Below are 63,974 nucleotides of genomic sequence, written 5' to 3' on the forward strand. Positions count from 1 at the left end.
ATTTCTAAATAAATCCTCCAAACTGATTTGGGCCTGACACATCGAAGCTGCTGTTATTTCTGAACACGAACATATGGAAAGGACAAGTCAAGACAGAATGATGAAATTCTTAAATGCTTTTGCTTAAAATTCTTTTTGTCTTGAATGTGTATATGGACACACACACACCCCACATCTGCATCCACTTGCATACATAAACTGTTCCCTAGGTGCACTTTTACCATTTTATCCAATCTAACTTTGGTAGTTCCTACTGTGGTCCTTCTCTAGACCAATTCTGTAAATATTTAGAGAAATAAGAGGGTCTTTTATGTGATGTAGTAGTGGCTTTTGCTGGCTTTTAAAGCATTATCTTTTATAATTCCCTAAGTGTTAGAAGTAGGAAAACCATCTTTCTTTTAAATTTAGCAAATAGCATTTATGTGCATATGTGCTTATGCCATCTACACACTTACACTATAATAGAAATACAGTGGAAAAGCAAACTCTAAGCTTTTAACACTGTCAGGCATGAGTTTTTTCCCTCTCATCTTCTGCTAAAGAGACAGTTAGAAGAATGAGAGGCTTCTCTGGCTCTGCATTTATAAGCCTCACTGGAAAAAAATGTCAATTCTTTTTTAGACTCACAATCACATGATAATAAATGTGACTCTAAGCAATCACTCAAGTGCTTTCTAAGCAATGGTTTCATCTATAGTCACATACATATCCTTCTTTTATTTAGTAAATGCCAATAAAAACTAATAAGAAAGCAGTTCCATTTGCATGTTTCACATTTTTACTCAATATGGAGTCCAGTGGTTCAATGGTCTCATCTGGGAGCCAAGAGAGGCAAACAACATTGATTTCTTGTGTTCCACAGTGAATGTTTGTAGATTTAGAGAGCAGATGTTTCTGAATGTGGGATAAAACTGGAAAGGCTTTGCTAGTACAGTGATGTGGGCATGCTGGTGGAGGAACCGAATGCAGCCTTTGGGAAGTTGAGGCCTCTCCCCTCCTTGAATGGTGCTGTTCTAAGATGTTCTTCATGTGTAGGTGTTATACTTACCATGGAACAAAATGTCAAACCATCACATTCTTAGGACATAAGCAATTAGGACAGGTTCTATGTTTGTAAAAAGATTTGATCATCAAGGTAAGTAATCAGGGCACATAGGAGAAAGATAATGCAGATATATGGGTTCTGGAGTCAGACAACCTGGTTTCAAATCCAAGCTGCACTTGCTGAGTGATTTTAGGCCAGTAACTTAACCTCTCTGAGCCTCAGATTCTTCATGGATTAAACATGGAAAATAGTATCTAACTATAGTTTTTTTGTGACTATTAAGTGAATGAATGCAAAATAATTCAGAAATAATAAGCATTAAATAAATGCTATTTTTTATTAGTATGTATGAATAAAGGATTTTCACCACTAAGATATCAAAAGAAGTGGACATACTGTGGAATTCTTTCACTTTAAAAGATGAATTCCAGTAGGAAATGAGGCCATATCTGACAACCAGATCCCATAGGACAATCAATGATCCAGCCGAAGACATGTGGACCTCAGGCTTCATCTGGGGAAAACGTTCCAAGGTGCCAAAAATTATTTTGTGTTTTTCTTCAAATCATTATAATCCCCTCCACCCTTCCCTCCCTTAGCACTCTCTCTTACTCTATGGTCTGTGAATGTATTTCTTTTCTGAGTTTGGCTCTTATTTTAGAACTAGTTGTGAATTCTTCATTCTCTCACATAGACATATGACAGTGGGGGAGGAGGGCATGTGCATTTCCTAAATTTTAGCAAGAAATCTGTCCTGCCATCTCTGTAGAGTGGAAAATTCAGCAAGGAAATCTGGTAGTTTCATTCCCCTTTCAAATCCCATTCAACAGCTAACGTGAGGCACAGTGTACGTTCATCAAATGTTTTGATCCTAAGTAACGATGAAGCCTGAAGAAGTCTGGGCTGGGGGTGTAGGTTTTGTATATACTAGAGGGTGTCACTGGGGTGACTTTTGAAGTGATCTCTGTCGGGGCCCTACCCATATCTACTGCATCTTTTTCAGACAGACTGCCTTGGGCTGTTGGAACCCACTTTGCCCGTAAGCAGGGAGGCTGAAAATAACTGGGAATTCACATCTTTCTGGAGGCATCCTTAACCAATGACTGCTGGGTAAATGGGTAGAAATACCCAGCTCCCTTGCCCCTTGGCTGAGGTGATTCCAAGGCATGTATTTTGCAGTTTCCAGAGTTTCTCTCTGAGGTTCTACCTCAGTCACCCCCCTCGGGAGCTGACTTAATAACACCCTTTCTCGGGCCACCCTCCCTTCCCTGCCTCACTTCTTCCCTCCCTCCCTGGCTCCATCTGCCTCCTGATAAGCCACTTGGTTCTTAGATCCTGGCTCTTGGTCTCTTAGGGATTTCTAACCTAAAATGCACACTATAAAAGCAGAAGGGAATCTGCTAAGCCTAGATTAGGTTTTGCCAAAACCACTCTGGGCCCAAATTGGCAGGGACACTTTTGAAGACCACTCTTCCCCATGGGTTTAGAATTCTACACTCAGAGTCCACCTCATCATGGCCACAGACCTGTCAAGGTTTACACTGTTGGGAAAGTAGGCAAGGACCACAGCCACCATCTACCCATTCAGCCTTTCTTCTGCAGGACAACCAATTTATGTTGGAGGAGGAAGATTTTAGTATCAGTGACCAGGCTTCTAGCACCCAGCATGCTGGGACAATGCTGGTTTCTAAGCATGAGTAGGCCTCAATAAATGATCCTATCCACTTCATCCACTCTCCTTATAGACCTTATAGACAAATGCTTTACTGTTTATCCAGTACCAACCTAGCTAAGCCAGTCACCATACCCACCAGCATGTCAAAGAAAATACCTATTTCCTGTAAGGTTTTCTAGCTAGTGGGGAAAAAAGATTGGTTCACATGGCCTCTTATTGCAAACCTGCTCATCCTTTTGCAGTCTGAGACCAAGACTGTATATTTATCCAGGTGGATCTCTCAAAAGCATCTCCTTTACCATATTCTCCATTTCAGACTCTTATCCCTATCTTCTTTCTTGTTTTTCTTTATTACCTCTGTGATGCCTTAATACTCCGCACACCAGCTGAAGCCATGTGGAATCTGTATCACAGGATATTAACATTCCAAAATACATGCAATCCCTGAGCAGACAATAAATTTGATTTTGCACAAGTGGTGTCCTTTATTCTTCGCTCATAAGGCAATCTCTCAAGTGTATCTTTTTTTTTTTTGAAACACAACACAAATAGTCTGGTGAAGTAAAAATGGGTTGTGTGATAGGTTTTATGCTCAGCAAAAAGATCTTGGACAAAGCAGCCATGCTGATGTTCTTATTTACAAAGGTTGCCATCTGGGAAATTAGTGTCTGCTGTTGCTCAGTAATTAGGAAAATTTAGGACCCCTAGCGCTCCAACATCCTGCATTAAAGGTTGTATGTCATCAGTGTTTTCATGAGAATTTGCTGGATTTCTGTCATTAATAACAGGCATAAACTCAGCAAGCAGTAGAATATGCATTACATTTAATCAATTTGCTATTTGTATTCATTATGTATGTCCTCCATTTTGAGTCATGAAAAATTGAAAGGCCGTTACAATAGAAAGAGCATCGTGGATTACAAATGATGTAGCAAGAGCATAAGCGCTATTAATTGGTCAGTTGTGCTTGTCAGTACATTTAAAGTGATTAAGGCAGAAAGATTAGAAGGAACAGGAATGTGATAGAGAAATAGAAGCCCAGGAACACTAGGGTTCTCCCAAGGCCCTCACACACAGATAAATTCAGCAAACTCCAGTGGCATTTACCTCAACAAATTTATTCAACAAGTGCTCTTTGAACACATGCTGTGTGCCAGGGATTGTGCTGTATGGTGGGAATACAGCAGAAAGCAAAATAAATGATGACTTTGACCTTGGCGGCTTACATTCTACAGAGAAGGGGGAAGTATGAAATGGAATACATGATATAACAGATATAGATATAAGTTAACATCTGGTAGTGGGAAGATCCACAGAGACCACAAGAACAAGAGGAGGCTTACAGAGAGTGATGTGTGGTGGAAGGAAGGCCTCTTTGGGAAGAGACATTTGCAGAGGTTGAAATGCAAGGAGAAGACAAGCCATGTGGTATCTGGAGAAGAGTGTTTCATTCATATGAATTGACCCAACACTCCAACTCCTATTCTAACACTCAAGAAGGAAAAAAAGTTCTTGTAGTTATTTCTTTTGGCTTGACCCAATGGAACCACTTCCCCAGAGCCAGAAAATTCACTCACCAATCTCCCCACTTCAGCCATTTCTGCTAAAGTGAACACTGATGGTACCATTTGCTTTGTGAATGGCATGCAACCAGACTCATCATGGCAAGCACATGAGGCCCCACGTGATCAGGACCCTGCCTCGCTGTCATACCACTCTTCCCGAGCTCTGTAAGTTCTAGTCTTGGTGTTTCTATTGCTCAGACTGCCAGCGCCTTCCTGCCTCTGGACCTAGGCATTTGCTCTCTTTCTGCCTACTACAGTCAGCCCTCAGAAACTCACACTTCAGTTCCCAAGTCACCTCCTCAGAGAAGCTCTCCCTGGCCACCAGGCCAAAGTCACCCTGGTCCTTGGCTATTAGGTCCTCCTGCTTTTTAATTACAGCGCTTGCTGTTACTTGAATTGCATGCAAGTAATTGCTTGTTTGTTTCTTGTCTAGCTCCCACATCTGAGTGACATGAGGTCAGACAAGTCACCTGCATTCACTGCTGTACCCCAGTGCCTAGAACTGTGCCTAACATAAAGAAAGGTTTCAAAGACCCAAGGCCAATGAAGAAATGAGTGACTCAGGCTGTCAGCCAATCAGCTAACCAACCAAAATACAGCAAAATTGACAGTTTAGTTTCTGCTTTTGTATGTAGGTAGCTCTTTTAAAATTTTGCCTGAAAACCACATGGCAGATATGAGTGGGTATTTTGAGCAGTGTTCAGTACAGTTTGGGGCAAATTAAAGTAATTAGGTAACATTGATATTTGTGCTATTTTGCTTCATGTGTCTAGGATCTATTGCTATGCATTTTTAAATAACTTAATATTTATTTTCAGTGTATTGACTCTTTTTTATGGGCTACATGCTATGTTATTGTCTTTGAGCATTTGCAAGTAATGGAATATGGATGATGGACCATGACAAATTAGAATTATAGTAATCCTGCTTGTTTAGAATTGATGATCTAAGACTCCTTGCTTAATAGATAGCATCTGGGAAATATATCAGAAGAGAAATACACATTGTGGTGTGATGGTACAAGGATTCCAAGTTCATTCCAAGAAATGATTCATAGCAGACTTGTGAGTATCTACCGTGGACCAGACTCCATGGCAGGTGCTGGAGTTCCAGGTGAAGGAGGCAGTGCTGCTCCCAGGTTCCAGGAAGACCTGACAGTCAACGACAGTAGTTCTGAAACCCATCTGCACACTGCAATCACCTAGGGGCCCACTGTATATATCTAAACCTGGGCCTCCTCCCACGCCAACCGAATCAAAATCTCTGGGCCAGGGGCTTACACATCCATATTTTTAAAGCTCCAAGTGCTGTTCATGAGCAACCAGAGCTGAAACCCACTGGTCTAGTAGAAGGAGGGATGTATAAAGAGCAAACCACAAGCAATGGAACAGGGCTATGATAACGGCCGGTGGGTGTGCATGAGAAATGGTAGTATTTCTCTCCAGTGTGTTAACTACAGCTCAGAAAAAAAATGTTTTTTAGAATCAGAAGGCTAGATGACCTGGTGTTCTGCAGGAGATAAATGTTGCATCTATTTATCACCCCCCTACCTCTTAAAAGAAAAACTGATAAGAAGTGCCAAATGCCATTCATTAAATGATTATTTTTCCTACATGGGACCAAACACATGACTTTATTTTTCCATATAAGTTAGGCATTGGATACTTAGTCAAAGAATTTTAATTAAAACATAGTGTCTGTCCTAACTGGCAGACATGAGAGAAAGGGAAACAGGAGAATCCACAGGGTAACCATCAAAGGGAAGGAATTACCATGTCCTCTAGTTATTTAAAGGGTCAGAATTTCTTTGGTGTGATGGTGAAGATGATCTGAAACTCTCTCCTTCAGGCTCTCTGTGCCTTTGATAGTGGGCGTTGAGGTGTTTAGACTGAAAAAAAGCAAATCATTCTGGGTAATTAATTGAGGTTTATGTTATTCAATTGAAGATCAAAGTTTGCTTTTTTTCCCCTTGAATCAGGTGAAAAGAACAGGAAAGTGAGAATGCTTTTATAAAAGGGCTAAATTGTTCAGAGTGGCACTTCTGAGTGCCTTGGTAAAATATTCCTGTCTCTTGTCTAGTGATAAACAGAGAAACCAATTACTCGAATATTTAAAGAAAGTAATATTTTACAAAATAAAGGGGTGACCCGAGAAAATAAGAGGAAAGGTATGAGGATCCAGCAGCCTCTCATCAGGAAACAAAGGTGACCAGCAAAACCAGGCCTCAAGAAGGCCAGCACCACACAGGTGGCTCCCGAAAGACACTCCTTCCTGGGAAGCAGCAGTTCTCAGCCCCGGCTGCACACTGGGGTCACCTGGGATGTTTGGAAAATACTGACGTCTGAGCCGCTTGTCCAGGTTCCTGGGGGGTGGGGAGGGCTGGGCATAGCTGCATTTTATAGGAGTTCCCAGGGGAGTCTAATGTTCAGCCAGGATTAGGAACCACGGATGTAGTCCCACATTAGTGACCGAAATGGGTAATCAAGGGAGTAACACTGGTGGCACACTTCACCAAACTTGAGGTCTTGGCATGTCGGGGGGTCAGCAAAGGGCAAGGATTCACTGTGAAGGGAAAAGCTTTAGTGGGAAAATAAGTCTGTACTGGGGCAAAGGTCCCTCTCCTCTGGTTTTCTAGCTGCTTCTTGCCTTGAAGAAACCACACTGAACAGAACAGACATCCATTTTATATCAACGCCTGGCATTCATGTCCTTCGTCAAGTTAATAAGATTATGGTGAAAAAAGTCCCTTGCCGATGAAGTAAACACTTGAGAAAGAAGCAGAGGACCGGCGGTAGTGGCGCTGGTGAGCTCTGCTTTAAAGGAGGGCAGGCGGGAGGTTTATGCGGGGCCCACAGGCAGCTGGCCAGCGTGCTGCTCCCAGGACAGATGAGAGGTGGGGGGTGCAGGGCAGGGAAGACGAGGAAGCCAAACGGGTGCAGCTGAGGTGAAATCCCTGACGCAGCCTGGTCCCACGGGGGTTTGGGCATAAATCACAGCCCGGAGTTTGTCCAGACTTTCGACGGAGGAGGGCAAGGGGTGTGTACTCCCACTTGGGTTAGGCACTGCCTATAGGTCGCTCAAGGCACTTCGGGCTCCCTAGTTGGGCTTGACTCCAGGTCCTCTGCAAGGAGCGCCCCCTGAAGGTCACAGGTGGAAGCTGGTAGCAGCGTAGCATACAGAAGCTGGGAGGTGGGTGCTCAAGCTGATAGGGGGACCCAGCGTGTCTGGGCGGGACACTGACAGTATTTCCTACCCAGGCCAAGGCATTTCTGCTCATTCTGTTAGCTTAACATACTGCATTTCTATTGACAAGTCGTACAGCCTATTTCAACATTTCCTCTTCTGATTCAATAGATTCCCTCTCAAAACCTTTCTCTTCCTTACTGCCCATTTCTTGTGTTCATTGTTTTTTGTTTCTTGTGACCATCAGGAAGTCTGGAGGAGGGTGTGATGAAGGGAAAAGAGACAAGGAGGCCACTTTCATCTGTGTGCCAGTTAGATGCTGGTGACAGCATGAGACAAGATCCCCAACTGAGGGGCCCTCGTAATGGGAGACTTGTCCTCAGAAGAAGTCTGGCAGCAGGTGGTCCAGGTTGGACTCAGTTGCTCACCAATGTCAGGACTCTTAGTAAGGGTGTGGTAATGTGATTTATAATAAGAAATACACAGTGGGTCTTTGTCCCCTGTCCTGGCGCAGAGCTCCCAACACCCTTGGAATCTCCTAAGTGTAGGTGACTTTTGGATCCCACCTAAGGATGAGGACTTGTTTCCAGGAGAACCAGCCATGTGATTAGAGACTAAAGTCCCAGCCCCTGGCCCCCAGAGAGAGGACAAGGGCGAGGGGTTGAGTTCAACTGCCAATAGCCAATAACTTGATCAGTGATGTCTGTATAATGAAGACTCCATAAAACCCCAAGAGGATGGGGTTCAGAGAGCTTCTAGGATGGTGAGCACGTGGAGATTGAGGAGCTTGGCTCACTAGGAGAGAGCATGGAAGCGCCTTGCCCTTTGTTCATACCTTGCCCTTTGCGGCTCTTCAGCTGGCTGTTCCTTTTATGATAAACCAGTAATCTGATAAGTAAGTTCTGTGAGCCACTCTAATAAAGTAATGTCTAGTAAATTGATAGAACCCAAGTAGGGAGTCACTGGAACCTCCAGTCTCTGGCGGTTGCTCAGAAGCACAGGTGACAACCTGGACTTCCGGTGGGTGTGGGGGAGGGCAGTGCGTAGGACCGAGCCTTACCCCGTGGGACCTGCTGCCATCTCCAGGGACGTACTGTGAGAATTGAGAATGGCAGGACACCCAGCTGGTGAACAGAATTACGTGTTAATGTGAGAAACCCAACCCTGGAATTGGGTGCAGAATTACAAAAGGCTTCTCTGCTGTCCTCTTGGTGTTCCCTCCACAGCAGCATGGCCGCACCAGTCCCTTTCTCATGTCTTCAGACAATAATTTCCAAATCAGGGAGGGAGGGACTGCTTTCCCCTCATGCACTGTTCTCCAGCCAAAAAGGAAAGTATTTTCCAGATCCAGGCACAGACTCCACTTTACAGGTGAAGGGTGGGCCAGGATGGCATCGCTTTCCTACTGCTTAGCTTTAAGGAAGATGGGAAAATTAATATCTCGCTCTTGAGCTTCTTTCTGCTGGTTATTCTTGGCCACCCCTTCAGGCCTAACCTCTGCCCTTCTCTGCCCTGCTTCTGCTCTTACTCCTGCAGGCTGACTTCTGTGGGTTTCATCACTGCGCTTTGACTTTTGGCTTCTGATTGGGTTCAGCCCATTGGAGGCGCAGGAGGAGATGGGAGGGAGCCGGAGAGAAGTCGGGCCATTTCTTCCTCTGCTTCATTCCTGCCAGGCCACAGTTTATCAGTGACTGCAGCGCCCCTCTGAAGGCCAAGGTCAGGAAGATATTGCTTTTTGTTACCTCTGAAGTGTTTTACCTTCCCTACTTAGGTCTACAGTACACCTGTAATTTTTTCTCCCTGCTGCTTTTTATTTTGAAAGTTTCAAACCACTGAAAAGTTTAAAACAACATAATAAATATATATATCCTTCAGCTAGAATCCCAAGTGGTTAATATTTTGTTGCATTTGCTTTATGTTTCTCAATATATAAATATATATATCTATAGATAGATGATAGATAGATAGATATAGATAGATAGATAGATAGATAGGTAGATAGATAGATAGATAGATAGATAGATAGAGACAGACAGGGAGATAAATAGACATATAATTCATGGAGCTGTACAATTTTCACCTTGCTGAGCCATTTGAATATTTCAGTTGTCTTGACATTTCAATCATAAACACTTCAGTATTATCTTAAGTATAAAGGAATTCTCCTACATAAAGCCTCAAAATTAACACCAGTTCAGTAACATCAACAATTTTATTTTATTTTTTGGCTTAAACTAATTAGTGCTTTGTAGCTGATAAAGCATTTTCACCAACATTATTTCGTATCATACACACAGTCCCCTTCTGAAGCCATTGTTATCATTCCCACCTTATAGATAAGTAAGAATAAGAGGCTAAGTGACCCACCCAAGGTCACACAGCTAATCGGTAGCATGACTGGAATCTGAAGGCATACCTCCCAACTCCAAATTTCACACACTTTCTGTGACATTACATCCCATTTGGGCCAGCATATTAGTTTTTCTAGAATTATACACCTAAATATTTGCCTTATTTTTCCTTTCCAACCTTCCTATCCACCAAAAATAATGAGGATTCTTTTCTCCAGCTTCAAAAAGTGATGCTATGGATATGCTGGTTATCCATCTCAGTCTCTGTTTGGTGTGGGAAAATGCTAGGCAACAGGTTTGGAGATTGCATTTAATTTACACTAGCGTGATTGATTGCATAGTGTTTCTTAACTGCATTATGCTTGATTCTTCCCTTCATTCCCCAGGAACAGAGTGAAAGAAGGCTTCCCTCTGCATACACTTGGATTTCTTCCTCCTTGAGGGGAGAACCTGGTTTGCAGTGTTCCAAAGGCAGGTGAGAACAAATGCCCTTGAAGCCGAGCCAGGGCAGAATCTCAGACTCTCAGCTGCCAGATCTGCCTCTCAAGGACCTTTCTCTCCTTTGCCACTGTCACTGCACCAGTCCAAGCCACCTTGGCTCTTGCTGGGAAACTGCAGCAGGCCCTCACCTCGTCCCAGAAGGTCACCTGCCCTCTGTTCTCTCTGCACTCAATAGTCAAAACCCATCAGTGATGCCTGCTGCCTTGAATTAAGTATGCAGAACTGTGCCACCCCCTCATGCTGGCCCCCTCTGACCTCGCTGCCTCGTTTCATGCCATGCTCCCCTCCCCATCCCAAGTTCAGGCTATACCAGCTTTGTCTTCCTCAAACAAGCCTGAGCCCCACCTCAGGGCCTCTCACCCTGCTTTGTTCTTTGCAATGCTTCAGCCCCCATTTCCACTCCCAGTTACCTGTTTACACCACCTCATTCACACCTCAGCTTGAGGACCCAGCCTTGAACCCCAAAACTGGGTCCCCATAAATGCTTGCCTTGCACCCTATACATTTCCTGAGTGCATGCTCAGCATCTTCACTAATAGATGCTCAACAAATTTTTCAGTGACTGAACCTTTAGTGTGTAACTGGAGAAAGTAATAAGACTCAGAGGAGGACAACACTGAAGTCACACAGCTGGTCAGTATCAGGGCCTACGTCTTTTATCCTTGGGCTCCTTCATGCAGGAGAGGTCCCCTTGTGCCTGCCATTGCCACAGGACACTACCTACAGGAGAGGAGTGGGACACTCCATCCTAACCTTCTCTTCGTGTCTGCTCAAACTGCACATGCCATCCATCCACCTGTTCATTTCTTTCGCTATGGCCATTCACCTATTCGTCAGATACTGATTGAGCATAAATGTATGTGTGTCATTGTGCTATCCATAGGCATACAGCAGTGAGCCCAGCAGACAGGCTGCTGCCATCCATGTGGTGAGGAGACTGACCAAATCACATAAATAGATCAGATCAAAGCATGCTGGACAGTAACCAGAGGGAAGGGCTGTGAGGAAACCAAGAGGCTGAGTGATGGAGGAAGCAGTGGAGTGGCCCGTTCAGCACCAGGCCCCCCCGTTCCTTCCTGATAGAACCTGAATTGCATTCAGTTGTCCACTGTCTCAAACATCCCCTGGGCCTCAGGAGAGACTGCCTCAACCCCCAGCCCCTGGGGTGACCTGAGTGTCCCAAGGGTAACCCCACACCCTTGCCAGTGATGAGCTCAGAAAGGAGCATGGGGCCATTTCATACTAATGAGTCAAAGGCAGTTCTGCTGGGGAGGTAGGGGCCTCTAGGGAAAGTGTCCTTGTTTTAAAGAGGAAACCACAGGTGGAGATGGTCTCTCTTCTTCCTCTGGATGTTGTCATGTCACGAGGGGATGGCTGGAACTGCTGCAGCCACTTGCTCCCAGCCTGAGGGTGGAGCGAACCCCATGCCCGGCTGAGCAGAGCGATGGAAGAACCAGGGTGCTGATGACCCCTGTGAGCTGCTGTACCAGCCAGCCCTGGAGCCCTCTGCCTTCCCATCCATGTGAGATCATGAGTCATTGTTTAATTTCCCTTGTTTTATAGCTCACCCAAAGCACCAAAACTGATACAGGGACATGGGCCATATCTCTCACTGCTCTACCCCTGACTCCTACCAGTGTCTGGCACGTAGTAGCTACTCAATAAATATTTGTGGAATGAATGGTATGTCTTAAGTCAGATTTCCCAGAAGCAGACCTGAGATAAGGCTCCATGTGCCAGTGTTGTGTTATGGAAATGCTCCCAGGGGGTCTCATAAGGGGGAAATGGAAGTAGGCAAGGGAGTTGGGGGTTGGGGAGCCAAGCACAGGAGCAAGGTTAAACAAAGCCTCCCCCCACACACACCAGGGACAGCTTTCACCTGATCCCCTAGAGGGAGCTGCTGCTCCTGAGTTGGCCCATCTCAGATGGGCCTTCAAAACCCACTCCTCAGCTCTTGCAGTCACAGTGGTTCGAGGAGCCCAAGAGAGGCACCTCCTGACCACTGGGGGCAAAGTGGAATGAAGCTAGCAGCAGGGTACACACAAGCAATAGAAGGGATCAAAAAAGGGCAGGGTGTGGGCCAGCAGTGTGGGCCATCGAGTAGATGAATGAACAGCCCTGCATGTGCCCACAATTAGCTCTCAAACAAACAGCAAAGCCAAGACAGCCTTCTGGTCTGCAAGGGCTTCCACCATATCTCTCCTATTGCCAAAGGAGTCTTTTCCTACTGCCCACACAGCGTGGCCAACAGGAGCCCCGCAACTCTTATTAAAATGTAAATAAATATTTGCATTTCAAAATTAATATTGCACTTCAATATTCACCTTGAGGTTCTTTTTGCAAAACATTGAAAATCAGATCATAATTTGATGATGAAATATTGATTGCACATCTATATTTCTATGCAGAAGTCTATACTATGTAGACAGAACAACCACCCTATAATATCTTCTATTTCAAGTCAATATGAAGATGGATGGTCCCCCCAGGCAAGTGTTGATAAAATACTTACATCAATACAAAAAGACATTAATGCCAATGCAAGTCAAAGCCTGTTTATTGGTTTGGGTCAAGCTGGCTCCAAGACGGGCTTCCAAACATCAGCAGCTCCAGCCAGTTTGCATATTTCTTCATTTACATCATGTGAGTGGGGAATGACAGGGGAACGTGGACTGGCAGATGGCTGCCCACGTCCGCTCCTGAATCAAGAAGGGGATGAAAATAAAGTAAACCCAACCTATAAAGAAATTCTGGGAGAAACTTTACTACTGTCATAGCAGTGTGCTTGTCCTCTCTCGATTTCAAAAAGAGTAAAATTAAAAGAGCAGAAGTAAGAATCACCTCCATTCTTGTTAGGTGCTTAGCATAACAGGAACTAGATCTCATCTTGACTGGGGGCATCTGCTGTGTTTGCCTGCCCAGCCCTTACTACCACCTGAAAATCCATATATTTAATACTTCTTTAAATACTCATTGATTGGCTGCCTTCCTCACCAGAAAGTAAGATCCAAAGGGGCAGAGGTTTTTTCTTTGTTTTCTTGACTGCTATTTTTCCAATGTTGAATTAATTTCTTTCCACTTCATTCATTCATCTGACAAATCGAGCACCTACTATGTGACAGCACTCTATTGGGTTCCTGGGATACACCAGTGAACAAAACAGACATTCTAGTGGGCTACATGGCAATACAGGTAATAAGTACCAAGCAGAATAAATTTGAAGGTAATAATTGTTCTGGAGGTGAAGTCAGCAAAGTAAGAAGGCCGGGATGCTGGGAAGATGGATTCCTATTTTAAATCAGGTGGGCAGATTCAGCCTCACTGAGAAGGTGAATTTGAACAAAGCTTTTGTAGGTTGGGGAGTGAGATTGCAGCTATAGACAGGAGAAGGTAGGGTTTTCCTGGCACTTGGAAGAGTGCAATATCCTATGACAGGAGTATGCCTCATTTATTTAGGAAACAGAAAAAAAAATGAGTGGCTGGAATGCAGTGAGTGGAATGTTTGGACGATTAAATGAATGATTCTGAGGCATCCAGGGGCCATCTTGCCCCCAACAACCACCCCCTTGGGAAAGCCTATATGAAAAATAAACTAAGCAGGGAAAAACAGAGCCCCCTGGATCTAGCCATGCCTGAAGCAACATCTGCCCCACATCTTTTCAGTTCTTGAGCCAAAATATTCCCTTTTTTAAACCACTTGTAACTGAAAGATTCCTGATGAAACACTCTGAAACTCCAGTGCTTAAGACACTTGTGTTGCTGTACCCGTGATGAATCTCTAAGACAGGGGCTGCCTGGCTCTGGAACAGTGGGAAATCTATCCGGGGAGGGCAAAGCCCAGAATCCATCTGTGCAAGGTAGTCCTGGAAAGCTGACAGGTGAGAAAGAAACTTTCAAATTTGCAATTTTCAAGTGTCAGAAGGATATTGTGCCACTCCTCTGACATTAAGCATCTTAGGCAGTCTCCCCATTTTCTATCAACACATCTACTGTGTGAGGTGTGGCCTTTGCACTTGCATGATCCGGAACCCACGACTGAGAGAGAGTACTCCAGGTGTTAGCTTTCCCAACAAGTCACATTCGAAAGACTAGACAGATCCTTCTTCAATTACCAAAGTTGCCGACACAACACTTTCAAAGGATTCTATTCAATTCAGCAGGCACTCTGAGCAGCTGCTCTCCAAGGTGCTGAGAAGGAAAAGGAACACATGATTTGGTCTGTTCCCTTAAAAGGCAGATAGTTGAGTGGGTGAGGGGCCCTTATGCATTTTATTCACATGTATTCATGTTGAAGGCAAGATACTGGGGACTGGGGTGGAAACTCCCAGAACGGGGAAGACAGACATTCACATGTGAGTACTTTATGTGTGACCATTCACCATTATTCATTCAGCAAATGTGAAGTAAATGTTTCCTGTGCAGTCAGCACTCTTTCAGGCATTAAGGATACAGCAGCCAGCAAGATGGGCAAGATCCCAGTTCACGTGGAGCAAATATAATAAAGTGAAACTATAATAAAAATAAATAAATGTAAGTACAGATAAACATAAAAATGTAACAAAAATAAAAACTGTAATTTAAAAATGATTTCTGATATTGACAAGTACAACAAGGAAAATATATCCCAGTAGATAGGCACTGGGGAGCATCGAGCAGCGCAGAGAGGTCAGGGAAGGCTGACCTGAGACACAAATGATAGGAGAGGGCCAGCCTGCAGAGATGCAGGCACAGTATGCTCAAAGCAGAGGGGACGGTGTGTGCAAAGCCCTAAGCAGGAGTGGGCCGGGCACACCTGAAGATCAGAATCAAGGCTGTGTGGCCAGTGCTTAGTGAGTGTTGGGGAGAGATGGGAGGTGAGGTCAGGGTGAGTGGGGCCCACTCATGAGGAGTGTGGGTTTTATTCTAAGTGCCAGCACCTTTATTTCAGGGCGATGTTGACATACTCCCACTTGGATAAATTAACACTCTCACCTTAGCAGATCATTTGGGTAGAAACAAGAAATACACCCAGCAATGCAAAAACAGGGTTAAGAGATTTCTACAACTTCTTAAGATATGAACAATGGCACCTTTTATTTTTTAATGAAGAAAGCCTGCAAATAAACACAGATCCAGTCAAGGAACAGTTCATCCAGAGCAAAGGGACTTGAGGAGGTGGAGGCTGACCCACAAGGATGTGAGGACATTGACACCAGCCCAGAGCTGGGAGAGATGTGTCTGCTCTGGGGGGATGCAGCATAGGATGGGGTGCAGCTAGTTGGCCAGGAAGACCAGGGGTAGGGCTTGGAGTTGAGAGGGGAGAGGGGGTTGGGGGTTGGAGGAGATTTAAAGTTGAAGGGCTGTTGTGTACCTCCCATGGCCCCATCAGCTTCTACTCTCCTTAGGAGCCTCAGTCCTGGGCCCAGGGTGAGGTGGGGGAGGGTCTTACCAGGTCTCTGCTTAGCCTCTGGGCTGTGGCAGCCATCAGGAAGGGTGAGGTCCCGGCTTACAGCAGACCACACGTCTCGTTTTTAGCAGCAGCTGCTGTATATTTTGGCAGTTGGAAAAACATGAAAGAAATTCATTTCTCTGTAGCAGCTACAGGATGAACAGGGGAAAGTAACTGAAAAGGTCAAACATGCCTTTCACCTACTCAGCTCATAAACCAGGAGAGGCTGAGTACCGAAACTTCAGGAAGGGGGGAAATCCTCTGTGGTGCTGAGATCCTACAGAGCTGGATTCTGGGGGGATGGCTCCTCCTGCCCCAGCTCCTGGACCCTCTGTACCAGCTTTCTGAACAGAGTAGGGTAGGAGCAACTGTGCCTCTAGAGTTCTAGGGCAAGGCACTTTAGAAGGGCACTATAGGGCTGCGGTCAAGAGAATGGGCTCTGGACTAATAATGACATCAGTTCAAATTCACTCTGGCTGTCATCCTAACTTGGGGGTGGCACCATTGGGGCTGAAACCAATAAAGTATTACAAAAGGAAGCCAGAAGTCTGAGGAAGGGGCTGTTTTCCTGTGCCAGTGCTAGAGGGCTGACCCAAGTTTTCCACATACTGAGGAACAGACTCTCAGCTGTCTTTGAGCCCCAAAGAAAGCAGGTAAGAAGTGAAACAGCTTAGTATCTCAGGTTCATCCCCTGCTAACCAGCACAAGTCTGGGGCAGAGCCCAAAGGTAAAGCTTCCAGCTTTGTCTGAGACAGAATAGGGTCTTCATTCCGGAAAGAGCCTGAATAAAACCTTTAGGAAGTTATACCTCAACAGCCATCATAGTTGGAAGACAATGTCATTAAAACTATCCAAAGAACACCCTAATTTTATGTCCACCAAGCATTCTTCCAGTCTCAATTAACTCCCCATTGCATGTGCAACTGAAAGATTGTGTGTTGACAGAATGGGGGCCAACTGACTTTTTCCTTTAGCAGGCATGTTTTTTGTTTTTAAACCAACCTTCCAGTTACACACTCATACACACACACACTCAAAATGCCTCCTGCTACATTCACCATGAAGGGAATGGTGGAGATTAAGAATTCCATCCCACAGGGTGGATTGAACCAAACACCAGGGGATGCCTGTATGGTTCCAAACCCCAAGATAAATGTTGCTTCTTCACAATAACCCTGTTTTCTTTTCTCTTCTCCTGTGCCCACCCCACCCCTCTTGGGACATAAGAGCTCAACAGAATAAGGTCAGAGCTGGAAGGATCCTGAGAGCCCATTGAAAGCAATGACTCCTGCTCTGAGGTTCACAGAAGTAGCACTGTGTTCTGTGAATTCTTGGCAAAAATTCAGAAAACCTAAGGGAATCCACACATTAGTTGATAATGAGGCCACACAGACTAACTAACGCATCAGCCACCTCATTAAACTGATATGCTTAATACTGTTTTTATTGCACAATCACTTCTAAATGTCTTTTATTAATAAAATTGGGGAAATGAATTTGTTATTCCTTAATAAGTGCAGTGTGTTTAGTTGACAAAATCTTTACAAAGATAAGGATCAATGAGTGGTAAGAATTCTAAAAGGGTGTCCTTGTTCTGCTGCATTAGAAACCATGGGTCTGCCACCCCCCTACCCAAAGAAAGAAATGAGGGGAACAAAAACCCATAATTTCCTCAAGCTTCAAATTTCCCTTAAACTCCCTAACCCCCCTAGTTTATAGCAGCTAGAATCATGAGGGGTAATCTCTCTAGACAGTGTTTTCTTTTTTCTTTCAATTCACTCAAAGGTCAGTGAATGAAAGGTCTGGCCCTAAAAGTCACTATTACTCATAAGTATGAAATTATCAGTCCACCTGCTGCTCTTGATAGGGAGGGGACATAAAAGGGCCCTTCTACTACACCAGTAGTTTCTCCATGTAATCTCCACAACAATCTCATGAAGAAAGTATAACTTTTCCATTCTGCAGATAAGAAAGTTAACATCTGGTGAAGTTAAAAGACTTTCCAGGGGAACATACGTTTAGAACTAAAACCCATTTCTGTTTAATGTTTAAGTCCAGGTTCATGAATCACACTACACCACCCTGTAAACACCACTGGATTCAGAACCATGGACAGAGGTGGAGTCCCTAGAGTCTTCACTAGGAAAGGGTTGGAGGCAAAGAGGGTGTGAAGATAGGTGCTGAGTCCCAGGGAGAGCTCTCCTTACAGAAATGCCTGAACTAATAGGAAGGGGGCTAAGGCCAGTGAGGGGTACATCACCGTAATTGGTTCATATCACATTCAAACTGATCTTTTGAGATCATTTTCTATTCCCACCAACTACTTAAGCTAGGACAAGCATTGTCATCTGTTAAATGCCATTCCCAGACTGCCACCCAGAGTTTTTGTGAGGCAAAGATGAATTGGTACATAGAAAAGCTATTTGAAGTTCATGAAAATTCACTGCTAAGGAAAAACTGTAACAGACCAACCCCCAAATCCCAGTGGCTTAACATTTATTTCTCTCTTGTGTAAAGCCCCAAACAGGGATTCCTGATTGTCACAAAGCGTGCCTCTAAGAGTGATTCTGGTATCCACGATCCCTCGTCCTTGTGGCTCTGCCACCTTCCAACATGACTTCAAAGGTCCTTGTGTTTATCAGCTTCAAGCCGGAGGCGGAAAAATCTTTAAGAATACCCAAGGTGGTTTCTCTAAGCCAGGCCTGGAGGCGGCACAGCACCTCTCCTCACGTTCTACTGGCTAGAACCCAGCTCATGGCCACATGAGCTACAAGTAGGGCTGGGAAGTATAATCTAGGTGTGGGTACCAGAGATAAGGAAATGAGCTTTGATGAACACAGAGCAGTCTCTTGCTCCTGTACAAAGTTGAGAAGTTGTCATAATCACCTGATTCTTAGCTCCATTTGAGATCTTGAGAGTGGGAATAAACTAAGGATGAACCATGTTCCTGGACTTGCCCTGAATGCATTTCACATGTAGATAATCTTAGATTCACTATCTGGGCATCTTGCATACTCCATGGTACAAAATCAGGGGAAATTATCACAAAATAAATCTGTTAGGTCATTAGATTCTCCAGGAGAATATAGAAACACACATATATAATATATATATTTTTTTATATATGTCATATATATTTACATTATATGTAATATATAGAGGGATGTCCATATTATATATGATATATCTGTATCTATATAGCATGATGTCTCCACATACCTGGAGATTCTCACTCAGCTAACTGGGGAGGGCCAGGGAATGTGTTTTTAACACAGAGGAATTGGTCAGAACTCTTTGAGTTGCCAGTGAAAGAAATTCACTCACACAGTCTTCAGCAAGAAAATGTTTTGGGTCTTTGTGTGACAGTGCCAGGGGCTGAATGGCTTTGGGCCACAGGTGGATCCCGGCTCCAACAGCCCCCCCAGGCCACGCCGGCTCTCCACCTGTCACCTGATCTCCTCAGTGGGGGACCCATTTCTCAGGGCATCTCCCTTCAGGGGTTAGGTAGACACCGGCTGCTCCAGGCATCCTTTCTTATCAGCAACCTTAAGAGAGCTGCTCTCTCCGTAAAAATCACATGATGTGTCCCTTCGGCACTGATTTTCCTGTCTTGGGTCCCGTGCTGATCCCTGAACCAATCACTGTGACCAAAAAGATTGTATTTTCTGATCATCCACATCTGGGCCATGAGCCCCCCCTGAATCTGGGGGGTGAAGTGTGATCAGACACACATATAAGTGAGGTCTGATCCATACCACACAAATGTGTGGCTGGAGTGGCTCCCCCAGGACAACTAGGGTGCTAGTCCCAGAAGAAGTGACAGTCCCAGACAGGGAAGCGGCACTGAGCAAGCAGCAACAGAGTCCTCGTACACTAGGCCGTGGGGGGCCCCGGAGGTGTGGGAGCCCTGGGTCTGAGTCTGCCTGCAGGCTGTGGGAAGGAGCAATCCCTCAGAGCTGCAGAGGGGTCTCTGCTCACCAAGCTGCCTGGCATTCCTGCCCTGCCACGGGCCTCTGTGGAGGGCCCCAGCCCTGGAGCCCATGAAACTGGCACGACCCCCGGGCTCCTCCTGTCAGAAGTCCCAGAGTGTGCTCGGCTCCTTCACTCTTGCCCACCCAGTGTCCCTGCCCGCAGCAGCTTGGCCCCCTCTCCTGGGGCCTACTGCTTGGCTGCCAATAGCACCAAGGACTTTAGCTGATGGTTACTTAAGACAAACTCATGAATCGTGTCCTGAAGCCTATCACAAAGGGCTCTTACATCTGGATTCAACGTTCTGTGTGCACATACATCGCATGTGTGAGTGCTTCTCCTCTCTACCCAGGAAAAACACCCACAGCTTTCATCAGGTTACCAAGCGAACCTGTCCTAAAAAAGATGGAGAACAATTGTGCTTCTCTGGACATATGCTTCAAGTATTTAATGATGAAATTTCATGTACCATAATACACATTCTGGAGAAAGCTATATGGACCAATTTGGAATTACATTCTTAGATCAAAGTTTTCCAAAATGGATTCCTTGGAAGATGGATTGATATGATCTGATGTCCAAACCAAAATATTTTCATATTCAAAAAAGTTGGGGAAAAGCTGAGTTAAACAAGATTGAACAGGCTTCTTTTCTGCAGGACTTCTCAGAGCCTTTAGTACTCAAATGTGTTTCATGACTCCCCTGGAGAAGTGACTGGTAGGCAATGTTTCCCATGCTTACCTAACACAAGCAGTGTCTTATAGGGGGGTTTGCTTTGTTTGCAGCATCATATTAAACATTTCCTTGAAGGTGGACTCATGGGTTATCCATTTGGGAACTCCCTTGTCCTCAAGGGATGTACATTTGTGGTGGTGACTTTGTGCTACTGTGAAGAGGCAGCAAGCATCTAAAAGATTTTAAAAGGGAGTGACATTTAAGGAGAAACATTCTCTTTTAGGATTTTTTTTTTTAAACATTCTCTTTTTTTGCCTGAATTAGGACAAATGCGATGTCAGTATGTTTGCAAGGTCCCCCCGCATCTCTGTGAGCTGTGGAGTGTCCAGTGGAAAAAGCAAGGGGCTGGAGTCAGCACTCCTTGGGTGGACATGTGGCTCTGCCACTAACTGGCTGTGTAATTCGGGCAAGGACTTAACTCCTCTGAGCCTCAACCTGTTACATGGACAGGAGATTGATGTGAGGATCAAATGAGATCATGTAGGGAATGAGCAGTATATGGCATTCAGATCCCACCCTTCGCAGCCAAGGCAGTATTCTGTCTGGGTTTGGGGTCTGCAGAGCTTCACCCTTTGCTCTGGAAACTCCAGGAAATAATCCCACTGTTCTTACCAACCTTTACTTCTTGCCTCAACCATCTCCCACCTGCTCCTGACAGCTCCCCATTCTCTCCTCCTCCAGCTGCTCTGCTGATGCTCCAGATACCTCCAAACATCGCTGACCCCCTTCCCTGCCCTCTTGTGGAGGGATGATGGCAATTGGGCCATGACTTCTGAGGCTGGCTGCCTACCACTTGCTTCAGCATTGACCCTGGCACCACCTTGGGCCGATAAACCACAAGGAAATAGGTGCACAGGCCCCACTATTTGCTGACACTCACAGACTGTCTTTCAGGTCACCCTTTGTGATATGTCACCATGAGCGAACAAATCCACACCAAGTCTGTTCAATCAGAGCTTGTTTCTATCTGCATCTGTCATCGCTGATTGCATTTGAATGGGTTTCATCTCTATTTTAAATAAAAGATTTATGCCTTAGCTGTCAGAGCCTGCCTTTATTTGAAAATCTAATCTTGTTTCTAGGATTCCAGATTAATTTATTAGATTTAGGCGTCCCTCATGAGTTTCTGAGAGAAAAGGAGTAGATTCTCCTCTCTGCAGACAGCTCTGCACGTGCCACACAGAGGAAGCCAAGAGCTGGACAGGCTTCACAGTCCAGCGAACCAAGGCAGGACAGAAGCCACCTCTTGAACAGCTTTGTTTGGTCACCTTGTGTCCAGGGAGTGTCTTCTGGATTCCCAGGTCTCTGGGCTTCCAGGCCGTTAGCTGGGGGTCTTGGTTTCCTGCAGGTGGCACTCTACCGAGCTTGTCCTTTCCCCCAAGTTTTGTGGAGGCTCCAGAATCCTGAAGACACCTCAGTGGGAAACTGACTGGTCTACGTCAGCTGTGCCAAGGGGCTCTGAGTCTCCTTCATATCGGTGCTGCATCTCTGCCCCCCTCAGAGCACTCTCCCTACTAGCGAAGCCATGGGGTCAGAAGACATGGGCTGAGTCCCAGCTGTGTGACCTTGGGTAGGCCACTTAAATTCCTTGACCTTCAGTCTCTGAAAGATGGAGATAATCTTAATGCCTATCTCATAGAATTCCTGAGTTACCGAGCATATGGGGGAGAAGCTCTTGAGAGCTGCCTTCTATGAGTTTGTCACCACTTCAGTGAGTACGAGGGGTGGGGGAGGACAGGGTGTGCTACTACCTCCTTTGGAGGGGAGGGTGTGGCTGCTCATGGGGAGAAGTGACCTGCTCAGGGTCCACAGTAAAGGGAACGGCAAAGCTGGCCTGGCACCAGGAATCCCAATCCCCACCCAGTGCCACAGGCGCTTCCTGCCTCCCCCAACCCCACCCCTGTCCTTGTCTCTGTCATTCTCTCCCTCTCCCCCGTTCTCTCTCTCTGCAACTGACTGAAGCTCTGAACTGCCACCCTAAAATTCCTATGTTGAGGCCCTAATCCCTCAATGTGACTGAATTTGGAGATAGATATTATTTAGATTTAAAGAGCTAATTAAGGTTAAATGAAGTCATAAAGCTGAGGCCCCAGTCCTACAGGGTTGCCTTATATGAAAAGGAAGACCGCACTCTCCCTCTCCCCCCCACCCCCCCCCCACACATGCACGCACTATGGAAAGGCCAGGAGCACACACTGATGGCAGTAGCCTACAAGCCAAGAGAGGAGGCCTCAGAATGAAACTTACCCTGCTGTCATGCCTGTATGCCCACCTTGCTTGGACTCCCAGCCTCCAGAGCTGTAAGAAGGAAGTTTCTGCTGTTCAAGCCACCCAGTCTGTGGTACTTTGTTATGGCAGCCAGAGAAGACTAACATACTGTCTGTGTCTCTGTCTCCGTCTCTCTCCTCTCCCTCGCTCCCCTCTTCCTCCCCAGCCATCTGACTTTCCCGTAGCATCCCCGCCATCTGCTGGTCAGTCTCAGGATAGCAGGCAAGGTCCTGGCCTCGGAGAGGTTCTGCCTCTTCTGGGGCAGCCAGAGCCAGAGCCGCTCCCTCTCAGCCACGAACACACACACACACACACCAGCTGACGATGAGAGCTGAGATGGCCTCTCACCACTCCTTCCCTGGCCCTCCTATATGCCAAATAACCCCGTATACCTCAATTGCTGACACATGAAAAACAATTATTTTCAGTTATAAGCTCCTTAAGGTCAGGACCACAACTGTCCCATTTCTTTATCAACTCTCATTTCCACCTAATTTCTCATTGCCCAGCACACAGCAGGTGCTTAAATGTTCCTTGAGTGAGTAAGGGAAGATACTCCTTTTGGGGGATTTCATGGGCCTTCATCCTTGGGGGGCTCGGAGCCCGGGAACAGGAATGGCTTTTCCTCCTGGAGAGCTCCCACCACACGCACGCTGTCATGCCTGTATGCCAACACTCATGCCCAATCTCAGCCCCTGCACACAGCGCCAGGTGCCTGCCACATGGCTAAGAGCTAATAAATCAGGAGCATCGCCTCCTGTCTAAGTAGAGGGGCTCGAACCCAGCTCTGCAAGCCGACCCTGAGCAGGGACATGCATCTCTTAGCTTGTCACTTGGCAGAGAAGGAAGACGCGGTGGCTGTCCCCATCATTCAGCTTCCTCCGGCTCAGAAGGGACTGTTACCTGAAAGAGCTAATTAAGATGGATCTGTCTGAAGGGAGAGGAAATTCCAGGTTCAGCTTTCCAGCCTAGAGACTGCTCATCACTGCAGTTCCTAAATCAGCCCAGAGGGGCCAGGGCAGAGGGCACGCCCAGCCCAGCACTTAGCCAGGCGCATGCTGTCCTCCTCAGAGCCAGGACTAGGCTGAGCAGTGAGGCGCTTACCCGGGCCACAAATGGGACCATGCCAGGTGAGTACTGCCTATCCTTCCTTTTTGCCTCAGGCTCTCAGGCAGTCAGCACAGTGCTATTCCTGATCCTGTCTTCATTAAATATTTTGATCATTTATTCATCATAGGCATTTTTGCATGAATTTTTATTTTTTTTAAAATTGCCTTAATGAAAGTGGGGACCCAAACAGACATCTGTACATCCAGTTTCATAACAGCATTATTCATGGTAGCCAAAAGGTAGACAGCAACACATGTGTCCAGTGACAGATGAATGGATAAACAAAATGTGGTGTATTCATGCAGTGGAAAATTATTCAACCTTAAAAAGGAAGGAAATTCTGACACATGCTGCAACATGGAGGATTCTTGAGGACACTATGCTAAGTGAATGTCAGACACAAAAAGACACATATTATATAATTCCACTTACATGAAGCCTAGAGTAATCAAATTCATAGAGACAGAAAGTAGAAGAGAAATCACCAGGGACTGGAGGGTAGGGGGTGGGCAGGAAATAGGAACCTTTTTTTACTGGGTACAGAGTTTCAGTTGGAGGAGATGAAAAAGTTCTGAAGATGGATGGTGATGGTCCCACAATAGTGTGAGTGTTCTTAATGCCACTGAGCTGAATACTTCAAAATATTTACAATGGTCAATGTCTTGTATATTTTACCATAACTAAGAAATACTGCATTAAAATATTATTGATCTTACTGGCTGAGCTTTTTGATGCCCTCTTAAATTTCATGCCCAAGTTGAGTACCTCTCACCACACCCTTGTCTGACTTTGAATTCTTTCCATTGTCTCCATCTTACGGATGATGGAACTGAGCCTGAGGGATGTTAAAGGTTAACAGGTCACCTATAGAATTATAGGTGAGCCAGGAACTCAAAAGCCAAGCTCTCAGCTCCCAGCTCCCAGCTCCCAGCGAAGGACTCAGTCAGGTCCAGCTCTCCCTGCAGTCAGCTTCTGGAGTCAGCTGTCCTTGGGTGGAGACTTAAGCCACGAATAAGGACCTCAGTGGACCCAGAGACCCTGGGGTCCAGCCCCAGCTCATCCTTCCCCTTATGAAGATCCCTCTCCAACAGTTGCAGCTGTCTACTGCCCTTGCAGAGAAGTCTCAAGGCAGAGGGCAGGGCTGTTGGGCAGTGGGGTAGACAAATTGGGGTCAAGTTCATGTTCATACTCTAGCTATTAACAGTGGCTGCTACTTCTCCACAGCATCTTCACCTCCCCTTCCTCAGAACCCAAATTTAGCTGGGCACGGGCTAACCTAGAATAAAGTCTTCATTTCCTAGCTTCCCTTGCTAGGGAGGGGTGCCAACAGACTTTAGATCTGGCCCCAAATCTGGAAATTGAAGCATTATGTGCAGCTTTTAAGATGTGTCCTTAGCCAGAGTGGCACCCCTTTTTTCTCGTTCTCACCTTCCTCTTGCCTGGAAAGGCAGGTGTGATGGCTGACACTTGTGCTGCTGTGCTGGAGAATAGTGGTGCACAGGATAGAAAGGGGCTGGGTCCCTGGCATGGGCAGGGCTGAGGCAGCCTTGGACCACCCACCTGCATGCTTCTGTGAGAGATTCAGGTTCCTGGAGGCCACAGGCCACAAGCCATGGAACAAATGAGCTGACCCAGCTTTCTTTTCAACAGGGCAAGGCCTCTCTATGTAGATCACTCCCCAGCCCACACTGGTCATTTCTGGAACATTTGCTGATGACTTACTTTCACAGGAGCCCTGGATGCAGGGACTATTTCCAGAACTCCAACCCTACTCCCTCTGACTTGGTCTAGCACTGATGTCCAGTCAGGCTACAGTACATTCGGGCCTGAAGGCCAGCCCTGGACCACCCACCCACACACTTCTGTGAAGAGAAACTTCTATCAAGCTAAGTCACTACTGTGTGAATTTGGGCAACCTCTTGGCCTCTCTGCGTTTAAGTTTTTCCTCTGCAAATGCAGATAAAGCCAAATGAGAAGATAGACATGAACACATGTTGGAAACTATAAGAGGTATAACACAGATAGAATGTTCGTGTCCCACCCCAAATTCATATGTTGAAATCCTAACCCGCAATGTGATGGATTAGGAGGTGAAGCCTTCGGGGAGGTAATTAAGTCATGATGGGATTGGGGCCTCCTAAGAACACCAGAAAGCTTGCTTCCTGTCTCTGCCTCTGCCACGGGAGGGCAATGCAAGGAGAGGGTGATCTGCAAACCAGGACGAGGGCTTTCCCTGGGACTCCACCAAGCTGGCACCCTGATCTCTGACTTCCCAGCACCCAGAACCAAGAGAAATAAATTTCTGATGTCTTAGCCACCCAGTTTATGCAGCCTGAGCTGAGACAAGGTACCTATTAGTATTATCTGGTGAATGACCAGTCCCGTTAAACCAAGAGCTCCCCAAAGATCAATGACGATCTCCAAGCTCTAGATGTTGACTTTATATCCAGCAGTTCTGGCTGAGAAACTGGGTCCCTCAGACTTTGCTGTAGGGAATGTGACCTGAATGTTCTCTTTCAGAGCAAAGCTGTAGGGACTGGCTTGTCTGGAAGTGGCTGAGGACTTGTTCCCACCCTCCACAGCTGGCGTCACATACTGCCAGCCCCACCTGAGGCCACCGTGGCCCTTCGCCTCCCTGACTTCCCGCACCCACTGGTTCTGCTGGTTGCACAGCCACATCTCCTCTCCAGGTGAAGGAGTTACAAGACATTGGAAAGGCCCCCCAAGCAGCACCCTCTGCATGAATGCAGGCACAGGTCCAGCCCCAAGGGTGAGGGCCCAGGGAAGGCAGGAGAGAGGACGCTGGAGGGAGGCACGGGGATGTGAGGGTGCAGTGCCCACAATGGGGACCGGGCAGAACCAGGCAACCAGAGATTAAAGCAGTCGTGCATGGTTTGTCCAGGCACTTTACATTTTCCAAAGTGCTTTCCCACCTACTGTATCTCCTTATTCTAAGTGAGGAGACAAAGGTTTGGAGAAGGCAGAGAGCTTGCCCAGCAGCCAGAGATATGGGCTCGGCCCATCTTCCTCAGAATTTGGAGACCATCCCAGACACTCAAACCCTCAGGTAGACCTGGGAGCAACACTGATGGAGCCCTCACCTGCTGTTTCCCAGCTATGACCTGGCCCCTTAGGGAAGGGATTGGACAGAGGTTGGGGGTGAGGGGGCCCTCATCCTGGGGCTCCGGCCTGGCTCCCCTCACACACATGGACAGTACATGCCCCTCCCAGAACCTGGGCCTCACTGGGTGGAGGGGACGTATCTGGTGGTTTTGTCTACTCATTATCTACTCCCCTCTTCTGATACTAGCACCCCAGTATTACTTTGGGCAACTAGCCCTCTCCATGGGATACACTCTGAGTCCTCAGTCAAGGGTCCTACCCCCTTCCCCCCGCAGGGGGGTGATCATGTGAGAGCAGCCCAGCCAGTCAGATATGCTCCCCTGGAACCTCACACAGAGGGACACACAGATGGCAAAGCTTAGCAGGCAGACAGCATGTGGATCTGCCTCCATCTCAGGCTTCCCAAGGCTTTGTTTTCTATCTTTTTCTCCCACTCTGAAAGCTACTCCAGATCCTTCCAATAAATGTCAACTATGTTCAGGTTAGCCAGAGGCAGTTGCTGGGGTTTGCAACCTACGTGCCTGCCTGATAACCCAGCCAGACCCAACAAAGGGAGACTCAGAGGCATTCAGGTCCAGCAGGACATAGGCCCCAAGCTGTGGAGCAGACCTGGCCTCCTTCCCCACAGGGCACAACCTCTCTCTCTATGCAGATCACTCCCAAGCCACTATTTGTCTCTGCTGGGACACTTCCTAATGAATCACTTCCACACCAGTCCTGGATGCAGAGTCTACTTCTGGAAACCCCGACTGACCACTTGGACTTCCACAGACTGCTGTGATGTCTGGCTGGGCGGCAGCCCTGTTGGCCCTGAGGCAGGTGAGGTCCCCCTTCTCCCACCAGCGAGAGATGACCACCACTTACTTTGATCCATTGCTGCCCTTTCTCTGCCCTGTTTCATGTTACCCCCTTGCACTCCAGCATTGTGGACCCGCTGTTGCTCCACAGGCACCCCAGCCCTTCCCATTGTAGGGGGCAAGGGCAGGCAGCCCCAAAATGTGCCAGTTTGACATGCAGATTATGTCAGCTGAAAACAATCAAGGCCCAAAACTCAGAAGGAAATTTGACCTTCTCCCCTCACTGCATAAAAAGATTTAGATGGAGGAACTGCTTAAGGAGGGCAGGTCTCAGCATAGATAACTACATGATAATGTGAGCTGGGGCTGGTAGACAGAAGGGACGTGGCAGTGTGTCTAGTTATGTCCCATGGTTTCTGTGGCCCAGCAAACGTTTGTTTACCAAACATTCACTCTTTCACATTGCTGTGCCTTCCTTCTCTAACCCGTCTCCTCGGTCCAGGAGCACGTATATACCTCACTGCCCTCACTGTCTTTGGAATGTCGTGTCCATGGATCCCCCGTACTCACATAATTAAGTGTATGGAATAAAGCTTTACTTTTTTCTCCTGTCGATCTGATTGTTAGACCAGTTGGAAGAACCTTGAAGGGTAGAGGAAATGTCTTCCTCCCCAAAACCACCTAGGACCTCTTCCCAGATTCGCACAAGGCTTCTCTCATCCATCATTCAGGTCTCAGCTCCAGCAATGCCCCTCCTCAGTGAAGCCCTCCAGGACCACTGTGAGCTGGAACTCTCCCTCTACCAAGCCACTTGCAGGCCTGCTGGAACCAGTGCAATGAGAGAGACTGTGAGGTGGCAGCAGATGGTCCCTGCAGACGACACCCTTGAACCTGGCCTTGAAAGAAGGCAAGGACTTGGACATCCCCAGGAGAAAGCACTCCATGGCAGGAGCAGAGTCAGCCAAGAGACTGGCAGCTTCCGAGACCTCAGGCAGCGCAAAGGTAAAGAGAGAGAGAACTGGAAAGATGAGCTGGAGCAGATTGCGGGGGACATGGAGTGCCAGGGGCAGAAGTCAGAGCTTTTCCCATTGGGTAATAGGGAATCTGAGGGCCAACAGTAAAGATATCAAAATTGCAGCAACTCACAGTCATGTAAGGTCAGCCCGATGGGGAGGATCAGAATCAGGAGGCAGGGCATTAAGCCTGAAAGCTTGACAGAGGGAGGTGATAAAGTGGTGAAGTTCTCCAGGAAACCACAGTCCCTGGAGCTGCTCCTCCCAGTGCCACTTATGCAGGGTGGATGCAGTGCCAACCTGTCTTAGTGCCACCTCAGCCCTCCCTGCCACAAGGCCCTGTGGCTTTCAAAGCCCCCAGGCTTCTTCCCAGGAAAAGGGCCTTGGGAGGGGGGAGTACATGGTAAATAGGAACCAAAGTCCCTTTTCACTTTTATGGCCCTTCACTTCTTTCCCAGGAGGAAGTGGCCCTCTGCTTTGCAAGCTAATGGTTTTAGTTAATATTTTTCATGTGCTTATTGTGTTAGAATCCTTTCACATGGATCAATCGTCTCCAAAACCCCAGAAGGTTTCTTAATCCCAGATTTTATAGGTAAGGAAACTAGGCAGAGAGGTTGAAAATCATGTCCACAACCACGTAGGCAGTAAGTGGCAGAGCCATGACTTAATGGCAGTCTTAACTGTACTTAACCTTGTACCAAGCAGCCCTGAGGTGAAGAGGGGTGCGTCACCTCTCCCTCCACCCAGCTACCCCAGGACTCTGCCCAGACCCTGTGGCCCACTCCCACCCTGCCTTCCCGACAGGTTCCTGCCTCAGTGGTTCCCAGATCCTGACAGCCTTTCCTCCCTTCCTCTCCTGACCTTCTGACCCCACGCCCTGGTGTTTGTCTCCACCCTCACATGGGCAGCCTTTCACTCTTTCTCCTGGAAGCCTCAAGTAGGAGAAACAGCTGGGAGTCTGCCTGCAGACTGCTTGGGACGCTGCCCTGGGGCCACCCCCGCCTCCTGCCGCCACTGCAGCCCAAAGGCAGACGCTGGGAGCTCCCAGCTCACTGCAGCAGAGGAGTTGCCACGTCGTCGCCAACTGCCCTCGTGCTGTGATTACTTAATCACTAAGTTCACGGGCTTTTAATTAACTGCCAGCCCTGCATAGGCAGCTGTTCCATGAACCATATCTGATCACAGCTCCCCAAATCTGGGCTGATGGCATTTCAATCACTCAATTGATGCTTGGATATTATGATGCTGTGAGGTGACAGCTGCCACTATAGCAGTTGACTGAAGCCGCCAGCCACAGGAAGGAGAAAAGAAGGCAGGATCAGTTGGGGGCCATTAGGTGTGTAAGAATAAGAGGAGAGGTCTGCACAAGGTCTGTGGGTGTGCAAACGTGGCTGGGATGTTTATCTATCTATTAGAAGTAACTCAACTCAAGCAAGTGTAAGAAATAAAGAAACCTATAGGTACCACATAACCAGAGAGTATGAGATTTCAGGCATGGCTGGATCCAGGGATACAAATGAAATTGCCAGAGCAAATGGGCCCTGAACTACCTGAAGAGCAACACTTGCATCCTGGGCCAGTCAATTGCATACAGGGAGCTTATATGAAACTTAGATGAGATAGTGATGCTGTTACTTCTCCAAAAAGGGACTTCCCTGGCTTCTGTGTGGTTCAGTTCTTCTCTTTCACCCTTGGACCTCCAAGTAATTCTTACCCTACTCCTACTACAGCCTTATCACACTTAATTTTAACCATTTGGCCACATGCCTATGTTGTCCAATAGACCAAGATTTCCAGCTCCAGCACTATTGACATTTGGAGCTGGGTAGTTCCTCACAGTGGGGTGACATGTGTGTTGTAGGTACTGAGCAGCCTCCCTGGCCTCCACTCCCTTGATGTCAGTATCAACCCTTCCCCCAGGTGTTATAATAAAAAACATCTCCAGACATTGCTAAATGTCTACTGCAGGGGCAAAAGCCGCCCCCACGAGAGCCCCTGAGATAGACGTTGAGGCATGGGGAGTGTCATGTCCCCTGGTACAGGGTCCAAAACCTGGTGAGATTCCCGTGATGCTTTGAGGGCAGAAGCAAGGGTGAGGAAGGAAGGACGTGGAGCCATGAGGATGCAGGGATGAGCTGACGGATACAGGCTCCATGTGCGACAGCAGGAGACTCGTGCATTGGTGTGTTCACTGCTGCATGTGAGGGGTTGGGCTGCCAAGGGTCTCCTCTGGCACCCCCAAATCTAGGGCTTGGAACCAGACATGAACAGTGTTAAGAAACTGGGCAAAAGCAAGGAAACCAGACCCAGAGAGGGAAGGGGCTCCAGGGTGAGTGCCAGCCCAGTGTTCAACCCGCCGTCCCACGTAGCTGCTTATGTGCACCAGAATAATAGCAGCTGACACTTCCCTGTGCCAGGCACTGAGGTAAGCACTTCAAGTGTATGGCCAGATTTAAAAACTCTTCACAGGAATTTATGAGATGCATAGTATGATTTTTGTCCCATTTTACAGATGAGGACAGAGAGGCACTGGAGGGTTTTGTTGTTTGTTTACTTGCCAAAGATGCCAAAATGGCAGAGCCAGGATTCATACCATAGTGGTCTGTTCCCTGAGTCCAGACTCCTGCCTGTTCCACCCCACAGGCTCCTGCCAGAGGGGAGAAAGGCCCCCACTGCCCTCAGCCCTTGCGGGGCTGCCTTGCAGGAGCTGCTTCCGGGAACAGGAAATGGAGGGGGCACTCATGGGAAGCTTTTCAAAGAGGGGCCAGAGGTTCCACCATGAACCTCTCCTGGCTCTGCTCACTGGAAAAAGGCAGTGGATTCCCAGGCTAAGGGCTTGCTCAAGTCCTGACCAGCCAGCGCCTCACTGTGGGACTGTGGCCTCCCTCCGTTAGCCTCGGTCCCTCATCTCTGCTAACTGAGAGCAGGTCCCACTTTCCTGAGCAGCAGGAGGGACATGTGCTCCACTGCCTGCAAGGGGTGGGGACTTCAAAAGCGACTTGAGCTCTTGGGACCTGGATTTCTCCAACTATAACATGGGGTAATGATATCTCTGTTGCTGGTTCATTGGGAGAATTAGATGAGAAAATACACATGAACATTGAGATAGTGCCTCTCCATAAATATGTCATCACAGAGGTCTCCACTCCCTTCTAGTCCCCAGGGGAAGGCAAGAACAGTGTGTTGGAGAACTTGCCACGTGCTCCAAATCCCTCAGCCTTCCCTTCTCTCCTCCCAGTGGAAGAGCATAAGATGCCCAGGCTGCATTGGCAATAAGGTCTGGAAGGATCCTTAGGCTCAGTCAGCCCTGGTAGGCCTTGGGGATTAATCCCCTGCTTGATGTAGACCGGGAAGGAGGGTGGGCTTGGGGGTCAGACAGGTGTGAGTCCAGCCCTGCCACACAGTAACCAGATACCCTATGGCCTGGATGACTCCATGTGTTTGAACCTTGAGCTCCAAACCTGTAAAATGGGGTAAGAATCTCCACTTCTCCAAAGTAAAGATAGATAGGAAGACATAACTGTCCTTGTAATTTTTAAAGTGGTTAGAATTATTGCCCAGTCTGGAGATCTTGAACTCAAATGTCTTCAGGGGACATGCAGGCCACACAGATGGGTGAAGTGGGCCAGGTAGGGGCTGTGGCTACACTAGATGGGCAAGTGGGAATTCTCAAGAGGGAAGATGCCAGCCCAGTCATACCAGATCACTCGTTTATTAAATAAATCAGAAATCTGAATTTTTTTTTAATGAGAAAGCCTGATTTCTAAACACTTCACAAGCTGAACAAAATACATCTGTAGGCCAAATATCACTTGCACTGGTTTGCAACACCTGAGTCCTGTTCACTGCAAAACTAACGAGGCCAGATAACAAGTCCCAGGTCACACAGCCAAAGGGGGCAGAGCCAGGCGGGCCTCATTCTAGGCCTCTGGCTCCCCAGTCAGCCCGCCTGACCCAGCTCCATGCCCCCGGATGTTGTGCCTCACCCTCAGAGCCGTCCAGCACGAAGCCTGTGCCTGTGGAAAGCTGGCAGCTTACCGAAGCCCTGCAGAGTAAGAGGACAGTCCCAGGAACAGGGGAGACTACAGGGACCTGAATATGTAAATCACAGCCCACTCTACAGCACATCCATTTTGCGGCCTAATTGGGACATTTGCTTGGAGTGTCCTGGAAAACTAGGGCAGATGCGGCGTTCTGAGAGTCAGAGCCACCTGCCACGGATCCCCTGCTGAGTCCGGGGACTGGTGACTGTTCTCTGGAACTTGGACCAGCCATATACAAACAGCCTTTACTAGTAAGACTATATATATTTTAAATGGCCTTTGAGTATTGGAATGATCCTGGGTATTAAAATGCCAGAAAGGAGGACAAAGCATAAAGGATACTTCAACAGGATCTTCAGGAACCAACCACACAGCACCATGTGGAAAACCCCAGTGGGTCTGCCCTCATATCCCCCAGCCTGAGCCAGGACCACTGGAGGTGACTCAAACCTTTCTCAGTACTTGAGGCCTTCTCCACTATTGAGGGCTAGCTGCTGCTTGGGCCCTGTTTCTCAGACTCTTCTCTCTTGGAACCCCACTGCATTCTCATGGGCTGGTGGTCAGAAGACCGGGTTTCCAGTCCTCGATGTACTTATTCTCAGCCAAGTGGACTTGAGCAAGCCACCTGCCCACTCTACCTCAATGTCATCTGCTGTCACTTGGCCTGACATCCCTCCCAGCTGTCATGAGGGCCCAACGAGACAGAAACGACAAACGGACATTCCTAGGCCTGAGCAAGGCCACATGGGTTGTGTCCAATCAGCATTCCTTTTTAAGTTTGATTCTAATTTCACATAAACATCTGGATTTCTAGCATCATTTGAAAAATCAGAAGATCTGGCTACATGGAGCTGACCTTCCCACATGGCCACAATTGGCTGAAGCTGAGTGACACTTGCCAGGTCACCCCACTCCACACACTCCCACTGCCTTGTACTCAGCTCCACTCCTTTATGTTACCTGCCTTGCACTTGATTTCAAGACCCCTGATTTAGTGCAATAGATATAAAAAGTCTTTGGGGGGTAGTGTACAGATTCCAGGCCCCATTATTATTAATGGAATTTCTGGGCCCCACTATTTAGCTCTGAGGTCTCTTGAACTCTCTGGGCTTTTTTGTCCTCCCCATCTGTGAAATGAGGATGAGTAAGGGGCCTTGTGGATAAAATGAGAGTCCCTGTGGCCAGGATTCTCACCTGGCCCTGGTTGACTAACTCACTGCACACCTGTGGGCAATACATGGCTGTTGACTCTATAAAAAGAGCTCCACCCAGTGCTCTGGACACAACACGGTGGCAGGGCTGCAAGGCTGCAGGAGAGCAAAGCAGAGGCTGGAGTGGTGGCAGCGCCGAGGACAGAGGCCCAGAGGACGGCTGTGCGGGATGACTGTGCAGAGAGGCCCAGAGGACAGCTGTGTGGACAGAGGGGCTCAGAGGCAGAGACCAGCTTGCTGCCTGCAGACTCACTCTGAGTGAATGGGATTCTAGTGACTGATCTGCCACCTGGAAATAAAGTTGGGTATAACCCTTTCACCCCAAAGAGCATTTTGCTGTCAATTTCTTTGGTCACATTGAATCCATAGCTGAAACCCATTGGCGAGACAGGCCTCCAAGAGCATTTCCAGCTCTGAGCCTCAGAATGCCTCTGTGGTCTGGTCTTGCAGTGTGGGCTCTTCAGCGGCCGAGAGCCTCTTGGCTGCCTCAGTTCTGCCATCATATTTGTTAAGGAAGGGAGGAGGGAAGCTGCTCAGGTTTCCTGGTGTACAGATGGTTCACTGAGTCTCCATCTCTCTAACCCACCTACCCCCTGATCCCATGACAGAGCCAGGCTCTAGAGCCAGGAGAAGCAAGCCTGGGGGTGGGCCAGCCAGGAGTAGGGCTGCATGTCGGCCCTGGTGACAGAAAGCATGGAAAAATCCACCTTCCCAGTCACACTATTTCTTTTTTTTTTTGCACCATTGCTCCTAACATCGTTTTATCAAAGCCATAATAAACATCATGCCTTGCAATTTGTTCAATAAATACCATTTGGTGGTGGGAGTGGGTGAAACATTGTCCTCCATGCCACCCCGGTATCTCCCAATTTCATTCCTTTCCCCCAATCCTCAATTTAATCACAGGTCCAATTCTGGACTTAGGATCCCGTCTTGCCAGCAAAGGTGATCTATTTGGTACTGTTTATATGTATGCACAGTGTCTTTCTGGGTTTCTCCAGCTCAGCCTGCCCACTCTCCTCCCCTTCTGCTCCCATTTCTGCCCACATCACTTAGAGGTACCTGGCTCATCTGAAGCATTCCAGAGCTGAGTTTTGAAAGAAAGAATGAGCTTTCTAAAGTAGCAAAGCATCCCAGCACCTTCATTCTCTGGCTCCAAACTAAGTCTCCACTTCCTGTCCCCAGGCCTCCACTCCTTAGACACAGATCACTTCCTCCTCTCTGCACACTGACATGCATTGGCCGGTGCTCCCTCCAGCTGGGATGTAATTCCCCTGTTGTCAAAGTTCTCTGCATCCTTGAAGACCTAGCTCAAATACTTCTTGGTGGAGTCTTCTCTGATCCCCCCAACCAGACTTCACCATGCTCTCTGTTGTGTTCCACAGCCCTTTTATGAAACGTTATTATTGCACTGTTACCATCTTCCCTGTATTAGCTATTGTATCACACAGATTTCAGTTGCAAGTAACAGAAAACACAACTCAGGCTAAGTTACACATTAAAAGTATGAAAAGTTCAGACACTGGCTCTGTTGTTCAGTGAGTCTCTTGGTTCCGCCCTGCTCTTTGAATGGAGTTCATACTGATGGCAGCTTCTCTTCCTCACCAGAGTGAAATGAATAACACCATTCCAGACTTTACAACCATATGCCCCACCATTCAACAGGTGGGAGTCTGTTTCCTCACATTCCTAGCAAAAGCTCCCAGCTGCATGCTGATTGGGTCCCTCTTGCACCAATCAAAGTAGTCTGGGAAGGACTGTGTATTGATTACTTAGACCAACCTGGTTCCTTCTCTCAAATAGAATTGCTGGTTACTCACCCAAACCACAAAGGGGGGCAGTTGGAGCATGGGAATGTCTCAACAGGACAGTGCCCAACAGGCTTCGCAGGTGTCTCCCCAGGAAAACAGTAAACTCCATGAGCACGACACTACTTAATCTCTGTATCCTCTTCCCTCAGTGCTCAACATGGTACTTGACACCAAAGATACATCCATAAATGTTTCTTAACGTGAATTCCCTCCTATCCCTCAAGATGAGCCTCCAGAGCCTGGGTAGCCTGGCCTCTTGTCCCTTTCAAAACGATAATGATGGCTGTCAACTTTAGGAAAGCACTAATGCTCATGTTCACAAAGTAGAGTTCTAGCAATCCAATCCCTCCCCTCAACCCACCCACCCAGAATAAGGCTTTTAAAAACATGTGGCCACTGATCTTACTGCAAATTTGGAGAAGAGAAACCTGGGGTGAAGAGGCCTGAGAGCCTTATGTATTGTCCATTCACTCACCTGCTTGCTGTATTGACTCCCCTGGATCATTGCCTCCCCAACTCACAACACCTGCTGAATGATGAATATGGACAGACCACCAACTGTACACTATCTGCCTCCACCCACCCCAACCATGCTTGATTGATTATAATTGATTACTTCATTGGTTCTCAGTGAGGTTATTCCAATCCTTAAGAGGTGTTTGGAAAATCTGGGGGCCTGCCTTCTAGTTTAGTGGTGACCAAGCATTAAAATATTGAAATATATCCAAAGGGGGAATATATTTTGAATTTTTTCTCCTTTATATTTGCTTGAAGGATTATGAAAATTTTTTAAATATGTGTATGCAAATAGGTTAAGTTATATATGAATATTATTTCAAGATAGCAAAGGGGGTCTTACAAAATGCATTATATAAAGAGTGCAATGGCAGGAGACTTACACCTATGGCTAAGTGAGTAGCTATCTAAATTCTCTCCCCAAAAAGCATTTACAGAGATGGACAAAATTGATCAAAACAACCCTACAGCACTCTAGACCTCAACCAAAGGCATACAACAATTGGAGCAACATTTGTGCTTGGAAACTGTGGAAATTTGGAAAACAACAGTGAGAATCTGTGGCCTTCTAGCCTGAGGTTGCTCCCATCCCCTCCTCCCAGCTCAGTCAGCAAGGAATTCCACCAGTGGGGGACAGTTTCTCTGTTCTGGTTAAAAGGGGATCACTGGATTTGGAGCAGAGAGCAGCATGCACTCTCAGCAGCATTGTTGGCCTAAGTGAAAATCTCTAAAGCAGGAATGCAGGAGGACCAATAACTCCACAAGATTGAGGTTGCAGCTGTAGTTGGGGCAAACACATTCCTGGCTAATGCTGCATGCATGCACTGCAGAAACTAGAAAAACCCCAATCTAGCCACACACTCCTGGCCAACCCTGAGGCTGTGCATGTGTGCAAAGGAGACAAGAAAGAGCTCAGCTGAAAATAAAAGGGAACACATGAAAATGGCCTGAGAACTTTAAATGTTCTCCTGAGATTGTTTGCTTCTAAAACGGCTCCCAATGTTCCTCACCTCTTAGGATTAGTGCCTTATAATCTCCCTTTGGGTGCAGGATGCATTCAGCAAATTGCTTCTAATAAATAGAATATGGTTATTAGGTTAGGTTATAAGAGATTGACTTTCACCTTGCTCTCATTCTGTCTCTGGTTTCTTCCCTGCTACTCTGACGAAGCAAGCTGTCATGTTATGAGCTTTCCTATGGAGAAGTACATGTTATAAGGAACTGAAGGTTGCCTTCTGCCAACATTCAGCAAAGAAAGAACTCAGTTCAGTGACCTACCAAGATCCCAGTCCTGCCAACAACCAGATGAGGGACTTTGAAGCAGATCCTTCCCCAGTCAAGCCTTCAGGTGACTGTAACCTCCCCAACACCCTGATCTTAGCCTGAGTCTAAGGGCCCAGCTAAAGCACACCCAGAATCCTGACCCACAGAAACTGTGTGACAATAATGTTTTGTTGTTGTAAGCCATTGACCTTTGGAATGATTTTTCATGCAGCAATAAGATAATGGACACAGCACCCCTATCCACAAACAGATTCATCAGTGGATGAAAGATAATTTATGGGTTTGAGGTGTTTGAGCACAATCTCTGTACAATCTGACATGCAGACACAGAGACAATGCTTAGGAAGCTAGAATTAAATATAAAAACGTGAATACAAAAATTTAATCAGAAACTTCAGCATCTTCACACCATAGTGAAGATAGGATTCCCAGATAGGGATTCTCTGATTCATAGAGCCTGGATAAGTTATTAAATAAGAAAACCATTAAAAAATAGCAACAATAACTCTTGGGGAGGGATCTGAATCCAAAGCTGTTACAATATTTCTTTAATGTTCAATTTTCAACACAAAATTACCAGGCATGCAAAGAAATGGGAAAATGTGGCACATACTCAGGAAAACAGCTATCAATAAAAATTGTCTCAGTGTTCCCAGATGTTGGACTTAGCAGATAAAACCTTCAAATGGTTATTATAAATATGGTCAAAGAACTAAAATTTTGAATCATGTTTAAGATTTTAAGTGAAAATATGAAAATGAATCTCTTATTAGAAAAGATTCTAAATAAGGAGATGGAAATTTTTTTAGAAAAAGGAAAATTCCATGGTTGAAAAGTAAAATTGAAATTAAAATTCTACTAGAAAGACTCAACAACGAATTATATCTCATTCTCTTGCTGGTTCTGCCTTGCTCTTCTGTTGAAGCATCTGTCATGTTGTGATCTTCCTTATGGAGAGGCACATGTCACAGGGAGCTGAGGGTGGCCTCAGCGTGGCCGGGGAAAGAATCAGTACATTTGAAGATAGATTGATAGAAATCATCCAATCTGAAGAACAGAGAAAACAATGATCAAAGAAAAATGAACTAAGTTTTAGAGACCAGTGGGACAACTTGAAATATGTCATCAGATGTATAATGGGAGTCCCAGAAATAGAAAGAGAAAGGGACAAAAAAAATAATGGAAGAAACAATGGCTAAGATCTTTGAGAATCTGATGAACAATATTAAATATGTATCCTAAAAGTTCAACAAATCAGGAGTAGAATAAATACAAAGAGATCCACACTAGACATATATAGCAAATGTTTAAAAGACAAAAACAGAAAAATCAGCAAGAGAAAAATGACTCATATGTACAGGGGAGCAACAATATGATTAACAGCTGATTTCCATGTAAAACAATAGAGCACAGAAAGCAGTGAAATGATATATACAAAGTGCTGAAAAAACTGTTAACCAAGAATTCTATTATCCATCAAATGTTTCTTCAAAAAATGAAGGTAAAGACATTGCCACACACACAAAGACTAAAAGCATTCATTGCTAACATCCTGCAAATGTATTATAAAATGAATAAAGCCAGATACAAGAGACTACATATGTATGATTCCATTTATAGAAAGCTCAAACAGACAGAACAAATCTATGAAATTAGGAAAGCGTTTATCCTTGAAGGGAAGTAGTGACTAGCAGGGGCCAGAAAGGGGAATTCTGGGGAACTAATTCCACACTCTTCATTTGTGGTTCTGGCACATTTCTATAAATATAATTTTCTTCCATAAAAGTTTACTAAAACAAAAAGGAAGCTTGATCATGTCATTCCCTCCCCTCTGTTTAAATCCCTTTATTGTTTTCCCTTTCCTTCCCAGTCTGAGCAAAACTGTGACCTCTAAAGTCTTGATCTGGCCTCTGCCAGCATCACTTCTAATTTCCTGTCACTCTTGCCGCTTTGGCCTTCTGCTGTTCCTCAGGTGTGCCCTGCTTCCATCCTGCCACAGGGCCTTCCTCACATTCATCCCTCTGACCCAGAGCCCTTTGAGGCCTACTTACCCTATGGCTAGAAGCTCAAAAGAGTGGTGACCCACCTACCACCCAACCAAGTCTAGTTCTTTGGTCTAGTTCATAGAATTATATTCCTTTCCTTCAGAGCATCATCTTCATTTGTCAGTATGGATTCAGAGAATATTTAACTGCTGTCTTGTCTTTCCCACTAGCCCATGTGTTTCAGGATGTCTGATTATGTTTTCATCTTGCATTATATTCCCAGCACCACTCCTGGCACACAGTAGGAACCTGATAACTATCTGTTCAATGAATATGAAAGTAATTGAGCCTATAAAATTTTTTGTTCAAATTAGAGTACAGTGTGGAAAGTCAATGCCAAACCAAGGAATTAAAATTTTTTATAGGCTACAGGAAGACAATGAAGTTTTTTGAGAAAGGAAGACACATGAACTGACCTTTGTTTTAGTAAGATCTCTATGGAAGTGGAGTGGAGAGGCCATAAAGAAAACCATGTTGGAATCAAGGGGAAGGACTTGACTTAAGAGGGGCAGTGGCCACATACAGAAGCCAGCACCCCTCTCTACTATGACCCTAGGGGCCAGCCTCACAGTGACCTCACAATCACCCTCTAGACATCCCACCTCTTAAGACCAATATCCCAGCTGCTGGCCTAACTCTGCCCTATATGTTCCCATGTAGAGACTATACCTTACAGTCTGAGTCATCGACTCCAGCAGCTAGACACAGAGGGACCAGTGAAGTGAGAGGGTACCACCTTCCCACCCAAAGCACGACCACAATGTCAGAGAAATCAGAGGACCTGAAGGGTTTGATGCCCACAGAAAGGAAGTCCACGTGGAGGACTGCAGAGGAGAGGCGAATGTCCGACCTCACGTGGGTGCTGCAGTGGCAGGAGCGGAGGCAAGGCAAGAAGAAGCCACCATTCCAGGTACTGTCAAAGAAAAATCGCAGGGAAGACTTAAGACAGTTGCACCAGGGAGAGACTGAACTCAACTTCCAAAAAACAAAGGGCAAGAGTTAAGAGTTTTAAGCACTGGGCTGAATTAGCGGGAAAGCACTGGAGGATGCCTGGGGAAGGTGGTCCCTGTGATTAGACCATCTGTGTCACTCACATAGTTAGGCTCCTACCCTTCCACAGAGACTGCGAGGCAGGGGTGCTGTTTTTCTCGAGAATGACATTTCAAAGGTATGGTTCCCCAGGCCTTGTGAAAAACATTCCTGGATTGAAAAATGGCAAGAGGCCAGGAGAAGATTTTCATGTCAAAGAGAGAGAGAAAGAATTTACAAGTGCAAGTTAACTAAAGGAAAAGAGGGAGGTCTGGCCCATGAGTCAGGAAGAAACCCATCTATTCATCAAAGTGAGGGGAACAGAAGGCTATTCAAGCTGTCTTGGTCAGTTTTGAGAAGGGTTTAGGGCAATAGATTGTGATGCTGGCAGAATGGGTCCTCCCCACTGTCCCCAAGCACTTCCATCCTTGTGGTGGCTCCAGAGTCAAAAGGCATTTGCGCTCTGCTGCCACTATGCCCTGCTGAGACTCCTACTAACTCAACTCTTCTCTAGCCTGCATCAGAACTAGTTCTGACCCTCCTATCTTAGTCTATGTGGGTTGCTATAGCAGAATACCATTCACTGGGTGGCTTATAAATGACAGAAATTAATTTCTCCCAGTTCTAGAGACTGGAAAATCCAAGATCCAGGCACTAGCAGACTGGTGTCTGAGCAAAGCCTGCTTCCTGACTCACAGATGGCTGATTTCTCACTGTACCTCACGTGGTGGCAGGGGTGAGGGATCATTCTGGGGCTGCTTTTATAAGGCGCTAGTCCCATTCACAAGGGTTCCACCCTCATGACCTAGCCATCTCCCAAAGGCCTTACCTCCTTATACCATCACATTGGGAGTTAGGATTTCAGAATAAGAATTTGGCGGGAAACACTCTGTCTATAGCACTATCTTCTCTCTTTCTCCAGAAACTGTAACAGCTAGTTTTGCTTCAGTTTCTGTGCCCCACCCCCCGAGTGCCCCACCCTGGGCCTATCATCTACATAAAATCGAGCCATGTCCTTGGAAATTGCTCTTCTCAGCAGAGGATGCCACCTGATCTTGAATTTCCCAGCCTCCAGAGAAATATGGGCAAAAAATGGCATTACTAATGATAATGCTAACTTGTTAGGCATTTCTTGTGTGGCAGGCCCTGTGCTTAGCATTGCACATGAGTTATCTTGTCAACTGTCCCCAACAAGACTACAAAGTAGAAGCCACTCTTACTCCCCAGCTGAAGCATAAGGAAGCTGAGTAAAGTGGAAAAAGTAATTTTCTTGTGCTCACTTAGATAATGAAGGGCCAAGCTGGGGCTCAAATTCAGACTTACCCAGTTCCCACGCTCCTGGGCTTCATCAGGCTAACTCCCCCCCACTCCTTCCACTTTCTCTGCTTCACACAGTTCAATACCCCTTGCCTTTCACGAAAGCTCCCATTCTGTTTATGTGCTTACTAATCATTTATAGTCAGAAAGTTCTGGAGTGTCAGTTCCATCAGACATTTTAACACCCATCTGATTTTACCTGATAACATATTAGCGAAAAACATATTTTACATTGAGGTGCTAAAGCTTCACAGATGGCCCATCCACTCCCCACCGCCATATCTCAGGCTGTGGCAGAAGTTTGACTCCCAGGTTGCTCAGAACTCAGCAACAATCCCAGAAATTATATTCACTGCTAGGATTGATGTGTTTGGTCCCATCTCTCCTCACAAAGATTATATTCTAATAATGTGTTCACAACTTTACCTTTTATGTGGCTTTAATTGGAAATAATTTTAGACCCAGGGAGAGAACAAATTTAAATTGAAAATACAATTAAATCTGCAAGCATCATTGTCCTTCCCAAAAGTATTTGGGGTTTGAAAGAAGCTCCTGAAAAAGGCGGATGCTTCCGTGGCAGGCCTCGGACAGCAGAGATGGCGGGAGGACCTTTAGTGAAGATGGCTGGAGGGAGGTTGTCTGCGGCGTCCACACCCTTCTTCTGGCAGTCCAGGCCTTGCTCCATTTAAGCCTGGCTTATGGCGCTGCCCAGTGCATTGTGCCCTGCTGATCCATTTGTCGTCAAAGGGGACTGAGGTCTGAGGTGTCAGCCACAGGGGACACTGAGTCAGCAGAAGTTAGTTTGGTCTGTGTTATCACCACATCAATTCCACTAAGCTTCCTCCCAGAATGAGGGCAGGGAGCTACTCGGTGACTCCTGAGGAGACACTGCAGGTCGCAGGGGGAGTGGGAGCAGAGCCACCTCTGGAGAAGCCGGCCTCAGCCTTCCCTCTCAACCTGAAAATTTAGCCCTTGACCCAACTTACACCCCATCTCCCCCTGTGCCGAACAAACCCCTGAAGTCGACTACATCTCCTAGTTAGATGGCCTTAAGCATGCCCTTGGACAGCTCCTTCCATATCCCCAGCTGGCTTATCAAAACCCTCCTTCCATCCCACAAAACAGCGCCAACATTCACAGAGGACCTGATAGGTCCACGCAGTGATTCATGTATTTCTCACAACCCTAGGAGGTAGAGCCTACAATCATCCCCATCTTCAGGTAAGGGAACTGAGCCACACAGATAGCAGAGGCCCCTCAGCCACTCATCAACAAAGGAGGATTCTAACCCGGATGATGAGCTGGCAGGCAGCCACCACCTCACCACACCCACAAACAGCACATCCAACAGGAGACCCAGTCCGCTTGGCTTTCCCTGAGATGCCTCAGCACCTCCCATTCCCTGTAGACTGGCCTGGAGGCGCCTCCGTGGGCCCCTCCCCTGCTGGACCCTGGGCTCCCTGCTTGCCCTGCAGGAGTAGAAGGCCAGGTGCACACACGAGCAAGTCCACCCGAGGCCCATATGCTTGGCCCTCAAGGGGTCAAGAGGAACACCCGGGAAAAGAGAAAGGTGGTGTGGATTGTGATGACAGCTCTGGGAAAACAGAGTGGGTAGGGTGAGAAGTTGGGGGCCTCTGGAGACAGAGGGAGAGTCCTGGCTGGATGAAAGACAGGGAGGTCTTCCAGTGGTTCCAGACTGGAGGCTGTGGTGGGAAGTCACAGCTAGAAAGGCCATTGGGGGATGGAAGGCTAAAGGGCATCCCTTGCATGCTGAGTGATACAAAGCTAGTGCTGAATTTTGAGGTGGGCAGGGACACCCACACTTGGGGTTTAGAAGGCTGTCCTGGGGGCAGGGTGACATGGATGCCAGGACATGCCTGCAGGCAGGACAGGAGGCAGGGATGGAGTACGGGAGCCAGGGGAGCGGAGGTGTGGCCCACTCAACAAAGAGCTGTTCCCCTGCAGGCACAGGGTTGTCCATGCCCACCAGGGCGGTCACAGCACTCTCCTCCCTTCCTTTCAGAAGTCCAAACCCAAAGTGACGACAGACCCTAAAGCAACTGGGAAGGAAGAAAAGAAAGCCAAAGCCAAAAGCATCCTGAAACAGCAGGAAGGGACCCGCCAGGTGGCATTCACTGAGCCGGTAACCCCACCACTCCCCACGCCCACCTCGCTAGGCTCCCCGCATTGAGGAGGGGTACCCACTGCACTCCTGCAGTGCCTGGCTATTTATTTAAGACTCTAAAACTCACTGCCCCACACTACCATCTAAAGGAGCCCCACCCTGTGTGCCTGTTCACACATCAGCTCCAGCCCATCACACCATCCCACCCACACTCCTGTAGTCGTTTCAGCTTCCCGGGTGCCAGGCCCTCCTCCTCACACCCCTTGCCCAGACCACTCAGGAATGCCATTGGAAGGATGGGAACTCCCAGCCCTAACTGCCCCTTGGGGCGGTGGCTTCTGTGGCCACTCACTGCGCCCCTGAGACACAGGGAATGGAGGTGAGGAGCTGGCAAGCGGGCACTGGTGCACCATCCCTCCCATCCCCAGCCTGCCCAGGGCCCAGGGCGCATCTCTCCTTTGTCCCCTTTGCCTACCTTGCAGCAAACCCTTGGAATGGCCCCTTTTACAGGTGGAAGAGGCCAAGCTAGATACCATTCCCCCGCGTGTAACTTCTCTCCTGCTCTCCTCCAAGGCCTCGGGGCAAAGCAACCAGAGAGTCGGGGACCCTGTCACATACCAAATGCTCTATGGAGTGGAGGCAAAGGGAAAACGCCTCAGCATGGTCCCCGGCAACTATGCCAGGGACGGCCACAGGAAATCTGGTAAGGGAGGCACCTTTGTCCTGGGGGCCGGGATTGTCCTGCCCACCTGCCCTCCTCTGAGAGGGACTAAAAGCTCACACCACTCTTCGGGTGGCGGCATCCACATCAACTTGACCACTGTGGGCACAAGAGCCCCACAAGTCTCTTTAAGGATCACACTGAAAGCTGGGTGTGGCCTGGATAAGAGCTGAGTGGATGTCAAGGCTTCTCCCACACCCGGTGCTCTCTTCTCAGGAAGCCACCCCTGGTTCCTGAAGCCATTTGGTGACAGAAACCCCATGAGTTCCAGATGACCTGATTAGTTAGGATAACCACCTCAGGGACTAGCACTGGCCCAGCACAGTGGCCCAAGTCAGAAGTCACTTCTCCCTGCCACCCTTCAGGACCAGATATGGGGTCTTGGGCGATTCCACCTCTTTCACATCTTCTCTCATCCCATTCCCACTACTGTCGTTCCAGTTTAACCTCGATGCTCTTCCACTACAAACACCTCCCAACAGCTTCCCTTTCTCTGGCTACCACACTGGCCCTTCTAACTTATTTGAGTTTTTACATTTAAAGTAAATTTCTTATAGGCAGCCTATGAATGGGTCCCGTTTTTTTTAATCCAATCTGGCAATTTCAATCTTCCATTGGGATGTTTAGACCATTTATACTGAATATGACCATTGATATGGTTGGGTTTAAATTTACCATCTTGGTATTTGTTCCAAGTTTGTTCCATCTGTTCTTTGTTCCCCTTTTTCTTTTCTGCCTTCTTTTGGGCTGAGTATGTTTTATGATTTCATTTTATCTTCTCTATTGACTTATGTGCTATAACCCTTTGCTGTGTTATCTTACTGGCTTCTTAGGGTTTACAATCTACATCTTTCACTCGTCATAGACTACGTGAGGCCTATATGTCTACATGTAGTGTATATCATTTTGTGTTAAACATAAGGAACTTATAAAACCATAATTCCATTTCTCCTCTCCTAGCCTTAATGCTTTAATTCACACATTCTATTTCTCCAAATGTTGTAAACCTCACAATATGTCATTATTGTTTTTGCTTCAAGCACCTATCTGTTAAAGAGATTTTTATGTTTTCCCACATATTTATTTCCAGTGCCCTTTATTTCTTTACATAGGTCCAAATAGCCTGTAACTATTTTCTGGTCTTCCTTTAACATTTCTTATGGTGTGGGTTTGTTAGTGATAAATCCTTTCATCTTTTGTATGTCTGAAAATGTCTTTATTTCATCTTTGTTTCTGCACAATAATTTTGCTGAGTATAAAACTATAGATTGACAGACTTTTATTTTCTTTCAGTACCTCAAAGATTCACTGTTCTGTCTTATAGCTTGGACCATTTCCAGTGAGCAGTTGGCCTTCATCTTTATTTATGTTCCTATGTAAGGCACCTTTTTCCTCTGCCTTCTTTGAAGATTTACTTTTTTTTTTCTATTTTGAATTTTTTAAATTAATTTTGTTATATTTAATTTCTGATTCACAATCGATACATAAAAATATATAGAATGGGAATTTACCCTCCAAATGTATCCCCCTAAGCCCCATAGTCACCATTAACCTGCAGCTGTATTGTTTTTGCACTTTCTTTTTTTTCTCTGTGAGGGCATCTCTCATATTTATTGATCAAGTAGTTGTTAACAACAATAAAATTCTGTATAGGGGAGTAAATGCTCAATGCACAATCATTAATCCACCCCAAGCCTAATTTTCGTCAGTCTCCAATCTTCTGAAGCATAACGAACAAGTTCTTATATGGAGAACAAATTCTTACATAGTGAATAAGTTCTTACATGGTGAACAGTACAAGGGCAGTCATCACAGAAACCTTCGGTTTTGCTCATGCATTATGAACTATAAACAGTCAGTTCAAATATGAATACTCATTTGATTTTTATACTTGATTTATATATGGATACCACATTTCTCTATTATTATTATTTTTAATAAAATGCTGAAGTGGTAGGTAGATACAAGATAAAGGTAGAAAACATAGTTTAGTGCTGTAAGAGGGCAAATGTAGATGATCAGGTGTGTGCCTGTAGACTATGTGTTAATCCAAGCTAGACAAGGGCAATAAAACATCCACATATGCAGAAGATTTCTCTCAGAACAGGGGGGGTGAGGTTCTAAGCCTCACCTCTGTTGATCCCCAATTTCTCACCTGATGGCCCCCCTGCGACTGTGCCTGTCTTAGGTTATTCCTCCCTTGAGGAATCTTACCCATCTCTGGCTAACCAGTCATCTTCTGGGGCCATACAGGGAAATGTAAAGTTGGTAAGTGAGAGAGAAGCCTTATTGTTTGAAAAGGTTAGCTTTTTACTTCTTTGCAGATTTATGCCCTGTGGCTTCTATGCCCAGCATTTGTCTTGAGGTATCTTTACCACTTGGAAGAATTATGATACTCGGTAAGTTTGATATGAGGCACGAATTCTATTTAAGGGTTGTAATTAGGAAGGGAGAAGAAAAGCTATAGAAGTAGCAGGGGGAAGAAAACCTGGGGAGATTGATTATTTCTTTGACATATCTTCTTGTAGAGTAACTTCAGCATGTATAGGTTTTAAACTACTAATTAAATTGTGCACACACATTAACATAATAGGAGTATAGTTACATAACCAAAGCATACCTGTAATTGCCAGCCATCTCCAGTGAAACCAAGAAAACCAGTTAGGCACCTTAGGCATTTGTGAAAACTTATCTATGATATGGTGGATATTGTCCAACTGAACTTGAACAGTCTGAGAGAAATCAGACAAATTAAAACAACCCATTCCTGGGGACTGTTCACATCTTTTAACAGTAAATAGTCTGTAGTTGTAAGATTTTGGAGTGCTACAATTTGCACTTCTCCTATTTCTTAGTTGAGTTCCAACAGTATAGATCCAGTCAAATTTGTTGTTTTACTGTATGCACAGGCCAGCTTAGATATCTCCTTCATTCCCATGGCAAGTCCAGGAGCTGGTGGGATGAGTGCATTGACAGCTGTAGCAGTGCGTGGATCATTGTGGGGTTTTTTGATGATCATCTTCTGGCATGAGTCTTCCAGAGAGTGCTGATGTTGGAAGTTCTTTTTCATATCTTATCTTAGTTCATTTTCACGGTAGCCAAATTAGGCTTTGATTCTCTGTATAAACACAAACAGACCCTTTGCCTACACTTTTATATGCCCTTTATACCCTTGTGTAGAACTCATTGGAGGTCACCACACAGGAACTGCCTTTTTTTTTTTGGTATCATTAATCTACACTTACATGATGAATATTATGTTTACTAGGCTCTTCCCTGTACCAGGTCCCCCCTATAAACCCCTTTACAGTCACTGTCCATCAGCATAGCAAAATGTTGTAGAATCACTACTTGCCTTCTCTGTGTTGTACAGCCCTCCCCTTTCTCCCACCCCCCTCATGCATGCTAATCTTAATACCCCCCTTCTTCTTCCCCCCCTTATCCCTCCCTCCCCACCCATCCTCCCCAGTCCCTTTCCCTTTGGTACCTGTTAGTCCATTCTTGAGTTCTGTGATTCTGCTGCTGTTTTGTTCCTTCAGTTTTTCCTTTGTTCTTATATTCCACAGATGAGTGAAATCATTTGGTATTTCTCTTTCTCCGCCTGGCTTGTTTCACTGAGCATAATACCCTCCAGCTCCATCCATGTTGCTGCAAATGGTTGGATTTGCCCTTTTCTTATGGCTGAGTAGTATTCCATTGTGTATATGTACCACATCTTCTTTATTCATTCACCTATCGATGGACATTTAGGTTGCTTCCAATTCTTGGCTATTGTAAATAGTGCTGCGATAAACATAGGGGTGCATTGGTCTTTCTCAAACTTGATTGCTGCATTCTTAGGGTAAATTCCTAGGAGTGCAATTCCTGGGTCAAATGGTAAGTCTGTTTTGAGCATTTCGATGTACCTCCATACTGCTTTCCACAATGGTTGAACTAATTTACATTCCCACCAGCAGTGTAGGAGGGTTCACCTTTCTCCACAGCCTCGCCAACATTTGTTGTTGTTTGTCTTTTGGATGGCAGCCATCCTTACTGGTGTGAGGTGATACCTCATTGTAGTTTTAATTTGCATTTCTCTGATAATTAGCGATGTGGAGCATCTTTTCATGTGTCTGTTGGCCATCTGTATTTCTTTTTTGGAGAACTGTCTGTTCAATTCCTCTGCCCATTTTGGGTTATTTGTTTTTTGTTTGTTGAGATGTGTGAGCTCTTTATATATTTTGGACGTCAAGCCTTTATCGGATGTGTCATTTTCAAATATATTCTCCCATACTGTAGGGTTCCTTTTTGTTCTATTGATGGTGTCTTTTGCTGTACAGAAGCTTTTCAGCTTAATATAGTCCCATTTGTTCATTTTTGCTGTTGTTTTCCTTGCCTGGGGAGATATGTTCAAGAAGAGGTCACTCATGTTATTTCTAAGAGGTTTTTGCCTATGTTTTCTTCCAAGAGTTTAATGGTTTCATGACTTACATTCAGGTCTTTGATCCATTTTGAGTTTACTTTTGTATATGGGGTTAGACAATGGTCCAGTTTCATTCTCCTACATGTAGCTGTCCAGTTTTGCCAGCACCATCTGTTGAAGAGACTGTCATTTTGCCACTGTATGTCCATGGCTCCTTTATCAAATATTAATTGACCATATATGTCTGGGTTAATGTCTGGATTCTCTAGTCTGTTCCATTGGTCTGTGGCTCTGTTCTTGTGCCAGTATCAAATTGTCTTGATTACTATGGCTTTATAGTAGAGCTTGAAGTTGGGGAGTGAGATCCCCCCTACTTTATTCTTCTTTCTCAGGATTGCTTTGGCTATTCGGGGTCTTTGGAGTTTCCATATGAATTTTTGAATTATTTGTTCCAGTTCATTGAAGAATGTTGCTGGTAGTTTCATAGGGATTGCATCAAATCTGTATATTGCTTTGGGCAGGATGGCCATTTTGATGATATTAATTCTTCCTAGCCACGAGCATGGGATGAGTTTCCATCTGTTAGTGTCCCCTTTAATTTCTCTTAAGAGTGACTTGTAGTTTTCAGGGTGTAAGTCTTTCACTTCTTTGGTTAGGTTTATTCCTAGGTATTTTATTTTTTTTGATGCAATTGTGAATGGAGTTGTTTTCCTGATTTTTCTTTCTGTTGGTTCATTGTTAGTGTATAGGAAAGCTACAGATTTCTGTGTGTTGATTTTGTATCCTGCAACTTTGCTGTATTCTGATATCAGTTCTAGTAGTTTTGGGGTGGAGTCTTTAGGGTTTTTTATGTACAGTATCATGTCATCTGCAAATAGTGACAGTTTAACTTCTTCTTTACCAATCTGGATTCCTTGTATTTTTTTGTTTTGTCTGATTGCCGTGGCTAGGACCTCCAGTACTATGTTAAATAATAGTGGGGAGAGTGGGCATCCCTGTCTAGTTCCCGATCTCAGAGGAAATGCTTTCAGCTTCTCGCTGTTCAATATAATGTTGGCTGTGGGTTTATCATAGATGGCCTTTATTATGTTGAGGTACTTACCCTCTATTCCCATTTTGCTGAGAGTTTTTATCATGAATGGATGTTGAACTTTGTCAAATGCTTTTTCAGCATCTATGGAGATGATCATGTGGTTTTTGTCTTTCTTTTTGTCGATGTGGTGGATGATGTTGATGGACTTTCGAATGTTGTACCATCCTTGCTCCCTGGGATGAATCCCACTTGGTCATGGTGTATGATCCTTTTGATGTATTTTTGAATTCGGTTTGCTAATATTTTGTTGAGTATTTTTGCATCTACATTCATCAGGGATATTGGTCTGTAGTTTTCTTTTTTGGTGGGGTCTTTGCCTGGTTTTGGTATTAGGGTGATGTTAGCTTCATAGAATGAGTTTGGGAGTATCCCCTCCTCCTCTATTTTTTGGAAAACTTTAAGGAGAATGGGTATTATGTCTTCCCTGTGTGTCTGATAAAATTCTGAGGTAAATCCATCTGGCCCGGGGCTTTTGTTCTTTGGTAGCTTTTTGATTACCGCTTCAATTTCGTTGCTGGTAATTGGTCTGTTTAGATTTTCTGTTTCTTTCTGGGTCAGTCTTTGAAGGTTGTATTTTTCTAGGAAGTTGTCCATTTCTCCTAGGTTTCCCAGCTTGTTAGCACATAGGTTTTCATAGTATTCTCCAATAATTCTTTGCATTTCCGTGGGGTCCGTCGTGATTTTTCCTTTCTTGTTTCTGATACTGTTGATTAGTGTTGACTCTCTTTTCTTCTTACTAAGTCTGGCTAGAGGCTTATCTATTTTGTTTATTTTCTCAAAGAACCAGCTCTTGGTTTCATTGATTTTTGCTATTGTTTTATTCTTCTCAATTTTATTTATTTCTTCTCTGATCTTTATTATGTCCCTCCTTCTGCTGACCTTAGGCCTCATCTGTTCTTCTTTTTCCAATTTCGATAATTGTGACATTAGACCATTCATTTGGGATTGCTCTTCCTTTTTTAAATATGCTTGGATTGCTATATACTTTCCTCTTAAGACTGCTTTTGCTGTGTCCCACAGAAGTTGGGGCTTAGTGTTGTTGTTGTCATTTGTTTCCAGATATTGCTGGATCTCCATTTTGATTTGGTCATTGATCCATTGATTATTTAGGAGCGTGTTGTTTAGCCTCCATGTGTTTGTGAGCCTCTTTGCTTTCTTTATACAGTTTATTTCTAGTTTTATGCCTTTGTGGTCTGAAAAGTTGGCTGGTAGGATTTCAATCTTTTGGAATTTTCTGAGGCTCTTTTTGTGGCCTAGTATGTGGTCTATTCTGGAGAATGTTCCATGTGCACTTGAGAAGAATGTATATCCCGCTGCTTTTGGATGTAGAGTTCTGTAGATGTCTATTAGGTCCATCTGCTCTACTGTGTTGTTCAGTGCTTCCGTGTCCTTACTTATTTTCTGCCCAGTGGATCTATCCTTTGGGGTGAGTGGTGTGTTGAAGTCTCCTAGAATGAATGCATTGCAGTCTATATCCCCCTTTAGTTCTGTTAGTATTTGTTTCACATATGCTGGTGCTCCTGTGTTGGGTGCATATATATTTAGAATGGTTATATCCTCTTGTTGGACTGAGCCCTTTATCATTCTGTAGTGTCCTTCTTTATCTCTTGTTACTTTCTTTGTTTTGAAGTCTATTTTGTCTGATATTAGTACTGCAACCCCTGCTTTCTTCTCACTGTTGTTTGCTTGAAATATGTTTTTCCATCCCTTGACTTTTAGTCTGTACATGTCTTTGGGTTTGAGGTGAGTTTCTTGTAAGCAGCATATAGATGGGTCTTGCTTTTTTATCCATTCTATTACTCTGTGTCTTTTGATTGGTGCATTCAGTCCATTTACATTTACGGTGACTATTGAAAGATATGTACTTATTGCTATTGCAGGCTTTAAATTCGTGGTTACCAAAGGTTCAAGGTTAGCCTCTTTAGTATCTTACTGCCAAACTTAGCTCGCTTATTGAGCTGTTATATACACTGTCTGGAGATTCTTTTCTTCTCTCCCTTCTTATTCCTCCTCCTCCATTCTTCATATGTTGGGTGTTTTGTTCTGTGCTCTTTCTAGGAGTGCTCCCATCTAGAGCAGTCCCTGTAAGATGTCCTGTAGAGGTGGTTTGTGGGAAGCAAATTCCCTCAGCTTTTGTTTGTCTGGGAATTGTTTAATCCCACCATCATATTTAAATGATAGTCATGCTGGATACAGTATCCTTGGTTCAAGGCCCTTCTGTTTCATTGCATTAAATATATCATGCCATTCTCTTTTGGCCTGTAGGGTTTCTGTTGAGAAATCTGATGTTAGCCTGATGGGTTTTCCTTTATAGGTGACCTTTTTCTCTCTAGCTGCCTTTAAAACTCTTTCCTTGTCCTTGATCTTTGCCATTTTAATTATTATGTGTCTTGGTGTTGTCCTTCTTGGATCCTTTCTGTTGGGGGTTCTGTGTATTTCCGTGGTCTGTTCGATTATTTCCTCCCCCAGTTTGGGGAAGTTTTCAGCAATTATTTCTTCCAAGATACTTTCCATCCCTTTTCCTCTCTCTTCTTCTTCTGGAACCCCTATAATACGGATATTGTTCCTTTTGGATTGGTCACACAGTTCTCTTAATATTGTTTCATTCCTGTAGATCCTTTTATCTCTCTCTATGTCAGCTTCTATGCATTCCTGTTCTCTGGTTTCAATTCCATCAATGGCCTCTTGCATCCTATCCATTCTGCTTACAAACCCTTCCAGAGTTTGTTTCATTTCTGTAATCTCCTTTCTGGAATCTGTGATCTCCTTCCGGACTTCATCCCATTTCTCTTGCGTATTTCTCTGCATCTCTGTCAGCATATTTATGATTCTTATTTTGAATTCTTTTTCAGGAAGACTGGTTAGGTCTGTCTCCTTCTCTGGTGTTGTCTCTGTGATCTTTGTCTTGCCTGTAGCTTTGCCTTTTCATGGTGATAGGAATAGTCTGCAGAACTGGGACGAGTGACGGCTGGAAGGACTTCCTTTCTTGTTGGTTTGTGGCCCTCCTCTCCTGGGAGAACAGCGACCTCTAGTGGCTTGTGCTGCGCAGCTGCGCGCAGACAGGGCTTCTGCTTCCTGCCCGGCTGCTATGGAGTTAATCTCCGCTGTTGCTGTGGGCGTGGCCTGGCTCGGGCAGCTACTCCAAAATGGTGGAGTCGCGTTGGAGCAGGAGCGGCCGGGAGGCTATTTATCTCCGTAAGGGGCCTCCCTGCTCCCTGCAGCCCAGGGGTTAGGGTGCCCAGAGATCCCCGGATTCCCTACCTCTGGATTAAGTGTCCCGCCCTGCCCCTTTAAGACTTCCAAAAAGCACCTGCCAATACAAAACAACGAGCACAAAAAAAAAAAAAAACTTTTAATTAAAAAAATTTAAAAATAAAATAAAAAATGGCCACTCGTTTTTCTTTATTCTCTGGCGCCAGCCTCAGGCATCTGGTCACCGGTCTTGCTGTCCTGTTTCCCTAGTATTGGGGTCCCTATCCCTTTCCCTTTAAGACTTCCAAATAGCACTCTTCAAAACAAAACAGCAAAAAAAAAAAAAAAAAATGGCCGTCCGCTTTTCTTATGTCCTCCAGCGCCAGGCCTCCAGTACCTTCTCACAGTTCTTGCTGCCCTGTTTCCCTAGTATCCAGGGCCCTGCGCACGCACTGTGTCTGCGCTCTGGCCCGGATGGCGGGGGCTGGGTGTTCGGCAGTCCTGGGCTCCGTCTCCCTCCCGCTCTGCCTGCTCTTCTCCCGCCGGGAGCTGGGGGGAGGGGCGCTCGGCTCCCACGGGGCCGGGGCTTGTATCTTACCCCCTTTACGAGGCGCTGGGTTCTTGCAGGTGTGGATGTGGTCTGGATGTTGTCCTGTGTCCTCTGGTCTTTATTCTAGGAAGAGTTGTCTTTGTTATATTTTCATAGATATATGTGGTTTTGGGAGGAGATTTCTGCTGCTCTGCTCATGCCGCCATCTTGGCTCCTCTCTCTCTGAAGATTTACTTTTTAAGCAATTTGATCATGATGCACTTTGATGTTATTTGCTTCAAGTTTCTTGTGTTTGTGTTTGGAATTTATTGATATTCTTGGTTTATAGTTTCCATCAAATTTGGAAAAACTTTGGCCATTATTTCTTCAAATATTTTTTTCAGTACTCCACTTTCTTCCCTGTGTCCCAGATGCCACAATCACACATACTTGAATCCTCACAACTCACTGGAGTTTTTTTCCCCAGTGTTTTTTGTTTAATTTTCTAGTTTATGTTGCTGTGTCTTCAAGTTCACTAATTTTTTTTCTGCAGTGCCTAGTCAGATGTTAACCCCAACCAATGTATTTTTCATTTCAGACATTGTAGTTTCCATCTCTAGAACTTCAATTTGGATCATTTTTAATATTATGTCTCTTTCTGTAGAATGCTCAAATGTTGATGAACATACAGACTATATTTACAGTAGCTGTTTTAGTGGTCTTGTCTACCAGTTCTTTGAGGTTTCCTCTCTGCATGTGCTGATTAAACCTCAGCTGAGAGAAGCCTTTACAGATCTTCCCAGCTTTCCATGAAACTTTCTCCTGTTTCTCTGCCCTGTAAATTCAACTGCCTTGGCCATCTAAATTGTCTATTCTCTTTCCCCAACTCGGAAAACTGCTGGACTCTGTCTAGGTTGCCATCTATCTATGCTGCGAACTGAAGGCATCTTCCACCAGTCAGCTGGCTCCATCATGGTGTTCACCTCACTTGTTTCATCTCTTTCAAAGATCACTGCCTTGTGTTGCTTGTTGTTCTATGTCTGAAAACTGATGTTGTTTCATGTAACAGGCCCTGTTTCTTCATTGCTTAAGATGAAAGGATAAAAATAGTCCCTGTTACCCCATCTTGACTGAAAGTAGAAATCTCAGATTGGCCTTTCCAAAACATAAAACTGATTGACTGCAATGGGAAGTCATTCTAAAAAATCTTAAGAAGGAAGCTACAAACTTGGATTTGAATTTTTTAAAGATAACTCTAGCTATGGGCCAGTAAAAGATCCAAAGTAATCAGAGTATAGTTCCAACATAAATCTTGGCAAAATCTGAGCAGCTAGAGTAGGAAAATTGGATTCATTTGACTTTCTCTCCCAGGGCACCTATGCTCAGGGCATTCTATAGTTGCCAGGAAAGGGGTGCATTCATAATGCAGAAGGCTGGGGGGCGGCAATACTGCCCTCTGTCTCGATGAGTCCTGAGTCAGCCCCTGGAATCCCAAACATGACCCACTAGAAACATAGCTTATCTGTTTAGCCACACACTCAAGGATATGGATCATTTATGTCCAGAGGATACAGGAGCCCAAAAAAAGACACTGATAACTGACTGCATATTTTCCTGGATCCACCACTAATTATCTACAGTATCTTGGGCACATGACTTAAACTCTGTGACCATCAACTTTCTCATTTGTTAACTGGGCATGATATGGTTGTGAGACAATAGTGCCCTCATTCCTAGAAAGCTACTTGAACACTGCGTGGTATAAGTCATTCAACAAATGTTAGCTAATATGTATAATTATCATCACTATTTATATTACTACTATTCTTTCCTACCTGTGACCTATCATGACCAGAAGAGGATCAGATATCTCAGGAAAGGCTATCACCCTTTCTCTAGGGGATTTCCCATGTGTGTCAGTAAGGATGTGCAGCTCATAATTTTCCTGTAACTTAGCACCAATTTCCACCATGTACAAACAGGAACTGCTAAAGCCACCTGATGCTATCACTCTATTAGCTGTCAGTCCAGTGTACCATACTGTGCATAAAGAATCCCAACTCAGCCACAAACTCATAACAAGACCTTATAGCATAACAAGACCATAACAAAAATCACAGCCTCTCTCCAGGCTGCTGTCCCTCCATTTATGTGATTGCAAGAGGTCTAGACCCATTCCCCCAGACATATCCCAGTAAAATTCCTGAACTTTATTGATGAAATCTTGCAAGTTTACAGGAAGAACAATTTACTTACAAAGGAAAAAGAATCAGATTAGCATCAACATGAAAGTGAAGTGGCACCTACAGATTACTGATCTTAAAGACCTACAACTCCATATCCCATCCCCAACCCACACATAAATTACTGTTGAGGTGCATGAATGATATTTGTAGATTTATAAATATTTAGGGACTTTCTCAGCCATGTATCCCTTCATCTGCAGAAAATGCTCTAGAAAAGAGGAAAGACACCAAACCAGAAAATAACTGATTTAAAAATCAAAATCTAGATATACACTGAAAACCAGGTAATATAGAAAGATTGAAAATTAAGGGGTAGGCAAGTAAATAACAAGAAATGCAAATGGATGATGTGGGATTAAGGCTTAAAAAACATTAGAGTAAAATAGGGATATATTTAAATGTTAAAAAGAATAAAAATAACTATAAACCTATATGCACCAAAGAACATAATAGCTAAGTGGATAAATATTTATAAATGCAAAAAAAAGCTGATAAAAATACAGTTATAGTGGAAGATTTTAATATACTTCTTTCAGAACAAGGTAGGTAGAACAAATAGACAGAAACAGGAAGTACACGGAAGAACCTAAAAAGACAATTAGAAATGATAACTTCATATTTGAATAGAGAACACATATTTTTATATAGCCAAAGAATATTTACAAAAATCATCTGTCCATTCACCACAAAGGAAACATTAACATTCAAAAAAGTACAGATTTTAGAGCCACCTACTTTATCCTACAGCAATAATTAGAAATAAAATTAAAATAAAAAATACTCAATTTAACAGTTGGAAATTAGGAAACATATACCAAAAATAGCAGCAAATATCATTTGAAATGATGAAATGCTAGGATAATTTTAATTAAAATCAGGAACAAAATGAGGCATGACTGCTATCATCATTGGTGACTTTGTTGGGGAGAGTCTAGCAAATGCAGTATATCAAGAAGAGTATACAATTTCTATAAATATTAGAAGGCAGATATTTCATTTTTCCTCTGATATAATTGCATATCTATAAAATTCAAGAAATTCTAGTCAAAAATTAATGAAAGTTTGTTTGGTTGTTGGTGTACTGAGCAAAAATACATATATTTTTAAACAATAGCCTTTTTTGGCAGTAGTCACACCAGTTGGAAATAGAAATGGGAGGAAAATATTCTACTCTCATAAGTAAAAATCTGCAAAACACTTAAGAGTAAATTTAATGAGAAGAAAAAAATTAAGGTCTCCAAGTTATAGCCCCAATAGTATATCATCCAGTACAAAACCCATATTTGATTTTTGTAACATCAGACATTTACCATTTAATTTCATATATTTTTGCCTTTGTGCAGGCCTCCTGCCTGCTCATGCTGTTCCTCCTGCCTGCAGTACTTGTCTCCCTTTTTCATTCATTAAACTATTTGTCTTGTAAAAAACAAGCTCAGAGTAACCTCTGATACCTTCCCCCACTCTTCTAGGCTAAATGGATGAAGTTCTGTTTAGATGAACTTCCTCTGGCAGGGAGACAAGATTGGGAGAAGGGGATAAAGGAAAGGAGGGAAGGGAGGGAGTTGGGGAGGCAGGGAGGAAAAGATGAATAAAGATTAAACAAATGCTAAGAAGGAGAACCTTTCCAAACCTTGGTAAGACCTCATACCTCAGTACTGGTTAGTTTGAAGCCCGTGCAGTCTTTCAGGCCTCACCCCCTTCCTGCCAATCCTCCCTCTCAGCTGTTGCAAGATCTAACTCCCTGGGGTGTCTGTCTAATTTCAGAAATAGACCCAGTCACTCTAGAGCCCACCCAGTGGCCAACGACGTCATACCAGCGACACAGCATCACAGAACCCACGTTACCGGACAGCCCCTTTGCCCGGCGGAGGTCCACGCTCTTGAGAGACTGGTTAGGCAAGTTACCCGACAGCAGCCGCGAGCACAAGCTGAAGAGCCTCGCGGAGAAGGGCACCGAGCCCAAGATGCAGATGGTGAACATGCCGAAGCCAGAAGAGGTGTTGAGGTGCCGGTGAGCTCAGGGCTGGGGCGCCTGGGAGCCTCTTGTTCGCAGGCTGGGCTGAGCCTGGAGATGCAGGAGGGCAGCCGCAGTATCACTGTGCTGTCTTTGAGTCCCAAAGGGCTGCCCTGGGACTGAAGCTACTGGGTCTCCAAGCAGCCTCACCAGCCAGGGGGCCACCTCCTGGATGGACATGACATCTAGGTGCCACCATTGTAATGCCGTGCCTTTGAACACTTACACAACCTTTCCAATATTTCCATTTGTTTCACAATTAGAAACCAAGAATATTATTCAAAAAAGAAAGGACGAGTTGTCTGTGGCCTTGTTTTAACAGGAAATTCCCCTGACAGGCTTTACACAACGGGGTTGAAATGCTAGGGGTAGCAGCCACCCTCCGCAGTGGTTACCTGCTGTGTGTTTGGGGCTTTAGACTCCCAAGGGGTCCATGAACAGAGTGTGAAACCATTTGGTCTTCTTGCCAAAGGTCTCCCTTCTGGCTTGTTCTTTGTGTTATTTACCATTTGGTTTTTAGGAACACCGAACAGCTTGGTCTCCACCCAAAAATTCAAGTATCCCTCCCTAGCCCAGCATTCTCCTTTACAGTACAGATGTAACTGACAGGGCCCAGAAACTTCAGTAGAGGAGAAAGTAGGACAAGAGAATAATGTAGTTGTCCTTGTAGAGTTGACAGCAGAAAACTCACCTGCCGGTTAAAGATGGCCTCAGATGCCCCATCCAGTGGCCCCATCAGGAAGTCCTGTTCTGCTCACTGTCTGGCTGACAGATAGATGGGCAGAATGGCTGACTGGCCAGAGGCAGCCTCCCTGCCGGAAGGGGCTTCAAGCATGCCTGATGCTTCCACAGTTGGATGACATTGGCAATGTCTTTCGGTTTAATGGGGTGGTTCCGTTGACTCCAGCCAACAGACCGCTTACCTGGGATCCTTGGTGGGGAGAAAAGAGATCTTGACAGGAAGGAGCCCAAAGGACTCCCTGCCCTACCAAGGAGGAAGGGGAACACTTGGAGAGATGGCGTCCAACCAGCCATTAGAAAAACATCCAAGGGAAGGATGAAATTGACCAAATGGGATCTGAATGAGTCCATGTACCACACATATACATGTGTGGAACCCTGTTGGGCTGGGAGGGAAGGGGAGACTGTGGCTGGAGCCATCAGAGAAAGGTAGTCCAGGTGCAGGGCTGGTGAGTGGCTCTGAGCTGGCTGTTAGGTCTGGGCAGATCTTGGAGAAGGGATGCTATTCTCAGTGGGTAGAAAGCCCAGTTTATGTGAGTATGCAGCTCATCCTCACCATCTGTAGCAAAATAATCAGCCAGCAGGTGACCTGAGTAGGGGGCCTACCTCCTTATACCAAAGCTGGGAACAGGGTCGATGTTGGAATGAAGAGCTCTTGGGATGTGATGGTAGAGATACTCTCTAGATCCCAAAGTACAGACGGAGTCAGTTCCATTCTTCAGTATAAGAACTGTGGGGCTCTAGCTAGTATTTTAAGTGAGTGGCTTAATGTTTTAACTGTTTTAATATTTTAAAGAAAATAATTGCCTTTCCCACAACTTTGTTCAGCCTTTATCTCCACTGTCCTGCATTCCCCCAAGCCCCTAGCATCACTCAGATCATGTACCCATAGCAGTGAGGAGAGGAACACTTCACGATTTGCATCCTAGGTTTTTCCATAGCATAATGTCATAGCCATACTTACCTTTTTCCTGGTGACATTTTAATGCTGGCAGAAGAGCCCTTGAAATGGATATGCTATTATTTGCTTAACCATTCTTCTGTTGATGGAATTTCCTATATTCCTCCTGGTGGCGACCTCCTAATGAACACTTTTATTTATATAGCTTCTCTTCCCATTGACTCCTCCTCCTCTTACATAAGTTGAAGGGCTGAGTAGAGTTACTGAGTCAAAGATAATGAACATTTTGGGGTGGGGTGGGACAAGGGCGGTGTTAGGCATATATGTTGTCAAATAAATTTCCAGAAGAGTAATACCAATAGAAACTCCCACCAACTCTGGGATGTTCCACTCTGTTACAAGATCTCTGTCAGCTCCCAAACCATCTAGAGAGCCAGTCCCTTTTAGAGATCCCACCCTGGTGGCTGCTTAAATCTAAGCCCTTTTCAATAAAGTTCGAAGCTACAGTGACTCTACCCTCAACGGACCTCTTTGGCCTTGTCTCACACAGATACCTGAGGTTGTCCAAGAACAACATTCGAACCTTGCTTAAGCTGTGCAAGGATGCAGGAATGAACGTGGACATCCACCCCCACATGGTAGAAGACATAGACGCTGAGAAGGTGTTTGGCCAAAACCCCAACATTGCCCTCTAAATACCTCCTCTTCCTGGCCACCTCATGTTTCCTGTGCTGTTGGACTCTTAGCCACCAGATGCTGTCCCTGGCATACCACACCTGGCCCTCCAGACCTGGTGCCTCCCTTTTGGACAGTAGTGATTAGATAACAAGTCTAAACTGCATGGATCATGGTGCAGATGTAGCATTTGTCCTTGTCATTCAAGTCAGAACCAACTTAGGAGAAACGGGACTTTCTCCCTACTAGAAGACTCCTTAGAAAGGAAGTCTTAGAAGGAAAATGAAATGGCACCCCAGAGCCCCCAGAGGGCCTCCAGGAAGGACAAAGTGTTGAGCGGCTGGTTGGTGACACACACACACCAAGATCTGGCCCCCCCAACCCCCGCAACTATTCCACACAGGACGTAGTTCTGTGGAGAACCAAATTCCACATCCTCGAGGGGCTGTGTGGAGCTCTCAGACCCCAGTAGGGGCACTGCTGTGGGAACCCCACCTCTCAGACCAGAGACACTCCTGAAGATCCCGGATGTATGCTTCCCTGAAGCTCATCACGGACTGGAAAAGAGAGGAGGAATGAATGCAGGGAAGGGACCTTGCCTCACCCAACAAGGGGCCCCACGGGGGCTCTCTTGGGATCTAGAGAGGCACAAGGAGCCTGTGCTTCAGCTTCCAGACGTTCTGGCCCAATAAGCCCCAAGACTCACACGTAATGTTGAGAAAGGCATGTTTGTCAGCAACCACAAGCCAGGGCCCACTGGCAGACAGCACCACCTGCAGCCCTCTATGCACTGGTATTTTATAAACTCATAATTAGTCCAGTTTGATTGTATTTTCTGAAAGCATTATCACCAGATACAGAAACAGATACACATATCAGGAACAGATTCACACAGGTACAATCCCTTGGTTTATGGCAAAGGTGACACTGCAGTGCAGTGGGGGAAAAGATGGTCTTTTCAATAAATCAGGCTGGTCAATTAAATGTCCATATGGAAAAAAATATCGACCCTCTGCCTCCCACCATATGCAAAAATCAGTTCCAGATGGGCACAGATTGTGAAAGCTTTTAGAAGAAACATAGAAGACAATTTCCATGACCTTGGAGTAAGCAAAAAAATAAAAATAAACAGAACACAAAAGCCCCAACAATGTAAAAAAATATTTAATATAATTAAATTTTATTAAATTCTTAGAAGTAAGAACTTGGGCTTCAAAGATATCATTAAGAGACTGGAAAAGGCAAATAATCCAAGTGGGAGAAGATATCTGACAAAGTGCACACATCCAGATGACATATTTTTTAACTCCTATAAATCAATAAGAAAAAGGCAGGTAACTCTATGAAAAAATGGGCAGAAGTCTTATATGGGCATTTCACAAAAGAGGTTACCCCAGTGACCCAGCAAACATAAGACATTTTGTTAGTCATCAGGAACGCAAGTTAAAAATACAAAGCAGTACCTCTAACATCCACCAGAATGGCTAGAGTGACAATACCAGTTGCAGATGAGAATGCAGAATGACCAGAACTGTATTCTTGGCCATTGGGACAATAGATTGGCACAACCACTTTGAAAAACTGGCAGAATCTACCAAAGTTGAATATACACTTACCCTATGGTCCGGTATTTCCATTCCTAGATACATACTTAACAGAACTGTATGCATATGTGCACCAAAAGACTAGTAGAATGTCGATAGCAGCTTTATCCCATATAGCCAAATACTGGAATCAACCCAAATATCCATCAACAGTAGAAAGTATAACTTAAAATATATTCTTTAAATGGAATACTGTATAAAATCAGGAAGGAACAATACAGATAAATGAGCCACACAAACAATATCATGCAAAAGTAACAAGAGGCAAGAGAACAGCTGGATAGTCCCGTGTGTGCAATAGTCAACCAGGCAAAACGGATCTATAGCGTTAGGAATCAGGATGTGGCAGCCCCTGGAGGGAGGTGTGCAGTGGCTGGAAGAGGTGAGGGGGCCCTGGAGTGCTGCTGATACAGGTGTTCACTTGCGAAAATTCAGTGTACACGTGAGATGTGTGCCTTTTAAACAGGTATACTGTACTTCAAAGCACATTTTTAAAAGTATACTAAATGATTTTGTAACAGAGTTCTGGGTTTGTTTTTTGTTTGTTTGTTTTGGGTTTTTTTTTTGCTAAAAACAATACTAGCCTCAAAGTGAGGATGTTCAAGTTCCCTTCATCTGGAAGGTGAGGGTGGCCGTGGGGTGCCGACTTCCAGTTATAAGATAAAAATGTCCTGGCGGTGTAGTATACAGCACCAAGACTATGGCTGATGACTGGGTGATGTATATTTGAGGATTTCTAAGAGAGTGGATCTTGAAAGTTCTCATCACAAGAAAAACAATTGTGCTGTACACCTGAAACCAACATGATGCTATATCTCAGTTGTATCTCAATAAAAATACATTTTTAAAAAAATGAACCTCAAAAGTGAAGTGGTTTAGATCTCCTCCCCTCCCCTCGCCGTCCTTCCTTGCCTCTCAACAGCGGCCGTTACTCCTTATACCCACCAGATGGCGCTCCATCACAGCGGAAGACCTGCACCCACACAAGTCTGAACCGGCTGCTGACGGAGCGCGCAGCCCGTGAGAGGGGCAGCTGGGCGCCAGCTGGACTCCAGTCTGAGCCCAGAGCGGGTGGGCAAAGTCCAGCTACTCACACACAGGCTGAGGGTCCCTGGGCACGTTACTTTCCTAAAGTTTCAATTCTTCCCCCAAAATGGGGGCAAGAAATGCAATTTAAAACAACAGTGAGGTATCACTTTACACCTAATTATACTGGAAAATATTAGTAGGCTGGGGAATACCAGTGCTGGCCCAGATACAGAACTGAAGGCAGCAGCGTCAAGCCCTGCTGGTAGGCAGTGTGGGCCAGTGCAGGCCTTCTTGGTGAGGCTGTACAGACAGCGCAGCGACTAGCAAGTCGCTCCTGGCTATGTGTTCCAAAAATGTCTGTCACTAGCCATGTACTTGAGGGTGTTCACTCAGTGTTGACAGGGGTAGCTGGGGCGAGGGGCCATGCACGCTTGGGCAGGTGGATGGCAAAATAGATGTGACACACTAACCTCCATACTAACTAAAAGTACGTATATATCAACAGTACGGTGCTTCTATGGGCATGTATAACTGCATTAAGGCAGCTGGAACGGTATTAGGAAGGGAGCAGGAAGGAGGGAGGCAGGGAAGGGGAGTAAAATGCAGATGAGAAGTCCAGGTTTCTAGGGTGGTTGTGAAAAGGCGAATCTAAGGGAAGCTTTCATAGAGTCTCTAGCTCTTAG

The 63,974-nt window shown here is 45.5% G+C and overlaps 1 protein-coding gene and 1 long non-coding RNA gene across 2 annotated transcripts; one reads left to right on the forward strand and one right to left on the reverse strand.

The window, feature by feature from the left end:
• Nucleotides 1-14,450: 14,450 nt before the first annotated feature.
• Nucleotides 14,451-15,658, reverse strand: LOC118909989 (uncharacterized). The gene is made up of 2 exons (XR_005023792.2): nt 14,700-15,658; nt 14,451-14,508 (listed from the first exon to the last, which is right to left on the reverse strand). It is a non-coding gene; the product is annotated as an uncharacterized LOC118909989 (long non-coding RNA).
• Nucleotides 15,659-40,433: 24,775 nt separating this feature from the next.
• On the forward strand, nt 40,434-60,678 carry C15H16orf78 (chromosome 15 C16orf78 homolog). The gene is made up of 6 exons (XM_057492868.1): nt 40,434-40,583; nt 43,428-43,589; nt 44,043-44,162; nt 44,655-44,937; nt 58,092-58,338; nt 60,534-60,678. The coding sequence occupies exons 1-6, from the start codon at nt 40,434-40,436 to the stop codon at nt 60,676-60,678; spliced, it is 1,107 nt and encodes a 368-aa protein (XP_057348851.1).
• The last annotated feature ends 3,296 nt before the right edge of the window (nt 60,679-63,974 follow it).

Source organism: Manis pentadactyla, chromosome 15 (assembly GCF_030020395.1).
Source record: "Manis pentadactyla isolate mManPen7 chromosome 15, mManPen7.hap1, whole genome shotgun sequence".
Classification (NCBI taxonomy): Eukaryota; Metazoa; Chordata; class Mammalia; order Pholidota; family Manidae; genus Manis; species Manis pentadactyla.

Bases quoted from the DNA above. Each gene is read 5' to 3' on its own strand.
- C15H16orf78 (XM_057492868.1), top strand. From the start codon at position 40,434: ATGTCAGAGAAATCAGAGGACCTGAAGGGTTTGATGCCCACAGAAAGG. The intron at 40,584-43,427 runs GTACTGTCAAAG...CATTCCCTGTAG, and splicing joins AGAAGAAGCCACCATTCCAG to ACTGGCCTGGAGGCGCCTCC. The intron at 44,163-44,654 runs GTAACCCCACCA...CCCCTTTTACAG, and splicing joins AGGTGGCATTCACTGAGCCG to GTGGAAGAGGCCAAGCTAGA.